Source organism: Spea bombifrons, chromosome 5 (assembly GCF_027358695.1).
Source record: "Spea bombifrons isolate aSpeBom1 chromosome 5, aSpeBom1.2.pri, whole genome shotgun sequence".
Lineage (NCBI taxonomy): Eukaryota > Metazoa > Chordata > Amphibia > Anura > Pelobatidae > Spea > Spea bombifrons.
In genome coordinates this window covers 96,948,953-97,020,312 of record NC_071091.1, presented here as the reverse complement: position 1 = coordinate 97,020,312, position 71,360 = coordinate 96,948,953, and the positions used below count along the sequence as shown (strand labels likewise).

At 40.2% G+C, this 71,360-nt stretch overlaps 3 protein-coding genes across 12 annotated transcripts in view; 2 read left to right on the top strand and 1 right to left on the bottom strand.

Annotated features, from left to right (window-relative positions):
• Positions 1-20,004: 20,004 nt before the first annotated feature.
• Positions 20,005-22,962, bottom strand: ODF1 (outer dense fiber of sperm tails 1). Its single transcript, XM_053467629.1, has 3 exons — positions 22,791-22,962; positions 21,135-21,290; positions 20,005-20,454 (listed from the first exon to the last, which is right to left on the bottom strand). The coding sequence occupies exons 1-3, from the start codon at positions 22,958-22,960 to the stop codon at positions 20,133-20,135; spliced, it is 648 nt and encodes a 215-aa protein (XP_053323604.1). The 5' UTR covers positions 22,961-22,962; the 3' UTR covers positions 20,005-20,132.
• Positions 22,963-24,152: 1,190 nt separating this feature from the next.
• UBR5 (ubiquitin protein ligase E3 component n-recognin 5) lies at positions 24,153-61,517 on the top strand. 10 transcript variants are annotated; one of them, XM_053466044.1, is made up of 59 exons: positions 24,153-24,596; positions 28,335-28,379; positions 30,521-30,602; positions 30,701-30,777; positions 31,598-31,717; positions 32,112-32,301; positions 33,087-33,246; positions 33,480-33,629; positions 34,253-34,446; positions 34,679-34,795; positions 34,897-35,007; positions 35,303-35,457; positions 36,096-36,213; positions 36,558-36,742; positions 36,897-37,006; positions 37,177-37,289; positions 37,485-37,628; positions 38,026-38,137; positions 39,041-39,195; positions 39,515-39,712; positions 40,075-40,285; positions 41,013-41,139; positions 41,518-41,666; positions 41,798-41,893; positions 42,257-42,380; positions 42,482-42,579; positions 42,673-42,821; positions 43,195-43,286; positions 43,378-43,524; positions 43,912-44,030; positions 44,227-44,353; positions 44,513-44,642; positions 45,009-45,169; positions 45,320-45,559; positions 46,054-46,177; positions 46,602-46,713; positions 48,999-49,130; positions 49,219-49,480; positions 49,693-49,948; positions 50,484-50,695; positions 50,944-51,171; positions 51,339-51,412; positions 51,929-52,101; positions 53,672-53,785; positions 54,203-54,420; positions 54,956-55,076; positions 55,170-55,268; positions 55,581-55,824; positions 56,014-56,119; positions 56,206-56,350; positions 56,769-56,899; positions 57,004-57,064; positions 57,182-57,357; positions 57,766-57,850; positions 58,402-58,557; positions 58,988-59,101; positions 59,273-59,417; positions 59,686-59,771; positions 60,388-61,517. In XM_053466044.1, the coding sequence occupies exons 1-59, from the start codon at positions 24,535-24,537 to the stop codon at positions 60,598-60,600; spliced, it is 8,355 nt and encodes a 2,784-aa protein (XP_053322019.1). In that variant the 5' UTR covers positions 24,153-24,534; the 3' UTR covers positions 60,601-61,517. The 10 variants fall into 10 exon arrangements, with proteins under 10 accessions (XP_053322019.1, XP_053322018.1, XP_053322017.1 ...); XM_053466043.1 differs by having other exon boundaries at positions 40,075-40,291; XM_053466042.1 differs by having other exon boundaries at positions 34,235-34,446; positions 41,016-41,139.
• A 3,968-nt stretch (positions 61,518-65,485) lies between these two features.
• The window catches only part of RRM2B (ribonucleotide reductase regulatory TP53 inducible subunit M2B), a 7,902-nt gene continuing 2,027 nt past the window's right edge, over positions 65,486-71,360 (top strand). The window contains exons 1-6 of the mRNA XM_053467227.1: positions 65,486-65,632; positions 67,186-67,326; positions 68,917-69,033; positions 70,242-70,375; positions 70,553-70,647; positions 71,175-71,308. Of these exons, the coding sequence (XP_053323202.1) occupies positions 65,579-65,632; positions 67,186-67,326; positions 68,917-69,033; positions 70,242-70,375; positions 70,553-70,647; positions 71,175-71,308 (675 nt within the window). The 5' untranslated portion in view covers positions 65,486-65,578. The remainder of the gene's footprint in view (positions 65,633-67,185; positions 67,327-68,916; positions 69,034-70,241; positions 70,376-70,552; positions 70,648-71,174; positions 71,309-71,360) is intronic.

The following is a 71,360-nucleotide window of genomic DNA, read 5'->3' as shown; positions in this document are numbered from 1 at the left end:
TGAGCATTTAACATTGTACAGCACATCAGCCGTTTGATTTCGTACCATGGCCTATTGCAATAACATACATATCGGGGAGGACAATTGCTATCAACCAGGACAAATGGCCTGGATGTGAATTGACATACCATTAAGCCACATCTATCCTCTCTTCCAATGGAGCATAGCCCCCTCATTAGAGGATCCTCTTTGAAATCTTTCAATCTGGTTTTCCTTCCCTGAAGTAGGAGCGTAGAATGTTCTCCAGTCCTTAATATCACAGTAATGTGTATACAAGATATGTTAGAACAAATAAATGAAGTAGTGTGGATAAGTTCAATATTCTGAATGCTACGTTCAACTACAGAAATGTTCTTTTTTCACACAGTTTGCACTTGGAGGAATTGGCTCTCTGAAGGCTTGGTTTTTGGTGGGCAGGTAGGTTGACCTTCATTTTGTAGATTTCAGTAGTTCCCCTCTTTTGAGGGAGACCAACACTATCTGGCCCTTGCTCTAGTCTAGGATATGAACAGATCGAAGGGGTTTCATATCCCAACGAGTTGAGCGCAGTGTCAAAACAGAAGAGGCCTGTCCTCAACCCGCCTAAACGAAGCACCCCCCTTTTGGCAATTACAAACATTGCAAAGTATAATGACGTTCCTAAAAAGCGATCACGTGCCTGCTGGGGCCCTGATTAATACGGCCTTGAGTGGGAAAATAGGTTATGTTACAGGATGAAGTTCCCTCCTGTTTGATCCATACAATGACCCTGTCACTGCTTCATTTGGCAATGAGCCAGATGCCTGTTCCATATTCAACTTTTGTTCAATGTTTCAGCTCTAGCTCTCAGTACAGAACATCCCGCTGAAGTAAGACAAGGAGAGGATGATACATTGCTGACCTGTTAAAGAAGAGAAACCTGATGCTTTGCCAGACGGTGCAGCCAACTCAGGCCAAATGTGCGAAATACCAGCAAGCCTGCCAGCTTCGTTACAGGAAAGCCACACACCCGCTTTCTCCTGCTGAGGACTCATAAACAAACTGTGGGGAAATACACGGAAATATTGCACAACTCCATTACCTGCCCTGCTTTATTAAAGCAAGAGTACACAGGCAGTTCCATATCGACCTTACCTATAGACCTGACCTTATATCACATCGCGGCACACCCAGACTTATTGTCTTCCCATTGTTATGGTCCCATGTCCTCTTCTACAAAAACAAATTCCCTATGCCGTGTGATACAATCTTTTATTTACATTGCTTCCATGTTTAATGGTCTTATGTAAAGCAGTATGTATTAGATAAATGTATACTGCACCGATCAGCGGGCTGTGAATGATTGATACTGTTAATAGAGTTAATTAAATCTTGTAGGTATAATGACTTCTTTAAGAAGATTTGACATCACATGCGAGGATCTTGAGGAACATATGGTAATCTTTTTCACAATATACTCCTTTATAAAAAATAGACTTGACTTATATAATTTCCTTGCCAAGGAACTGGTACCCTGGGCCACTGTTTCTCCTGCTCTTTATAAGAGGAGGTTAGGGATGACATATTGTGGGGCTATGTGAAATAGGGCAATGAGTGGCCAGGGTTTCAACGGCCCTTATCCACAGGGCCGGCCCTACAATGGAGCCGACTGGGGCAAGCGGTTTTTTTTTGTTGTTCGTTTTGAAGCGGAGGAGAGAGGGGCGCCGAGTGGTTTTCGCTTACCCGCTCGGCGCCCCTCTCTCTCCTCTGCGGCGAGTCTCCCTGTTCGGTCTCGGTGCCGGCTTGTAATGCTGGGCGCCGGAAGTGGCGCCAATTTCCGGCGCTCAGCATTACAAGTCGGCACCGTGGCAGAGCAGGGAGACTCGCCGCAGGACTCTTTAAAGGTAAGTACCGGGGGGGGTAAATAATGGCATAGTCGAAGTTTTAAAATGCCGCCTAAAAAGGCGGCATTTTAAACTTCGCCCCAGGCGGCGTTAAGTCTTCGGCCGGCCCTGCTTATCCAGAAATCAAAAAATTCCCAGAATCAGGTATGATTATTTCACTTTACATCACTTTTTACTGGAATATAATGTAAACATGAGGACCATCTGTATTTGCTTTCTAGTACCCATAACATGATAGGATCACCACCCCTGTTATCCCGCCCCAGTTGTCCCAGACTTGTAACAAGCACCATGGATAGAACAATGGATAGAACGTTGTCAGTGGAGCAGGTCATAAACTGGTACTGGGCCTCCTGTTCCTTTGTTGTACCTCTTTCCTTTATCCAATGTCCTCAGTAAAACAGCTCGAGCCAACCGCTACCCACTGAATGGTAGATTGGGGTAATCAAGAGGCGAGCTGACCATTAGGGTAATTGTAGGTATACCAGAGCTCAGAAGCTGTTACCTAAACAATATTCCAGACAGAAAACCAGAAACTCCACTAATCAAATGGTCACGTGGACTCGTGAAATTTCAGCTATGTGTATAGTGACGTATTGAAATGTAAAGCATGTGCTTTCTAGGAATCGAGAGGGCTCTCAGGGCAATTGTTAGAGCCGTTCTGTGAAATAATCCAAGTTTATTGTTAGTATAATTACAGGCACCTTTTATGACAGCTCTACTACTGATTTGACAATCTAAAACCTTGTATCCAGTTTCCTTACTTGTGTGACAGGTAGTAGTACATTCAAGTGGCAACTGTTAAAATTTGTAACAATTTCCACCCCGAATTGCCTGAGTTCTAGATCACTCCATGCTGCACGGAGAGAAGGAAATATAATGAGGGGGTGTCTGCGCAGAGCGACAAAGAGACCAATGAAGTCCGCTGTTTATTTACTTAGTAGGTCTGCTGCTGTAAATCAGATGTGGATCTTGTTTTCACTCTGTGTGCCAAGCACTGGATCGCTCTGAGTCTCGACACTAAAATACAGGGAACTCTCCAGCAAAATGTCACATGTTAATGAACTAAGTTACCTAAAAAGGTATTATATATACTTTGTCCACAGGGATGAGTAAAGTAGAGGAATTAAAATTACATCAGCTCCTTTTATCCATTCTAGTAGTTTGTGGTAGAAAATACAAATGCGTCAATCTCAAATGCGGAACTCAAAAAGCATGCTTTGGGATTTTTGCTCATGATGCTTTCATCAGAAATTAGTTTGTGGGTGGTGAGGGTTTTAAGAAAAGTTAGAACTGGAGACTTCTAACTGTATCTAATCAGAAACCAGAAAGTTCCAATGAAGTAAATGTTGTCTTTGGCAAAGGGATTGTTAAAAATAATCCTGAAAGAGGGACTAAAACATTGAAGGGAAAGCAACAGGGTATTAACATTAATTGATTAAAGAAAAGATCAGCAAAGGTACGATCCTTGTGATACTTTCATCTACATAGTTAAAATGTGTTACAGGCCTGGGGTATAAAAACTTGGCTGAGCCTTATGCATTTTACACGACTCTTGGCTCTCCATATACAAAATGAATTCAGACAGTTTTGGAGAAAAACCAAAACCCATCCATTTTGTCTGACTGGAGTTAATTGATTTTTCCATACCTACTCTGTGAGGACATGACATAGTTATATAGTAAGGTTGGAAAAAGACAATACAAAAGCAAACAAGGGGCCTTTTAAGTACAAATTAATGTCCTAAAAGATGAACCATCCCTCATCCTGCCACCAAAATTAAATTTTATGTTTATTGGATTACATTTTGCATGGACCCAAATAAATTGTACTGCATTCCATATCGATCATAATTTTTCTCCTCCCCTTGCTGCGCCTGGTAAAACCATGAAGCATTTTTCTGTATACATTTTTCTCATTCTCAGTAGGACTCACAATGAAGCCACTGAAGCAGCAGTCAATATCAAGCATATAAGCAAAACATCCGAGTTCAGTTAACATGCATGTGATCGGCTACTGCTACTCCCAATGGATTCATTCAATGTATTCAGGAGAGGCATCTTAGGAGGCATTAATCTCTTAATGACAATTGACGTGCCAGGAAATGCATGCAGTTTGTGTGAATTTAATGAGGTTAAATGAGTAAATAAACAGATCAATGTCATTGAGGCCCCATATAATTGCTCTCAGGAGCCTTCAAAATCACCACATAGAATATGGTGGCGACCATCTCCTGTAACATGTTTAGGAAGCAATCTATGATAAATAAGACATGGGCGCAGGATACCTATATGTCAAAATTCCACATAAAAAAATGCGCACCTCCCAAATGTGTTCTTTCAGCCAGACAAACAACCAGACAAACCTATGCATAGGTAGCATCACCATACTGAGAAGATGTTGCTGAACACCTATTCGAGTGTTGTTTGGCAGTAACATATATTAGTTGATGTAAATTTACTACCAACAATGATAGACAAAATGGTAGACAAAAATGGTAGAATTAGTGCATGGAAAGAGTAAAATTTTAGATAACTGGAGGTGTTACATTTTCGAAAGTATATGGTTTCATTAGCTTTTGTAGATGGGTAGAATATTTTTTAAATAAAAGACATAAAAAGTGTTTTTCTATTTTATTATGTTCTTTATAGTAGATTAGATGATATAATCAAATTAATGGTATCTACTAAAAACTATATATATAATTTGTGTGGGTTCAGTAAATGAGAAAGAAAACAATTACAGCTAAACAAAAACACCGCAGAAATGTTAAGCCATTGTCAAGAACGTTACACAAATTACAAAACAGCTCTGTCTGTAAGGGGTTCAATGGGAATGACCAATATGCATGCACTGGAGAACATACAAAATGGACTTCACTATGCATTTAACATTAAGATAGGGCTTAAATTCTCTTTTAATGCCTTGCTTTGTCAAAAAGGAGTAAATCCATTCTTAAAAACATCAAAAATACATGTGGATGCATGACTATAGGAGTAGACTCCTCTGTCCTCCTGGGTTTTATTTGCATTCATTTTCCCTAGATTTGTCTGGAATTATATGTTTGCCCTTAAATAGCAGATTTCATGGTAATTGATCTTCTTCATGGCTTTGGGAACCAATATAAATCATAATTTCGGTGGGTTGTGTTGAAATTTGGTACATAATCCACTATAATCCATGTCTTTGTATACCTAGTCAATAACAAGAGTTCTGCACTAGCCCTTATATAAAATATATCATTTTATTGTACAAAAATTAATACATAAAAAACATACAAAATATTAAATTATATAGACAACAGAGGTTTGTTAGGAAGATAATCAGAGCATATAGAGGAAATATGGTTATGTTACATAAAGTGTCTGGAGTGCATGTAAACCATCATGAAGATATAAAGGTGCTAAGTTATTCAAATATCATTGTGTCTTACTCTATATAGAGTGCACCTATCCATTTTATGGCTATGAAAAAGTATATACATGGTAAATATCGCTCACTATGGAGTTGACCAGTATATAAGGCACTATAGACATCCACAATAAATACCTAGGAAATTCCAATCATAAGAATAATATCCTAAGAGCAGTATGCTCCTTACCCATATTGTCCTCCGCTTCCCCAACGCCGTTTCGGTTCTCCTTTTTCAAGGGGATTGCTGTCATTTCCTCATCTCTCATAACTATTTATACCCCTCCCCTCAGAAGTTTCGCGCCGAAACCCTTATTGGCGCCGGTGTTGCGTCTCCGCCCCACAATACACTGCCTCGCGTCGGACGTCCCACCCTATGGCACGCAAGCCCGAGATACTATCTCACGAGCATGCGTGTCACGGACGGGGCGCCCGACCCGAAGCAGGACCTCAGGGCGGCCATCGCCGCATCGGCGCACTAGGTTTCGGCTCGGAACTTCTTAAGGTTCTGTAGTAGCGGTATTATGCCAGCCTCAGCCTTAACTATGTCTCCAGGAATGAGCCCAACAAATAAGTATATATGCGCATAAATTTAAAGTGCATTGAGTGAATGCTGACAATAAATATAATATATAAATAAATATAATATATAAATAAAGTGACAAAGTACTTGAATCTTTAAATCTCCTTATGCATTATACTGCATGTTAATAAATAAATAAATAAATGATGTGCAAAGTGCTCCATGTTATGTATGAATCAATTCATGAATCATTAAAGTGCATAAACTTCAACATATTTAAAGTATATAAAAATTTCATCAAATCAAAAAAATTATTAAATCCATATATAATTAATAAAGTGACAGTGCAAAAAACATATTGATGACTATGTAAGTATACAAAATAAAAATAAATGTAGAGATGGTGTTATTGCATATTATACGTATTGGTATTATTAACTCATTACTGGCTTTTCTTGATGTTAATTTTCATACATAACATGGAGCACTTTGCACATCATTTATTTATTTATTTATTAACATGCAGTATAATGCATAAGGAGATTTAAAGATTCAAGTACTTTGTCACTTTATTTATATATTATATTTATTTATATATTATATTTATTGTCAGCATTCACTCAATGCACTTTAAATTTATGCGCATATATACTTATTTGTTGGGCTCATTCCTGGAGACATAGTTAAGGCTGAGGCTGGCATAATACCGCTACTACAGAACCTTAAGAAGTTCCGAGCCGAAACCTAGTGCGCCGATGCGGCGATGGCCGCCCTGAGGTCCTGCTTCGGGTCGGGCGCCCCGTCCGTGACACGCATGCTCGTGAGATAGTATCTCGGGCTTGCGTGCCATAGGGTGGGACGTCCGACGCGAGGCAGTGTATTGTGGGGCGGAGACGCAACACCGGCGCCAATAAGGGTTTCGGCGCGAAACTTCTGAGGGGAGGGGTATAAATAGTTATGAGAGATGAGGATATGACAGCAATCCCCTTGAAAAAGGAGAACCGAAACGGCGTTGGGGAAGCGGAGGACAATATGGGTAAGGAGCATACTGCTCTTAGGATATTATTCTTATGATTGGAATTTCCTAGGTATTTATTGTGGATGTCTATAGTGCCTTATATACTGGTCAACTCCATAGTGAGCGATATTTACCATGTATATACTTTTTCATAGCCATAAAATGGATAGGTGCACTCTATATAGAGTAAGACACAATGATATTTGAATAACTTAGCACCTTTATATCTTCATGATGGTTTACATGCACTCCAGACACTTTATGTAACATAACCATATTTCCTCTATATGCTCTGATTATCTTCCTAACAAACCTCTGTTGTCTATATAATTTAATATTTTGTATGTTTTTTATGTATTAATTTTTGTACAATAAAATGATATATTTTATATAAGGGCTAGTGCAGAACTCTTGTTATTGACTAGGTATACAAATTTACAGGAGTTTCCCTGTTTTGAGGCTTAGATCCTTATACATGCCACAATATTTATAACATTATGTTATTTGTGAAGAGTGTGGTTGGATTCTTTCGTGTTATAATTTATTCTGTGTTATTCACAGCTTTAGGATCCGGATCCAATATGGATTTTAGGCAACATGAGCAGACTTGGCTCTCTCAGTTGGATGAGGTGTTTGGAGACAATCCGAGCTTGATTTTAAATTCCAATGGATATGACAATGTTGGGAATATTACTAAATTAAAGGCCCTGCTACACAAAAGAACACGCACATGGTGGAATAAAGTCTTTTTAGAAAAATATATATCACGCAGTCTTATACCTAGAGGCTTGAGAGTTCAGGTATGTCCCTCTTTTGCAGTATCGGATCCCTTATTTAAAGAAAAATGGGAAAATCTAGCTAATCATTGCTCAAAAGGCTTTATGGAGCTTTTGATTCAGCTTAATAAGAACACCCTGGTGGAAATAGAGGGAGAAATAGAAACCATACAAAATGAAATTAAAAAGAATCTATCTAATAGTGATTTGGAGAAATTGAATAGAGAACTGGAGAGTTTGTTCCAAAAATGGGGCAAAGAAATAAGTGCAACCAAATCCAAAAAATTCCAGCGAGATAATCAAGATGTAATGCAAAACCGTGTATATCGTTGGAAACAAAATCGAGAATTAAAAGGAACGTTCTCTAGATCTAGATCTGTTTCTATCTCATCCAATACCTCCAGGGATGAATCTTCTGACCAAAGTGAAGGAAAAAGTAAAAATAGATTCCGAGATTTATCACCTCAAATGCAAACCCCTCGGGAATCTAGATATAGAAATAAAAGAAGACGGACGCCTCCAAAACAACAGGATAAACGTGCTAAAAACAACATGGAGGTAATCAATTTATCACAGCACACTTTAACAAAATCACAGTGTGAAGTATTGCAATTAGGTTTGAGCTTCTCTCCCACTAACAACTTTGATTTCTTTACAGCATTAAAAGATCTTCATTTATTTTCACGCAAAATATTATTAAGAAAATTACACACTAGACCGGAAATTACGAATTTTAATGAAATTGAAAGGGAAACATTACGAGATCTTGAGGAATTATGGGAAGAACAGCAACCAGATGACCCTGGTAAGTTAGTGGAACACATTTTGCCCAAATCAAAAACATTTCCTCCCCTTTCCATATGCCCGGCCATAGATATTTTCACTAAATTAGTTACAGAAGAATTCCAAAAAATCTCTATTAAAAGATCTAAAGATAATTTAACCCAGACACAGAGAAAAGCTCTTAATGAGATTCAGAAAATAGATGACATTATAATTAAACAGGCTGATAAAGGAGGAAATATAGTGGTGTGGCCAAGTATAATGTATGAGAAAGAAGCATTTCGCCAACTAAAAGATAAGACAACATACGAGAAATTAACGTTTAATCCGGTGAGATCATATACTTTGGAGTTAATGTTAATATTAGAACAAGCGGAAGAAAAGGGAATAATAACTAAAAGAGTAAGAGAAGGGTTAACTAAACAACATCCACAAATCCCAACTTTTTATTTGATTCCCAAGGTACATAAAGATCCCCTCAACCCTCCTGGACGCCCGATTGTGTCAGGGATTGATGGTATATGTGACCCAATCTGTAAATTTATAGATGTGTATTTGAAAACATTAGTTGAAACTTTGCCATCTTATGTCAAAGATACGACGGATGTACTAGGGAGAATTGATGGGATCTCTTTGGAACCAGATATGCTATTGGTAACCGCGGATGTGGAATCACTTTACACCTGCATTAAACATATAGATGGATTAAGAGCTGTTCAGTTCTACTTAGACAGTAGTAATTTAGATATAGAACTTAATCAATTAATATTACAACTATTACAATTTATTTTGAGCCACAATTTTTTCACTTTCAAAGATGGATTTTATCTCCAAAAAAGAGGTACCGCTATGGGTGCAGCATGTGCCCCGTCATATGCAAACCTCTTTCTAGGGTTTTGGGAGAGAAGTATTTTTCAGTGTGGCGGAGTACAATATGTAAATCATGTACAATGTTGGTTAAGATATATTGATGACATTTTATTTATCTGGCAGGGATCAGTATCGGACTTGGAATCTTTTATGACGATCATCAACACAAATGACATCAATGTAAAATTAACCTACGTCTACAGTTACCAACAGGTAGATTTTTTAGACCTCAAGATAGAAAAACAATGTAATGGTAGTCTTGAGACAGATGTCTTTAGAAAAAGTACATCTACTAATTCGTTGTTGCATGCTTATTCCGCCCACACTAGGTCTACGATTAGAGCAATACCAGTGGGCCAATTTCTCCGGATGAGGAGAATTTGCTCAACAGAAACCAAATTTGAAAATCAAAGTACAGATCTAACAAAAAGGTTTATTGAACGAGGCTATAGCAAAAGATGCATAAAACAAGGTTATAGAAGAGCAAAAAAAGAATCAAGGCAAAATCTTTTACAAAATCAACAAAAGAAAAAGAACAAGGATAAACATGATAATACAGCTAGATTTATATCAACATATAATTGTCAGTGGGAACATATGCAAGAAGCTATAAGAAAACACTGGAAAGTACTCAAAACAGATCCGATTTTAGCATCTGTGATCCCAGAAGGAGTTTCCTTTACTGCAAGAAGAGGTAACAACCTGAAAGATTTATTAGTCAGAAGCCACTATGTAGCAAGGAACCAACAACTTTTTGGAACAACTAATCCACGAGTAGGATGTTATCCCTGTGGAGATTGTGTAGCATGCAAAAATATTGTTCGGGCCAATACATTCAAAACAGCAGATGGATCTCGCGAATACTCTATCCGCCAATATATATCCTGTAGTACAAATAATGTGGTTTATTATGCGACATGTAGTTGTCCTAAAATATACATAGGATTAACATCAAGAGAATTACGAATCCGCACCCGAGAACATGTACGAGATATTTTGGCGGCTAAAAATGCGTCAGATTGGACAATATTAAAAACAATACCACGTCACTTCAAAACTTCACATAATTGTGATCCCTCAAGCTTTCAAGTTAAGGGAATCGAAAGAATCAACACAGGAGTACGAGGAGGTAATGTTAAGAAAATCTTAGCTCAAAAGGAATGCAGGTGGATTGTACAATTGGGTACTATGACACCTGCTGGCCTAAATGAGCAATTGTCGTTTTCTGCTTTTTTGTAAATAATTTGTGTTCCCTTTCTTCCATTGGTGATTTTAATATTTTGTTTTTATTTCCTTTTTTGTAGTATATATGTTATATCAAAATACCCCCAGTAACAAGTTTTTGAAGATCCAGATGTAAAAGAAGAAAAGCCATGAAAATTAACATCAAGAAAAGCCAGTAATGAGTTAATAATACCAATACGTATAATATGCAATAACACCATCTCTACATTTATTTTTATTTTGTATACTTACATAGTCATCAATATGTTTTTTGCACTGTCACTTTATTAATTATATATGGATTTAATAATTTTTTTGATTTGATGAAATTTTTATATACTTTAAATATGTTGAAGTTTATGCACTTTAATGATTCATGAATTGATTCATACATAACATGGAGCACTTTGCACATCATTTATTTATTTATTTATTAACATGCAGTATAATGCATAAGGAGATTTAAAGATTCAAGTACTTTGTCACTTTATTTATATATTATATTTATTTATATATTATATTTATTGTCAGCATTCACTCAATGCACTTTAAATTTATGCGCATATATACTTATTTGTTGGGCTCATTCCTGGAGACATAGTTAAGGCTGAGGCTGGCATAATACCGCTACTACAGAACCTTAAGAAGTTCCGAGCCGAAACCTAGTGCGCCGATGCGGCGATGGCCGCCCTGAGGTCCTGCTTCGGGTCGGGCGCCCCGTCCGTGACACGCATGCTCGTGAGATAGTATCTCGGGCTTGCGTGCCATAGGGTGGGACGTCCGACGCGAGGCAGTGTATTGTGGGGCGGAGACGCAACACCGGCGCCAATAAGGGTTTCGGCGCGAAACTTCTGAGGGGAGGGGTATAAATAGTTATGAGAGATGAGGAAATGACAGCAATCCCCTTGAAAAAGGAGAACCGAAACGGCGTTGGGGAAGCGGAGGACAATATGGGTAAGGAGCATACTGCTCTTAGGATATTATTCTTATGATTGGAATTTCCTAGGTATTTATTGTGGATGTCTATAGTGCCTTATATACTGGTCAACTCCATAGTGAGCGATATTTACCATGTATATACTTTTTCATAGCCATAAAATGGATAGGTGCACTCTATATAGAGTAAGACACAATGATATTTGAATAACTTAGCACCTTTATATCTTCATGATGGTTTACATGCACTCCAGACACTTTATGTAACATAACCATATTTCCTCTATATGCTCTGATTATCTTCCTAACAAACCTCTGTTGTCTATATAATTTAATATTTTGTATGTTTTTTATGTATTAATTTTTGTACAATAAAATGATATATTTTATATAAGGGCTAGTGCAGAACTCTTGTTATTGACTAGGTATACAAATTTACAGGAGTTTCCCTGTTTTGAGGCTTAGATCCTTATACATGCCACAATATTTATAACATTATGTTATTTGTGAAGAGTGTGGTTGGATTCTTTCGTGTTATAATCCATGTCTTGTAGTTTACATGAGCATGGAGAATTGACTTAAAAATGGCACTTTGGTATTATGTTCTGTCAACAACTTAATCACAAGATTGCATTCCTCCTTTTGGCAAGAATAGATGGTTCCTTGAAAACAAGTTGACTTCTGAAGGAGGGTGGCTGCTTTAAAGTTTTGAGAATAATAGATTTTGTTTGTCAGACTCTACTTTTGGTATTTCACAATCAGAAATGGTTGGCTGCCAAATTTGCTGGAACTCAATAGTACAATACCAGTCTCTAAAATATAGTTCTCATTTTCAAGGAAGTCTGCCAAATAAAAAGGACTGATCCAACTAGGTGAAAAGCCATCTAGTACGTGTCTTTTGCTCTGTTTATACGGTGAATTCCTGCTGTGATTATCCACAAATAAAAAAGAATGAAGATACATAGAACACAAACTTCTGGAACTAAATCTATTTAAGACATTAAATTCATCTAATGGTACTGCATTGGACTGACTGGGGCAGGCTGACCCACCAGGCCCTGAAAGTGAATGCCTAATGGGTAATATTATTATTATTTATTGTTTTTATAGCGTCATCAAGTTCCGTAGCGATGTACAATGGGTAGACAGGACATAACAAGTAACATGTAACATAACAATTTGACTTACAGAGACAACAGGTGAGGAGGGCCCTGCTCAAACGAGCTTACAGTGTAGAGGGTTGGACCTCATTTCCTTGGATATTGGTGAAGGGTAGTTTCTCCAGACATGATGAAGCTGTGATTTCCCCTAGGGACTACAAATATTGGGAAAAAGGGATATATAAGAATGATGGAAATGAGGGTGGCAGGGATACAGTCCACCATCCCATACTGAGACCCGACACCTTATTTGGAGGCAGAAGGCCTCACCCCTTTAAGATGACGATAATGCATACATTAGCACACATGTCCATCGCCAAAGCCAGCGGCTGATGCATGTCAGATCACTGCAGAGAAACAACCCTTCCAAAATAAGAGAGCGGCTTACATGTGAGAGTGCTGGGAGAGCGCAGACAAAATGTATGTGGCTTGGTGCCACAAGAGTCTTAATCAGGCACTATTGATTGGCTATTCAAGGGGGATTCCACCCTAGTATATAAGTGCTGAGCTGGCACTATATAAATAAAAGATAATAATATATATAAAATATATGTTATACTGCACCTTATTACGATGTATGTTGATTAACTCTGGTATGATTACCAAGGTGCGTATACAGGTGGGTGCTTGCTTGTTACACACGTGTTCTAGCACATCCCCCTTTTTTTTTTTGCTGATGTGGTATAACACGTATAACACACGTTTACTCTGCATGTGTTTCCAGCATAGCAACTCAATGCCAAAAATCACTGCAATAAATAAACTGGTCAATAACCTTCAAATAGTCAAGCGTGTCTAAGAATAGAGGAGTGTAGAGCTTCTGCCAACGTTACCAAGGCAGGTGGGATTATCTCCTTTATCCAGCAATACCGAAGTCTTTTATAATTGTTCCTGGATATGGCCAAATGTGAGCCCAGCCCAATTCTAAATATGTATCGCTCGAGGATGAGAGCGGACGTGATAAAAATATTTAAATACATCCATTAAAAGCGATTTAACCAAGTACGGGAGGGAACTTTATTTCAAAGGAGAATAAATGAGAGAACTAGAGGTCATAATCTGAAAATAGAGGGCAAGAGGCTTAGATGTAATGTAAGGGGGTTCTGCTTTTCTGAGAGGGGAGTAAATAAATGGGACAGCCTCCCAGCAGAAGAGGTAGCGGAAAACCGTGAAGGAGTTTAAATATGCTTAGTATAGGCCCATGCTTATCCTGAATATAATGCAAGACCAATGCATAGATGGACTGAATGGCCTGCCATTGCCCCACTCAGTGAAGCGCCAGGATATGATGTCATATCACAACTCCCAGAGAAAGGAGGGTGGTGCGGAGGGGTTGGCAGGCGGCTTGCCCTGGTTTAGGCCTAGGGCACCGACGAACGTGCCAATGCCTATATAAGATGCAACGAGGCAGTGAGGGATCAGTAAGGGCATTACAGAGCGATATACTGTCTGTGAAAATGTTGGTAAATTAGGCTACATTGTAACAATCTGATCATTGGATTCAGGATAAACATGAAACTACAGAAATCTTTATCTCTCATAATGTGAGGACGAACATAAACCAAACAGTCTTCAAGCACTGGCGTAACTACAGGGGTCACAGCGGTCACAGCTGCGACAGGGCCCGTGGCTCTAGGGTGCCCGGTGCGACCCCTTCTTCCTGTCTACTCGTACCGGTTCAAAACTGGTTAGAAAGGGCCCTTCCTATACCATACCCCCAACACTTCAGGTGTCCACCTGTATTGGACTTGGAGCTTGTGGCTAGAGGCAGGAGGGACAGGGACATATGCAAGAAGTAGGACCACCTTACTCCAAGAGCCACCTCACAGCTCTCAAGTTCAGAGGGTCTTCCATATGACCCCTGATCCCCTTCGGCCCCACAAAAGGGACAATAAGGCAGCTATCAGTACAGTGTCTGGAAATCGGGACTGTCCTACAAAAACCAGGGCTGGTAATAAGGGTGCTTTATGCACTCAGTACAGCAGATGAGTCAATCACCCAGAAACCAAAATCTCAAATCCCACTAAAACATCATATCTGATAATAAAGATGTGATAACATTTGTGACAAACCGGATGACATCCCTTGAATTAATCTTACAGAAATAATTGGGTTAAATCATAGTTTGTGGCAATTCAAACTCTCCGTGTTCTTGAAAAAAACATGTCAATAAAGCCACCCCATTTCTTGGAAAGTGATCATTTTGATTAGATTTAGAATTTTGGAGCATTCTGTTTCGTGTCAGTTTCAAATTTTCTTGGACTCTCCCACTGGATAAATGCCACAGACTGTTAAGTGACGGTTCATATATATGGTAAGTGATAATTAAGCAAAGCGTTTTATTTAGTCTCGTTATTTTGGAGTTTATTCCTTTGTGTTTCCCCTGCTGGTTAGCCTTATGTATTAACCCTTCATTTATCAGACATATTTTAGTATAACCTGAATTATTTTTATATTCCCCATAAAATCTATTTTATTTATGGTTTTTTTTATTCCAACTTTTCCTTCCTTCCTGCTCTGATAAGCTGACATTCGTTCTAGCGTTCACTCTGGCTTCTACTCCCCTTGAGTGACTGTAGACATATTGGGCTTCCTTATTTTTACCTGCTAATATTTATCCTGCAAAATTTTGGTAGCCCTCCTCTGAAGTCTCTCTAATATGTATACAGTCAAGATCCTTCTGGTGATGGGGTCTCTAACATGGGGGGATTCAACGTAATGCCCCAAATACGTCTTCTTTGCATGTCCTCCATCTATTTCCCATGCAGGTCGGCCATACACATCTCCTGGCATGTAAAAATATGTCGGTGAGATAGCATTACATTCATAGTGTCCCTCTGTAGTGTGACTGCTCGTCTGCAGCTGACAGCGCTGAGTGGCTGTGAGTGAGTGAGTCTATGTCTGAGTGCGGTATCTGTGCAGTTGAAGAGTTTGATGGTACTGTTTAAGTGCGCGTCTATTTGAGAATAAAGTCTGTGTTTGACTAAGATTGGTACGTGTGTTTGAATGTTCACCAGTGTGGCTGAGAGTGGTATGTGTTTGAGTTCGTATCAGTGTGTTTGAGAGCTGTCAGGGTGATTAAAAGCTGAGAGCAAATACAAAACATTTGTTTCAATATATACATTTGCCAGCAGATCTGGTATTATGAGTTTTCCCAATTCACAACAGAACGCCATTAATAAAGCTTTTTCTTTTGTTAAATACGATTTATTTTTTCACACTATAATAACCTTGTGCACATAAATGAAAAGCCCTGATGCTAGACATCTTTACGGTCTCAGCTAATAGTAAACCAAATCACCAAAACACTAGCAAGTCCGAACGTAAATATTTAAAGAGGCTGATAAAGTAACTTGGCTTGAGTTCCGGTTATATTGATTTTTTGTGTGTTCATCACCGTAGACTAGAAAGCGCTTATGAAAAAAGCCAAGGTGCAATGGCCCTGATTCCTAATATGATTCTCTTCCTGATTCACTAAGAGTTTGCTCAGGAGATTAATGCTTCAAAAGGGAATCAAGATATTTGAAGGATTTATTAGAACAAACTGTGACCTGAAGTGCAACTCTGCTTCCCTCAATAAAAGTCCAATGTTTGTGGATGAATGAAATCCTAGGCAGGGCTGACATTAAAGCCTCTAAGCAGCCTAACCAAATTAGTTCTCTGCCATGACCCACCTACCTGCAGAGGAGGCCTCTTCAACCACACCTGGTGCTCAGCTTTCAACAATCATGTAGATACCAGCTGTGATCCAGTGGCTTCTGTGGCATTCGTGGCCAGGTGGCTCCTGTGCTCAGATGCCCATCCACAGCCGTGTACTATGGTTTATTTGAGGCTCCGGCCCGCCACACAAGCAGTGTATGTGCCTACACTCAGGGCCATCTTTAATGCGGTGCCAATGAGTGCCAATGGGTCCACGGAACCCAGGTGGAAGTTGGAAAGAGTCGGCAATCAGGGGTCGGCAAGGTGTCCGTACAGGGACACCGGTGTCCACCTTCACAATTTGAAGGGTCCACCACCCTGCCAGCTCTTTCCAGAGCGACTGACCCAGATATGATATGATGTAAAACCCTTGCACAGGCATTTCCAGGTTTTAACCGTAGGGCGTACAAAATCCAAGATGGCTTTCCTGACAATGGAGGTCACGAGTAAAGGGATGACAAGCACATGATGGGCACAATGTCTAACAGAACACATGCAACACAATGGTAGATCTAAATCGAACTAGCAGCTTTTACACATAGATCGCTTGCAGATGGGTCAAAACGACATCTGTAGCAGTTTGTTGTGTCAGCAGACAACCAAATAAAAATAAGAATGGGCCATATTTTATGGTATGATTGTGCAAATTTTCGTTCACAGATCTACTTTTTTGACATAATTGTGGCAATCTAGAAAACCTTACCCCAAAGCAGATCGTTTGGAGGGTTTTTATTTCACCCAATTTTAAGCATTTATAGATATCTCTTTCTATAACTCCAAATGACTCAAATGAAAAGACTATGTCTGGGAATCTATTCAATATACGGACCCAAAGCAGGTAAGGAGCGGCTCAGATTAATTTGGGCATCAGTCTGTGCTATTTATAACGGGGTCTCATGTGTCATCATAACTCCCAACAATTTTTAGAACATATTTGCAAGCTGAAAACATAAATAGTACTAGGAATGTGGACTTACTAATTAACCCACATTTTTATTGTGACAAAAAATCATATAAAGGTAAAACATAAGCTGTTAATAAATTAAGATGTTAATATTGAGTATACCCAGTGATGAATCGGGAAGGTTTTTCTTTGGGAATAACATTTAATAATCCCAACTCTTCTCCAAGCTCTCCGATCAGTCAATACCAATATACATGCATACATATAATCCGACATGCATTATGGTTTTACGTCATCGTTTATGGGGTTTTTATTTCTTAGCATAAATAGAAGAAGAAGAAAACCCTCTTTAGATATATAATTAATCCAAAAATAATTGTCTGAAACTGTTTATTGTATTCACAGCCGCATTCTTTAATTGAGATCCCTGTAAATGTAAACAGGATGGTATGGCCCAGCCAGCTGTTTCGAGGAAGTTTCTCCTCTGTCTGCCCTTGTGGGGCTTCCCTACATACTATGGCATTGCCATTAATTATAAACGACCGGGGATGCCAGACAGCTGAGCTCTCCGGTTTGGAGGCTATTTTAGGTTCATGTTCAATGTTGTATCACAGGAGGCCAATGTGAAGTAGATCGGATGTCAAGTAGATGTGCCAGTGACCTGGGTATATATATATATTTTTTTTTTACCAAAAATAATATATTGAGATACCTTAGATATTTAGTATATTGTGAAGAATATTCACAATTCACATTACGAATACAGAAACAAATTATCATATCTTGAGATGAAGGAAACAATGTATTGGTGCACTGCTAATTGGGTGTTAGACTGACTCTGAAGTGTAAGTGTGTCGGGCATCTTAGAGTAGTCGGTGGAGCATTCTGGCATAGGCTGACTAGTCTACAGCATAAGGTTTGGGGGTATTACATCATGGCAGATTAGGATCATAGTATCCGTTTTCCATTGTTATGGTTTTTATCACTAAAAGTAATGGTGCTGCATGCACCATTCAGTTCGCAGAACCTCGACGCATAATGCTCTGCATTTCAACCATATTTCTGCCCCCCTATGTTCTGTGTATTGCATACTTTTCCTGCATTTAATATAATTTTATACACAATAGGTTTTATAGGGTACCTGGGTAGTGTGTGAGAAACAAAAAGATTTTAGAATCAGGACATTGTCTCATAGAAGATTGTGGTGCTGCCATCTAGTGGAAAGAATTCAGTTTTCAGTGTATTTTGAAAGAAAGTAAATAAGAAACTTATTTTTTGTGCATTGTTTGTATGCAGTTATTTAAATATTTGCAGGCATTTAGATGGCATCCTATAAAGTGACTGTAGGAAGATAATCAAGGTATTCATGTATTTAAACTAGCACTTGTTAAGTAAAAAAAAATAAGGCATGCATGGAAGAGATACAAATATACAGCCTTATATATAATGAGAGATCTGGAGAGATCTCAGAATAGACTCTAGTCATATGATTTTAAGCAAACAAGTAATTACATTTATTCGCAAAATTTAAAAAAAGAAAAATCGAATAAAATAAATGCTGGAATACAACAGCAATTAAGATTTTTCTAGTACGGTTGCATTAAAAGCAAAATGCCAACAATACATATTTCCAAAATGGTATGCCTTTAATGCTGGAGGGGGTCTTTCATCCATGTATAAACTGAATTAGTACAGTCTTTAGATTGAATGAATTGTTGAGTTTTAAATGTCACACATTCTATTAATATATCCTAAACAAATTTTAAAGGGGAGCTTCTACTACCCTTCAATACCAATGTTGTATTAATAAAGCATTTTGCAAGTAGTACATACTAAATGCTATATCTAATGCTTTCCATCCCAATAATTATTTTATTTTACTTACCTACATGTTTCATGTGAGTACGCATCTACCCATGATCCTCTGGCACACTCCAACATCTGCCCTTGGAACCTGGAAGCCTGCTGGAGCTCAGAATACTGCAGCGATTATGTGTCATGCAATGTAGTGTGCAACCAGGGGACTGGCCTGGGGGGGGCAGGAACGTAGTGGGGTCACGTAACATTGTGTAAAAACTACACCAGAGAGAAAGCTGCGGGTGAGTGAGAGGGTAAGGAATGTAGGGAGTATGTATGCGTGTATGTAGGTATGTTAGAGTGAAAGTGTAACTAAGTGTGTGAGCATGAATCTATATAAGAGTGTGAGAGAGTATGTGTTAGCATGAGTATGTAAGGGTGTGTTAGCATGAGGGTATAAGTGTGTGTTAGTGAGCACGTGTAAGCGTGAGCATGTATGGGTGTTAGCATTAGTGGTTAAGTGTTAAGTGTTATGTTTATATCATTAAATGTTCCTCCAGCAAACTGCCAATATTCCGTATTTTGGTGTTTTCATTAAAACAAACATAGAAATATGGAATTTGACGGCAGAACCATTTGGCAACACTAGTTGGCCCATTTTTTTCAGTCCATGATCTTGTCTTTATAGCTTTATGCCTATCCCATGCATGTTTTAATTGCCCCACTGTACCTTTCTAATAACATAAGGGGTATGGAGATATTAGACCTTTTTATAAGTGATTTTTAACTGATCAGAAATGTGTCTTGTGCTTTTAGAAGCACATCTGCCACAACTATCCCTAACTGGTGTGTGTATCTGTCTAAAGTGACCAGGGAAGATCAACTTTAATCAGAAGCGCACAATGAATTAATCATGAGGGGTAATCGTTCTGATCTTGTCAATGCAGATACCCCCAGTGTGAGTCACGGATTTGAAAGAACAACAGATTCATTTCAGTATTTGACAATAATAAAATGAACAGAAAAATATCAATTCAGCTCTTGCGTTGCGGAATCTATTTTATTCTAGGGTGCATAACAAATCAAGACTGATCTTATGGGTCACCAACAAGGGCAACACCTTCCTCCAGCAGCTAAATTAACTATGTAGGTGAGCATTTGAAGAAACATCAAAAGGTCTTCTTATTGATGGCTTCACTGAAAGGAGCTTCAATTCTCAGCGTTCGTCTATTTTCAAAGTAATGTCTCACGTTCTTTTCTTTAACATTTGGTGGCAGATTGAAATGGTTACAAAAGCTCTTACTTCTGTAACCTTCCTTTCCGTGGTTGTCGTCGTAGCGGTCTTCGTGTTTCCCAGATACGACGACCATGCCCTTTTTCACCTTTATGCTGATTTCTCTTGGGGAAAACCCATCCAGTTTAATTGTCGCTATAAACATCTTGTCGGTGGATTGGGAAAAGTCCATGGCTTTGCTGGGTTTTGGGGAAATCCTGAAAAGTAGACAAATTATTTTTGGAAAACTTTTATCTTTACATTTTAACTTAGCTGTGACATATGCTGGTCAAAAAGTACATAAGTATATGATGAAATACAGATTTAATGTATTGCTTCTTTAATCTATCACATTAGACCACATATAGGAAACGGAAGCAGAAGATAGAAAACCACGGAAGCCAGGTGGGGCGCTGGCCATCACGGCCGCCTATACTCACACGATCTGCCACACCAACATCGGATCGGGTATCGCAGCGTAAAGACGTGAGCATAAAAACATCTGCCGCACCTACGTCATCAGGCAGCGGCCGGCCTTAAAGTGCCAGGACTGCCTCATTATAGCCAGGCCGGCTATTGGGTATAGATAGTAACTTTGTCCCCTTCCACCTCTATAAGTTATCTGCTGCTTTACATTGGTGAGAGAGCAGGTGGCAGGAAGTTCGGTGGCTGGTTACTCAAACACTAACCATAATGACTGCGCCAACCTCACGCTTCATAGGAGTTACATTTGCATAATAACCTCCTTAAGTGTTAAAAATATTAAACATAAACACACTTTAACATGCCTACTGTTTCACTGTAACATAAAATGCAGATTCTCATCCCTATGCTATGTCACATAACAGCTTTTACACTTATTTATCTTATATTCAGCACATTGGAAAGATCGGTTTACATTGTATCATCGCTGTCCTCGCCATCCAGTTGGCATACAAATCCAAAGCCGCAGTGAAAGTCTTCCATGCGCTCCAGACTCTTGATCATGTCCCTGTGAACGTGCCTCAGGTCCCGCTTGATATCCTCCATGAGATGGTGTGGACAGGAAGCTGACCTGCAAGATGACATTGTAATGTCTAAATGGTTATATGTACTAAATTAAGTTTTTTTTAAAAAAAAAATAAAATTAAAGGTTTTTCATGCTGAAAGAAAAGTGAACAAGAAACAAAAAATGTGTTTTTTATAGGCAATAAGCTTAGCGACACTTTATAAAAAAACAAACCAAGATACAACATTCAGATTTCAAGAAGCAGGTAAAGCAGCAAAAAGGGTCCTTTACAATAAGAACAATAAAGTTTTGCCGGGAAACTCCAGGAGAATCGCCGCTTCTCCAGGTCTCAGGGATGCCCATTTCCCCCATAAACAGCAGCGTGTCGCGTGATGTCAGCGGGAACGCCCAATTACATCAGTGGGAACGCCCACAACCTCAACGGGAATGCCCACTGACATCAGCAGGAACGCCCAATTACACCGGTGCGGACGCCCACAACCTCAACGGGAACGCCCACTGGTGTCAGCAGGAATGCCCACAACATCAGCGGGTATGCCCACTGACATCAGCGGAGTGGTTAAAATGAACATTCCACTGGTTGCTATGGTGATTGCAATACTTTCACCACTTTTTAATAGTCCCCCTCTTTATAAATAACCCCAGTGAAAAGGGCAGTCTAGATTTGTTTCTATTAGAAGGATCAAGTTCTGCTGAGTATCTCTCCACATTAGAACGCATGATTCATCAGACTATATGATTCTGTCATACGTGGATATTTTGATATTAACCTTTACCAAAAGAAGCATGAAAGACAAGGCCGCAACTTCTGTGAGACAAGAGGAGAATCTCCACCGGGTGGTACGAGGTATGGGGCACACTTCAGCCACTTGGCCTGCAATGCTCCTGCACCCCCTTCAGCATCATTCCTCTTCCAGACATGGCTTTGACATCAATGCAGGACCGGACTTCCAACCTCTGGCCCGGTCCCAGACGCCAAGAGCCCTAGTTACAGCTCTGATGGAAGAACAGGCTTCTCTATCGCCGCAGGTCTCCATTGCACATCTCCCTTTCACTAGAGATTCATGCAGCAGAGGTTTGTCCCTTTGGAGGCTGAGTTTCATTGGACATCAGAATAAGGCATAACACCCCCATCTCTAATAATGTGACCAAACAGAGAATCTACTACAAGCCTTTGACAAAGTACCGTTACAGACGGGCGCCAAATTCCAGAGCATCGTTCTCGTTCATTCACAAACCTTTCGGTGATCAGCAGGGAAATCACGTCACAGAATTACCAATGTATCACGTCACAGAATTACCAATGTCACGACCTCTGAGAGGTGTGGGAATGACTTTATTAAACGGAGCAAATAAGTTTCTCACGCAATGAGATCAAAGAAGTAGCAAATCACCGTAGTCCATATAAATAGAAGCATTGCACATAAAAACAGTTACATTAACCCTTTACTCTTACTATTGGCCTTTTAGTAAATCTGTGGCATCCACCAAAAAACATTGTTACTATAAACATGCCACACAATAAAACATGGAAAGATTATTTACATTGAGTCTTGTATGTCTTCATCATCAGCAGTCCATAAATGCCCACAGATGCAGGCCTTTTCTTCCTTATGTTTAGCAGCCCTTTTGGTTTCCCTCTCCTTGCGCTTTACGTCTTTCTCCTTATTGTCCTCAAAGCCATGCTGAGAAGAAGTTGGTTTGCTGGAAGGCATCTTTGGATCTTAAATGGATGAATTTGATTTACAGGAATTAGAAGAGAAAAAAAAGGGGGTAGGAGGTGTTGTACATGCACCCTTACAAGCGTGACAGAGAAAAAACATAGCTAGGCTTCTGGTGATATACAGTGTTCTATGACATCATCAGGTGTTTGTGATGGATGCATATTTATTTTTCTTGAGAGTTGCTTATGGCCTGCACGCTGGAAAATCATGTAGGCTTTTCAGTATTTAACTATAAATTAAATGTCCTTGGGAAGTGTTACGTCCTGTAAAAAAACCCCGTATTATCCCCAGCCTGTAACACTTTTGGAGAATCTCCCAGCTTTATTATGCATTATGAAGGGCCCACACTGGCAAGCCTCTCATGCAAGAAGGGTTAAACTGGCCCTATATATTATATAATTTGATCTATACCTCCTTGAAGCAATCACACTGATTTAACTATACATTATGCAGGGCCTACCAAGCGCTTTCTGCAGCAGACGCTCACTGGGGTTGGCCCTTCATAATGCATAATGAAGTCAAGAAGCGGAAACTCTCCTGTCCTCTTTCCTTTTAGTAAATTTAAATCCTTTGCATCGTGGCTGCCTCGGAGTGACGTATTATCAGGAATATTTTGTCTTCCTTTGGGCACTAAAATTTGTTTTGTTCAACCATATTTTTAAAGTTTCATTATTAGGAGGAAACATAGCCATACAGTTACACAACATATCTAGCATAATTATAACAGATCAGCAGTTCAGCCATTGTAGTGTCATAGAGGCAAACAATACATGGAACATCCATAGTCTTTATTTCTTTATTATTATTATTTTTTATAACAGAGCAAACCAATGCATTCAAAGTGCTATTATTTATTGGAAAATGGCCTCATAAAAATATCACAACAGCCATCCCACACCCTATATCTGTAGGTTACAATTTTAGTGCATGAATGAAGAATTGATGGTATTCAGTGAAGGGTAATGGAGGAACCCGTGTAACAGAACAGACATATACATTTCTCCATGAACACACATCCATCAACCTCCTTCCTGTTACTCAAAACAAATGCAAGTGAAAAGTCAAGACAACCAAACGCGCATGCGCACTCCTGTCTATCCTTTTTCTTTTTTAGCCAATCACAGCATGCGTTGCATACGCGTTCCGACCGGTTGAGCCCTCAAACATGAGCGAATAAACATCGAGCTTTCATCGTAGGATAGGCCACGGAGAGAGGAGGGAGATAAACTGCTGGGAAGCTGCAAGATGGCGGCCGCTAGCTGAGGGTTCCGCCGACACACTGCCGCTACAGGACATCGCCTTGTTTATTTATTCTTATTGTGGAGACGGTTAAGGTGGAATAAAAACAGAGGACTGAGACCGGGGAGATAGTCATTAAACCGGCATTCGTGTTATTTTTTTTTATTTAAAAAAAAAAAAGCAGCGTGCTTGGCTCCGCCTAGAGGGGCGCACAGCAGACATTTTTCTTTTTTGTTTTTTTCTTTTTTCCCTATTATTGTGCTACGAACCCCGGATAGAAATCACTACTGCCGCCGAGTGGGTGTGTGGAGCGCGGATTGTTCGCCATGACGTCCATACACTTCGTGGTGCACCCGCTGCCTGGCACCGAGGACCAGCTTAATGACCGGTAACGAGGCTGGGGAGGATGGATGATCCCTTCATACATGGGGGGGGGGGCGCTCTGAGGTTTATGGAGACCAGGCCTAGACCTCCTGCCTTCCCTCCTTTTAATCCGGGGGAATGTGACAAAGGGGCGGCCTGTTATGGGGTTTAGGAGACCTCACTTTACGGTTCCTCAGGGCCGGGTAGTTACAGGGAGCGAGTAGCCCCGACTTCGAAAAACTTTACTGCCGGCAGCAATCTGTCCAGTTCTGTTGCTCTTGTGCTGTACATGGCGCTGGCCGGCTTCGTGTTTAATTGTGCAAACATATGGCGCTTACTATAAATACTCTGACAGCCTCATCTATGCAGGAGATTTGTACTGAAGCTGGTTATAAAACATGTCTGTAGCATGACGAGCTCGGGCGATTTACATGATGGCTCATTCTACATATGCAGCTTGTGTGATATACTGGTACCTATATAAAGCTATATATATATATTACACGCAAGGCTTCGTTGAACAGTAATGTGTATATAATGTTGTGGTATTTATATATATATTTATCAAATACTATCTAGCACTTTGTGCTTTTCTTCTTTATGGTTTTATTTCCTTAATGGTGTGTGTGTGTGTATATGTGTATATATATATATTATATATATAATTTCCGAGCTGGGAACGCTTTCTTGAAGGTAAAATAGATGCTGTCGGTTTCACACGGTTTGGCTTTTTAAGGTTATTGTGGTCGGGTAGTATTTAGGGCAGGCGACGCACACATCGGGATCCTCTCCGGTTACTCATTATGCTTTAGGTGATTTGGCTGTCAAACTAGTTGATGTATTAGAGTTGATGATCTCACGTGCCCTGGGCACATGGGATACGGCTTTGTCATGTGACTGCTATGATGGTTAATAGAGAGCGTCATCTTAGTAATTATGATAGTTTCTCAAAGCGTGTGCCGCTTCCTCTGACTTGTTTTTAGCCGGTCAGTCTATATATAGTGACATGTATATATATAATAAGTATATATATATATATATATATATATATATATATATATATATATATATATATATATATATATATATATATATAATGTCATTCCATGTATCCTTTCATTCTCTTCTGCTGTTTATAGCGCACGCTGCCAACATGGAACTGCTGCACCAGAAGTGAATCGGCGACAGCTTGTATTTATGTCGAGCGTTTTGATAGCCCCAACAGACAGAGCTGTGCTTTACAGCAACACTAATAATATGTGATGGAACGTTACGTGTTAAGTAACTTTTCTTTGTTCCTCCGCTTTGAAGCGCTTTTACTTTGTGTAATGTTAAAATGGAGCATCTCTGTCCTGGTGACGTATTCTTGGTGCCTCGCTACACGGTTGGGGTTGAAGGCCAAGCCTTGCCCCACATACTATGTCTCTGATGCATCTCAGTGCAGCAAATGTAATTGTATCTATACTGGAAGTAAACACCGAGAACATCCTATACGCAGTTGATGTACGTTATTGTATTATTATGGATGAAGATGTAAAGCGTCTGTGATAGTCTTCAGACATCTGTTGGTTTTAAAAATACAACAGACTAAGAAACCATCGTCAGGGGTGAAGCTTTTTCTGGGCGAATAATAAATGGGTCATTATTTAAAAAAATAAAAAAAATAAATTAAAATGTTAAACGCTAAAAGAAACCTTAGAAACCTTTGTTCTTAGCCTGATAATTGGTTCATGGGCATAATTTAAGTAATGAATAAAACATAAGTTTTTATTTTTGCGAGTCTATTGCGTTCTGGTGCTATCGTATTATACTCTTATATAGTAATAGTATTTACCGAGTCTTGGCATAAAACACTGATCAGAATGCTGCGAGGCAAAGACATTTACCCCATGAAGGAAATATAAATTGGGCCATGGCTGCTGCTTTAAAAAGCCCTGGTTACCCTAAGACTGATGCGCTACATGTATGTGGAAGCCTCGTTGTTAGCGGGTTTGGCCATTTCAGCCACATCCTCCGTATAAAGTAGCCAGGTGTTGGCAGTGTAGTGGTCCTTGTTACCCAGCATGGTGAAGTTTGGTGTGGCACGGTGCCACCATGGCTGTTGTGCGGTAGTTCTCGTAGAATGTGGCTGTTGAAGCGTATATAATTTTTCTGTCTGAATGTTCTCTGGAGCTGCTCTGGTACGAGGAAAGATTGTCGGGGTGGTTCATGAAACGGGTTTTAGTGGCCCAAAAAAAACATAGACGCTGACCGTGTGGATTGTCTGTTGGAGTGATGTGATGCTCGCGACTATCGGGCTCCAGAACAATTCAACTCCATTTTGTGGAGCGATCGATCCCGCTTTGGCTTCTGCTTGGCCTCTTGGGTCAGTGAAGATAATCTTTACCCCTTTACGACATTCTGCATTCCCAGCTCTTTGACAACAAAGACTGCCCGGTATTTACTATCGAGGTCTCGCTCAGTATAGTTTCCTGTAAAGTGTTACTGGTTTGCTGGCCGTGTAACCGTGTTTATTTTCCGATAACGTTGTATCCTTAGGAGTTTGTAGGCACGTTTAGCTGTGTGTAGGCTGTACGCTTGCGTTGTGTGTTGTATGTCGGCTCCCTTCAGTTTTTATACTTTTTTAATAAAGTAGTATAGCTGGTGGGGAACGTCGTAGCAAGTAATCTAACGAGTGACGCTTCAGTTTGGGATATGTAAGGGTGTTTTTAATGCCTCCGTGTCGGGAGCGTTGGAGGATTAAAGGCATATTCTGCGAAGTAAATGGTGGAACGTGTGCGTTTTTACACAAGTATGGCTGTCTTCAGGGAAGTTGTAGAATCTCCAGCCAAACATTAAACCTAATTTAAAAAAAAAAAAAAAATGCTCCAACATTTACTTTTAAAGCCTGGCTGTGTGTGAATCCCCTCGCACCGCGGAGCATATTGAATACTGTGATTCCAGCTGTCGCCTGCGGCCTCAAAATTGGCCGGTTAATCTTAAGGCCTCGGAAGAGCCGCGCTCTCCGGTAACGGCACCGATTGAGGGTACGATCCGCCTTAAACACTTCACCAGCCACAGGTCACGCGTGCGGTTGGACTGAGGAGGACTCAGCCGCGCGTCTCGCAAGCTTTTTACGATTGTGGGATATACGGTTGTGTTGTGAAGCAGCAACTTGCCCATGGAGGAGGCTGCCAGATATAGCTTGTTGGCTACCATGTCCACAACGATGCTATGGGATGGGCTGGCTAGCATGCCGAAAGAAACGGCTGATCCTTCCTAACATGTAAAGAACCGTTAGAAGCCACAGGCTCTAAACACCCCCGTTACAAAAATAAAATCAGTCTTGTGTTGAGTGATTTGCTTCACAGTGTTTACAAAAGCGAACGAACGACAGATTCAATATTCTGAAAGTTAGCAGAAACCCTGGCCAGCGGCCTGAGGAAATGTGTAAGATGGGTTCTGTCGCTGAACTGGGGAAAGATTGCCCCGTGGAGCCATCAGTCTTCCCGATGGTCATTCTTCCCCATGCCGGACGGTGTCTGCTTAGGACGTTTTGCATACATGGTGCTTTTTGAGGAAGATGCTGCTTCAATTCAAAACTAAAGGATTCTATTATAACTTTGCTACAGTCTTAAAAATGAAAAATAAGGCCTTCTGATTTAATATTTAAGTTAATTAAGCAGGTCTTCTGCAGGGGGGGGGCACTCGGTATGCATTTGTTATAAAGACTTTGCCGCTGCAGCTCAACGACTAATAAAATACTGTTTGATTTTGTTTCCAGACTAAGAGAAGTTTCTGAAAAGTTGAATAAATACAATCTAAGCAGGTAAGTAAAGTGTTTCCTTTTTTTTTGTGGATTTTTTTCCAGTTTAATGGAAATTTCAAGTTTACCGTCAGTTTGTGGTTTTAATATTTTGAGTATTTATTGCATATGGTTTGTCTTCCTGTTAAATCGAGTGCCGCGGTTACCGTGAGATCAGTCTCTGTGGGGGGTTAATAATGTTTGGCTTCCCTCTATATAACCCGCTATTAACAGTTATGGGGAACACGTTCTGCCCGTTGGGGGCTTGGTACCTAAAGTCTTCCTGATATTTCTTTTGGATCTCTTTAAAGATAGTTTGTATTGTACAGGCCGAGAGCAATTTTATCGGTTCAACCCTCATTTATCTCTTTCTCATTTTTGTTTATCCGCATGCATTGGTTGTTAAAAACTTTTTTTGGTATGTTTTAGTCCCACTTTATTTCCCCACAGGTATTCATTTTTTTTTTTTTTCCCTCTTGCAGACTAACTATTCATCTTTAATAGCTTTTGTGTTTATGACACCAAAGGGATTTAAAAAAATAAAAACATTTCTAGATAGCATTGCAAAGCGATATTTATTTTCTAACTCCAATGTATACTTTTCTTAAGATATTACTTGTTGGACTTTTTAAAGGCCTTGTATCTATAAAGTTATATAAAGATGTCCCTTTTAACCCTTAGAGTGCCTACTACTTTTGCTGTACGTTAGCTGGCAATCTAGGCTTAGAATAAGACCCCCTGGTGACATTCTGTGTCATGTTTCCACACATTCCCAGAGCCAGTGCTGGAGGCGAGTATATCGCGTGCGGGGAGATGTTTGGCTAAACGCAGAAGGCTGCCGTAGAAGGGGGGCAAAAGCATATTCTGCAGAAATAAACGGGAACCATAAGTATTATTGTGCGCCTTGTAGCATTGAGAGCCGGCTGTGACGTGATGAACACATGTCTCGGGTATTAGGATTTACGTGTTCCTTTATGTTTGCGTGTTCGTGGGGATAATTGGAAAATATTTCAGAAAGGCTCCTTTTGAATATTGTGTTCTCCAGGTAAACGGTTATTTTTGTTCTTCGCTAATCAGTATTATGTTGACCAAAGCCCGGTAGCAGCGAGACAGATCCGATGTTCCTCTGTAAAGTCTCTCCTAGGTTGGCGAATTCCTAATTGAACTTTTTGAATGGCGCTTCGTATTATCTGCAGTCTTGTTACGGCTGCATTTTCTTCTGCTAAGTGGCTGTTTGGCATAATTCTGATGCTGTTATGAAGCGGCAAGAGGTCCGCGCTAGAGACTCTTCTTTTAATTGTTTTCAGTGCATATTTAGGGACACCCTGAATAAAAGTAATTAGTTCAGTAGGTGATCTGAGGGGAGCCACTTTCATTAATCAGTCACTCCGCTAAAAGTTCTTTCTGCTTATGATACAAAATAAAGAGAAGAGACCTGTTTAGTGTGCATATAAATTGTATATATTTCCAGGCGTGGCACATTTCCATATATTTATATATATATATATATATATATATATATATATATATATATATATATATATATATATAATGATCCTACACTATTGTTCAGTACACTTCAACATGTGTATACAAATGAAAAAAAAAAAAGTAATTGTGTTAGCAGCCAGTCTTTATGTACTGAAACATGGATTTGCTTGATAATTCCTCCCCTTTGGCACGCGCTGGCGTGCTCCGAGGAGCGAGGTCAGTCCAGGACGGGGAATGTATGTTGGTGTTCTCTAGTGAAGCCAAAGCTGTGTGCTTTGTTCAAAATATCTCTGACCGGTTAACGGCTCTGAAGAGTAATTCCCATCAGTTTATTTCTTACGTTTAATCCAACTATTGTCGTCGAGTTTTTTTGTGTTTATAGCAGAGTTGTAATATACCAAAGTATAATAAACATTAAGCAGGAGACCAGGCAATGTACTGTGATGGAGACGCCATGCTGTGCCTGGCCACTAATGCCGCGGCTACTGGGAGCTGGGTACCCACCATTAATGGCACCCAAAGGAAACAAGATCCCGGGCACCACTACTTTTAAAAGAGGCTTCTATGCTGTGGCAGTAAATCTGTGCCGTTTTGTTTTCTACAGAGTGTGATTTAGTGCAATGTTTAACGTGTCTTATCAGCTGACCTATTTTCTGTTCTCTCCATGCACACAGCCACCCCCCTTTGAATGTCTTGGAGCAAACGACTATAAAGCAGTGCGTGGTTGGACCTAATCATGCTGCTTTCCTACTGGAGGTACACTGCGGACGCACGCGTACATTTCACATTTTGCGCTACAGGAATGCCGCGCCAGCTTCGTTTCTCACTACTTATCTGATTTTGTTTCCATTCAGGATGGCAGAATCTGCAGAATTGGGTTTTCCGTTCAGCCAGACAGATTGGAATTGAGTAAACCAGAGAACAATGATGGGTAAGATGCATCAGGCAGTTTCTGCAAATATTTAAAATAGTCTACATTTTTACTGTGCGGCCTAGTCAAAGGGTTCTGTATAAAATGGATATATATCTATATCTCTACAGTAAAATCCTTAATCTTTGGGTGAAAAGGGAAAAAAAAAAAATAAATAAATTGCTTGGCAGCCCAGTGATTTCACCATGCCATTACTGGCATACATTTGTATGAGAGATCCCCAGAGATATATCAAGCCATACTGCAGTGGAAAAAATATTGAAAATATAATACAGTACCCCTAAGACGTTTTATAAGTAATAAATAACCACTACCTGCTCACCCCTTAAGTCAATAGTATTACAAATATGCAATATTTGATATTTAAATCATGCATGTGGCCCTCTGGTACATACAAAATATGGGCTATGACTGTAATCAGGAGATGTTGCTGAAAATTTCAACTTGTGTCAACTGGGGCACTGATGATCTGTGTCCAGAATTCAAAAGGTTTTGGGGTTCTGCAGTAAACATGGCAGCCTAGGGTGTCCACTGTTTTTTGTTTTTATACTTTATCTTAGAAGACTAATGGAGATTCCCCTTGTAGCTCCTTTTCCGTCACTTAGCAAAGCAACCACACCGAGCATATAATTCTGTTTTGTATATTGAAAGGTGAAAACAATACTTACAAGTTTCCCAAGGCTGTTTCTTAGGCTTGTATGGTGCCAGACTAAGACATTGATTTTAGGCTTTAATTTACAGCGTAGATTGTTTTCCTCTTTTTAAAATACTGTATTCTTTTCTAATTTGACTTGTGCGCCATCTTTTTTTTTTTTTCCAGTTCAAAGTTGAGCAGTGGCTCAGGGGCCGGAAGAACATCCAGGCCGGGCAGGACTAGCGACTCTCCCTGGTTTTTGTCTGGTTCTGAAACTCTGGGCAGACTTGCAGGCAACACCCTTGGGTAAGTCGTGTGTGTTTCCTTCTGCTCTACTAGGTTTAAGGTGGAATTTTTGTGAAATGTTCTGTGGCTTTTTACTTGCAGTGCACAGTTGTCAGGTGCCTTCGATGGTGTATTTTCTCATTAAGTTTGTAATATAATAAATTACTGCATTGTGGACTAGTCTTGTTGGGGGAAAACCAGCAGTTAATGTGTCCACTCCCGTTAGATGCTGAAATCCCATTTGAAATGTACCATTATGCAAAACTATTACGTGTTGTCATTTAGACCATTTATAAGTCAGTGCATCCCCCCCATTTATTTAATGTTGTGCTTTATAATACATCCAATGATCAGAAATTTATCATGTACCCTGATTGCAACTATTAACAAACTTCCGCTCTCTCTCTGCTTGTAGAAGTCGTTGGAGTTCGGGTGTGGGTGGAAGTGGAGGTGGCTCTTCTGGTCGCTCCTCAGCTGGTGCGAGAGACTCTCGAAGGCAGACACGAGTTATACGCACAGGAAGGGACAGGGGCTCTGGACTACTAGGCAGTCAGCCGCAACCTGTTATTCCAGCGTCTGTAATTCCGGAGGAACTTATATCACAGGTGCTTCTCTTGGAAATCGAAAAATGCATCCTATAGAGCTTTTGGCAAGGGTTACTGTGCATATTTTATTGCTACAGTGTTTCAAAACTATCCTAATGAGGTCTCTGACTTGTGTCAAGTGTTTAAGGTTTGGTGTTGCATTATTTTAACCCCTTAAGAACCGGCTTTTTCCTCTTTTTGTCCTTTGTGACAAAAAGAGGCTAACATTTTTGCAATGCACAGCATTTATTTTTTTAGCACAAGAAGGGCTTTCTTAAGATACTATTTTTGATCATATTTAATATCTTATAAAAATATAAATTATGGTGAACAGCAGTTTTTCTCACTTTTATTTGAAAACTAAGGGTGACATTGCCATTTCAAAACCATTTTTGTCAAATTTGGTAATCCTGTCCCCATGTCCTATAAAAACATCTTTGAAGCTGGCCAATTCAATTTACCCCCATTAAACCGTAGATTTTTACTTTTTTATTTTTTTTTATTGGACATCCCGGAGGAGTGTGTGTGTATTCTTTTCGTTTTGATATTTGGTAGGCCTGCATCAATGTCTTATTTGGGACATCTTTCAACCTGGCCAATTTAAATTTTACCCCAACAAACCAAACTTTTTTTTTTTTTTTAACCATGGGTTAGTATTTTAACTCTTTCCCTGCCAGGATTATAGGCAAAATCTCTCACAATGGTGGAGTGGTCACAGCATGTCCTGGGGTTGGTTTTCGTTATTGAATGAAAGTGCAATTAAGAATCTTTTCATGTGCTAATAAGCCACCTTCTCTGTCCTACAGGCCCAGGTTGTCCTTCAAGGAAAGTCTCGAAGTGTCATCATAAGAGAGTTGCAGAGGACAAACCTTGATGTGAACCTTGCGGTAAATAATCTGTTGAGTCGGGATGATGAAGATGGTGATGATGGCGATGATACAGCCAGTGAATCTTACTTACCTGGTGGTAAGTGCAGTTAAGTATTTAAACCTCCTAAAGCTTGTAGCAAAACCACAGAGATTACTTCAGGCTGGTCAGTGTTCCAAACTGAATGTTGATCTTGGTGTAGGAAAAGACAAAGAAACCAATGTACTGTTGGTAAACCTCATTTGGTAGCAGCGTTAGTTTTGATGGTGTGATGTCTCTTGGCAGTATGTTCTGTTTTGCTTAATGACGGCTTATGATCCTTGTGTTTATAGAGGATCTTATGTCACTGCTGGATGCTGACATTCATTCTGCTCACCCAAGTGTCATAATTGATGCTGATGCTATGTTTTCAGAAGATATTAGCTACTTTGGTTATCCATCCTTTCGTCGCTCTTCACTTTCCAGGATAGGCTCATCTAGAGGTAATTCTGTGCCTTTGACTTCTTGGCAAATAGCGGTCTTTATTTTATATTTTGTAGCTTTTAGCATTCCCATGTTGTAACTTTACCACCATGTAACATGTAGGCAGAACATTAAATTCCAGGAGCAATGGAAAGACGTTTAAGGTAATCTAATATGAAATGCCTGCAGTTTGTTAAATTTCTCTAAATAACTTTTTTTAAATAGTTCAGTGATTTGGACTCTTATGGTAACTTACTAAATTATATGTTGAATAGCACTATTACCTTTTATAAAACGCTAATGTGTATTGAATTTTATTCTTCTGAAGGATATGTTAAAAAGATATCTTACCATGTAGTTATTCAACAGTGCTGCCCTGGTTAGCGCTTTAAAGCGGAGAGAAGTTAGTTATAATTTAATAGGGGGGAGACGGGATGGAACATCAAATTTAGGTGACCTCCCATGTAGCTGTCTCACTTGACCCTGCACTAGAATGCCTAATAGCTGCTGATGGAGAGACGTTTATTAACGATATATAGGCTTTACGTGCTTCTAGGTAAGAAAGGGGTCTCAAATAGAGATTGGCTTACTTTTATCCCACTGGTGTGACCCAATTGCATACCAGTTCTCCTTCTTCCCTTAGAGAGAGACTCTGAGCTGTTGCGTGAACGTGAGTCAGTCTTGCGTTTGCGTGAGCGAAGATGGCTTGATGGTGCCTCGTTCGATAATGAAAGAGGCTCCACAAGTAAAGACGGCGAGCCTGTGTTGGATAAGAAGAATACACCCATCCAAAGTCCTGTGTCGCTGGGGGAAGACTTGCAGTGGTGGCCAGAAAAGGTATTGGCATTTGCATAAGAATCCCTGCTTCCATCATTATGTCGTAGTGGTCGTGTTTAACATCTGACACCTGTACTCGGTCCTCAGCAGTGAACTGAGACCAACGAGGCTGAAGGAGAACCAGAGACCTATTCTGTTCAAAAGATGTTACCATTGTTTTAAAAATAAGGGTTTGTTTTGAAACCAGAACCCTCAGCCTTAGATGTTAATCAATTTCAATGTTTCTGCGTAGGATGGAACAAAATTTATTTCTATCGGAGCACTTTATTCTGAGCTGATTGCCGTCAGCAGTAAAGGAGAGCTGTATCAGTGGAAGTGGATAGAGTCGGAACCATACAGAAACCCACAGGTTGCGTTTTCTTTGCCTGCTCCTGCTATATTCTGTGACCGGTTTACTGTTAATTTCCCATTTGAATCATAAAATTTACCAATTTGTCTCTGTTCTTTTAGAATCCATCATTACATCATCCGAGAATAACATTCTTAGGCTTGGCAAATGAGAAAATAGTCCTCCTTTCAGCAAATAGTATAAGAGCTACAGTAGCCACTGAAAGCAACAAGGTTGGTAGGCTTCTATTTTTCTTGTTTGGATGTGATAAAATATACATTTTTCTTTTAATGGAGGGTGTATATCCTGTGAAGTTTGAATAAGCATATCTGTTAGCTGACTCAAAGAGAAGGTGGCAGACAATCCTCTTGCTGGGGTCATTGTGCACTTCTGTGATGTTTAGTTCTTGGTAAATCTCACCATTTTAAACTAGTTTGTACTACAGTTATAGTCGTTGGTCTTGCGCTAAACCACATGGCTGAAAGTTCATATTATTCTGACATGTCTGCTCTGATTTTTTTTTATTAGGTTGCCACTTGGGTTGATGAGACCTTAAGCTCTGTTGCATCTAAACTAGAGCACACTGCCCAGGTCTTCCCGGAATTACAAGGTGATAAGATTGTGTCGCTACATTGCTGCGCTCTCTACACCTGCGCGCAGCTAGAAAATAACCTGTACTGGTGGTGAGTATTACACATTCTTTTTTCTGATCTCGGCTCTTACTGTTTTGTATAACTTGAAGTGCAACCTTTGGCTCAATTAAAAGAATTATCAATATATGACTGAAAAGCTTTTATTTTTTTAAGAAAGATGGAATTGGTACAGTGCATAAAATGTTCATATATCCTAAGCTGCAGCCACTTTTCTAGCAACTTGGTAACATAATAATTTAGGCTGGAAACAAAGTCCATCAAGTTCAACCTTGCTTATCCAGAAGACACAAAACCCCCTCATTGACTTGATTTCCAAGTGTGGAGTGTAGAAGCAAACTCGCATGATAACCTGCTAGCTTTCTTGCCATTGTGATTTTGCTGCAAGTGGGCTGCCCCTTGATTGTGCATCTTTTATTTGCTATGATTGTCATTGTGAAGGCATTTCATACATTGGTTGTTAGAGGTGCCATGGGTGAAGGTTAATTCACTTGATTAGTAGAAATACCATACTACGTCATGACAAGCCAATTGCAGTAAGTGCTTCTTTCAAGAATGTCTGACCCTGAGAAATGCATAGAAAGGTAATGCAGTGGATTAAAGGATTGTTTTATAGATCAAATGCACCTCCTATCCCAAAATTAATGCTGTTTTTTCGTATTACCTTGTAGGGGTGTTGTTCCATTCAGTCAGAGGAAAAAAATGCTTGAAAAAGCACGTGCAAAGAATAAAAAACCCAAGTCTAGTGGTGGGATTTCTTCCATTCCAAATATCACTGTTGGTACCCAGGTATTGGACAAGTATAATGGCACTGAATTGTTGAGTGGATGGCTGTTGTATGTTTGAGCCATTATGGCTAAATGTAGGCAATTCTTAATGAAGGAAACTATTGTTCATTTCTAATTGCGGGGGTTAGTATGTTTTTTTAACAAAGCCACTGGCTATTCACTTTTGGAAAATACTGTCTATTTTTGGGTTAAACAGTTGGAATGATTTATGATGGCATGCTTTGAAATTAGAAGCAGAACTAAAGTTGAAAGCTATGGAGTACTCTGTGTACCAGTGTTATGATTTGCAGTATCGCTCACCCCTGAGCAGTATGTGGCTAACATTGAATGAATCAATTTTGGCAGGTATGCTTAAGAAACAACCCTCTCTACCACGCTGGAGCCGTAGCCTTCTCAATCAGTGCTGGGATTCCTAAGGTGGGAGTTTTAATGGAGTCCGTGTGGAACATGAACGACAGCTGCAGATTCCAGCTGCGCTCACCAGAGAGTCTGAAGAACATGGAGAAATCTAGCAAAACCACAGAGGCCAAGTGAGAGCCATATCCAGGCACTTTTATACGCACTTCCAGCTCCTGGAAGTACTGATGTAAAATGATTGGGAGTCTGTTACTGCTCTCTGCGTTTTAGTAATGGCCATAAGCGATCGTTACAGCTATACAACTAACCTTTTTGGTTTTCATTCAGGCCTGAAAGTAAACAGGAGCCAGTCAAAACCGAAATGGGTCCACCACCTTCTCCAGCGTCCACTTGCAGTGATGCCTCTTCCATAGCAAGTAGCGCCTCAATGCCATACAGTAAGTGATCGGTTATTATGTTTGTGGCACATCAATAGTAAATGTTGTAAACTTGGGCTCCTTCCAGTTCACTTGATAAACTTGTGTCTAATATTACTTCTATAAGATTACCTAAAGTAAATATTGTAAACCTTGTGTGTGCTGTATGCATCAGTGTACTTATTTTCCAGAGCGACGGAGATCCACTCCAGCTCCCAAAGAAGAAGAGAAGGTGAACGAAGAACAGTGGTCACTTCGAGAGGTTGTTTTTGTGGAAGATGTTAAAAATGTTCCTGTGGGCAAGGTTTGTATAGTATGATTTACTTTAATGTTCCTGCCTAGTACAACGTGTCTATGCTAGCACTGATTAAAAGGTTAGCCGCAACGTATTGGGATATGGTTAAGCCCTGCTGTATAATTGCTTTGGATTACTTCAGAAACAATGCAACATTAAACTTCAGTGTCCATATATGATGTTGTTTTATCTGGATCTTTTCAGGTGCTTAAAGTTGATGGGGCTTATGTTGCTGTGAAGTTCCCTGGTACTTCCAATAATTCAAGTAGCCAATGTAATCCTGGATGTGATCCAGACCCCTCATCTCTTCTTCAGGACTGTCGCTTACTGAGAATTGATGAGCTTCAGGTAGTTGCTTGATGTTCTTTCCGTAGAGCCTCCTAGTATGAGTTATACATATTGCTTGGACAGCAACTTAATATATGTATTTTTTTTTTTTTTTTGAATGTGACTTAATTTGTTTAATTATATGATTTCCCAAGAGACCCTTTACTGATCTATGTATTGAGGCCTTGGACGCCCTTTAGCTATGCTTCTGTAGCAGCATTTGTTAACTTTCTGTTAAAATGTCTTGCTAATAAGGCAGTAATGTTCCATTCCAATGTTTTAACAATTGGTTCAAAGCCTTGTTGATTTTTCTGTTTTTTTCCTTTTTATTGTGCGAATTCTCATGTGGCTAAGAAAAAAAACAAAACAAAACTTTTAGCTTTCCATGAATAACTTTGTTACTGGGAACCTGTTTTAGGTAGTGAAAACAGGTGGAACACCTAAAGTTCCGGACTGTTTCCAACGGACTCCTAAAAAGTTGTGCATTCCTGAAAAGACTGAAATCCTGGCTGTGAACGTAGATTCTAAAGGTAATGTTTATCAAGATATGCCTAGAAGAAAAATCATTTTAATATTCTCTTTACAGGCTCTTCCTCTGGCATTTTAAGGTTGAAGCTTTTGCTTTGAGACTTGATGCGCGGAAAAAACTCCCCAAGTGTGTAGACCATGTGTGTTCTCTGTAGCAGCATCTATAAGCTGTGCTTGGATGATGGGAACACCTTTGTTTAAATTCTCCTTTATGGTGAACATTCGTCCATATATTGTAAAAGTTCAGACTGACAAACCCACCCAAAGTGTGCCCTTTGGGAAAATATTACAGTGAAGTAGCACACCTATCACACGGCCAGTGATTCTTACAGATATATAATGGATTTCCTAATGTCTGTTTAGCTATACATGTAATGGACCGTCAAACGTTTGAGGTTTTCAGCACAAATACATCAGATGGTTTGAACTGATCCTTTCTTGAATTGTTTAACCCATGCATTATCATACTTTTTATTTCTATCTGCTCCTACTTCAAACTACTCCAGTCTTTTTTATGGTCCTTGAGTTGTTCAGCATAGCATCATTCATATCCACTGTTAGCGTAAATTATCTGAAGGTATAAATCCTAAATTCTGTAATTTCCACTTTCTCTTAGTCACAACTGTTTTCAGTGATATCCTTTTTACATGTTGCCTGTTTTCTAATTTATTTATATATATATATATTTATTTATTTTTTTGCCCTTTATATGTCTATTTTTATTACTCATGTTCACTTAATCTCCCCTCTGTATACATTCTGAAGTCCCTTAGTGTTTCCTCATTTTTATCATGATCTGTGCATTGTTTTAAGGATTGCAGAACACTTAAAAGCACAGGAGAAGCATACAGCGGCATAGTAATTCTCCCGGGACTTATGTCTTTGCTTCTGTTTTGTTGGTACAGGTGTCCATGCGGTTTTGAAGACTGGGACCTGGGTCCGGTATTGTATTTTTGATCTTGCTACTGGAAAAGCTGAACAGGAAAACAACTTTCCCACCAGCAGCATTGCTTTCCTTGGACAGAATGAGAGAAATGTTGCCATTTTTACTGCTGGACAGGTTTGTCCCTTAGTTTTTTTCCTCTCCCTTTAAGACTTTATAAAATTGCATTATTTACTACATACAAAAAAAATGTCAGTGTACGTGTTCAGAAATTGCGTTCTTGGCTTCTCTGAAAGCTCAGGAAATGACGTTGTGCGATCTCATTGAATCTGTCCGCTGTGGAGCAGATGTCCTGAAGGTCTGCCATTCATTGTTGGCGGATTATGGTTTGCATACCATCAGCTACACATTATTTTAATTCTAGAACTATTTAGCCAACTTTGGAACACTATGTAAGATGAAACAAATATCTGTTAACATTGTTTTCATTCACTAGGAGTCACCAATCATCCTGAGAGATGGAAATGGTACCATTTATCCAATGGCTAAAGACTGTATGGGTGGCATAAGAGATCCTGATTGGCTCGATCTTCCACCAATCAGCAGCCTTGGTATGGGAGTTCACTCGTTAACTAATCTGCCAGCTAATTCAACCATCAAGAAGAAAGCTGCCATAATAATCATGGCTGTTGAGGTACAGATGCATATTCTTTTTCTTCAATCACGGTTTCCTCTATATACCTTTTTTTTTTTGTTTTTTTTTTTTATATTTTACCTTTTAGGGAGTACTAGGGTGCTACAAAGTAGTTATTGAACTTTTTGTTGCCTTCAATTTTTCATATGTAATAGAAAAAAATCTTAAATGTGCCTTAACAGTCAGTCCGCTTTACTAACTGAATTTATTGCCTGTTGAGATTGCTTCTTGGTGCATTTGACTTCCAGTGTAACCTCTTAGTATTTGAGAAAAAATGCGAATGCTGTTAAATACTAAGACGCTACTTTTTTTTTTTTTTTTTTTAAGCAGTCAATATATGATTTTTGTGTATTTGTGTGCAGAAACAGACCCTGATGCAGCATATCCTGCGATGTGACTATGAGGCGTGCCGGCAGTACCTGATAAACTTAGAGCAAGGTGTTGTTTTGGATCAGAACACTCAGATGCTCCAAACCTTTCTCAGCCACCGGTGTGATGGGAATCGTAACATTCTCCATGCATGCGTCTCCGTCTGCTTTCCAACAAGCAACAAGGAAACGAAAGAAGAGGAAGGTAAGGGTAAATATCTTTAACTACATCATACGCTTAGTGATGTGCTATATTGACCCCAAATAGGTTATTGAAATCTGACTAATTTTTTTCTGGGCATATTTCATTTAATATAAGTTACACAATACACCAGATGTTTAATCACCTTTTTGGAGGTCATTGGCATATGAACAACATTTGCCTATAATATGTGTATAAATATAATAGAATCTTGAGATACTGAGTATGTCATTTTAGACATTCTAGCTACGTCAATAATTCTCCACCTGTACCGTATCTTGTGCTTCTGCCAAAGCATTTATAGAATTGACACGAATGACACCTTTTTTTATCCATATTAAAATACATGATCTTGCTACTGGTGCGATTAGGAACTTGTGCTCTGTGCATCCATAATGGTCTGTCGGTTCAGGACAGGTGTGTTGTAACCTAGTTCACCTTTTGGGCAGGCAGTCTTGTGTTTTGCTTGCTGGATGTAGTCTAATCTTTCTACATGTTCTGCCTCTTAAATATTGTAGTCTCTAGGATTATTTGGTATTTAGCTAGTTAATGCACCTATGTCCCCTCTATTACTGTTCTAAAGGATTTGATTCGTTTTTGTTGGAGCGATAGGATCGACAGACTAAAAGATAAGATGGTGGGGTAGGGAGACTGTACATCTTGGAAAGTTAAAGGATTGCAAGGATGTAGGATATTGCTGTTCATATACTAATGGTTGTTCTTGTTTCAGAAGCAGAGCGCTCGGAAAGGAATACGTTTGCAGAAAGGCTCTCTGCGGTGGAAGCCATTGCCAATGCTATTTCTGTGGTATCCAGTAACGGGCCTGGAAATCGTGCCGGGTCATCCAGTAGCAGAAGGTACATTTAAACCAGACTGTCCTGCAATCATAAAATTAAATATCTACAACATGTGTGAACGCATGTGCTGCAGAGAAGCGAGAGGGCATTGTGCTGTAGAAAAGTTTAACATGGGAAGGGCAAGTCTTTGTTATGTAACCGTACACACACGTACACACGTGTTTGGTGATTCCTTATATTTGCAGCAGACCTGGTGAAAGGTGCAAACACAAAAGTTCTCCAACTTTTGTAAGAAGTAGTCAAATTTGTATAAATGTTAGTGGAATGTTTTGACTGCCTTATTGTTTAAATGGTGAAAGTACATTTTATTAGGCTTTTTACCTCTATTGACTGTATGCGATTTACTGTATTTATTATTATTTATTTATTTTTTTAAAGCCTGAGGCTGAGGGAGATGATGAGACGATCCCTTCGGGCAGCTGGCCTAGGAAGACATGAAGCTGGAGCCGCTAGTGATCACCAAGACCCTGTATCTCCTCCAATAGCTCCACCTAGCTGGGTTCCTGATCCACCAGCTATGGACCCAGGTATGTACAGTGGAACATCGGCACTTGCACGGTGATCATGAACATTTGGCAATTTCAGATGTGGTATGATAGATGTTAAGTGATAAACAGCATGTTAATTTTTTATCTTGTTATACATTTTATATTAACAGATGGGGACATAGATTTTATCCTTGCCCCTGCTGTAGGATCCCTTACCACAGCATCTACAGGCACTGGCCAAGGCCCTAGTACTTCAACCATACCAGGTAAGGCTACATTCTACCGGCCATCTACATTTATTAGGTTGTGAATGTCAGGCGTACTATTTCTAACTTAAAAAAGAAAATTTCTGTCTGATGTGAATTTTCTAAATGAATTTTCAGTCTAATGAAAAATGAGTAAGTGTAAGTTGCTTGATGAAAAGTTCCTGCAGCCCATCCTGTGGAAGAGGTGTCTGAAATCTACTAGTCTTGTGTTGGAAAAGTAGAAATTGGCATAAATATGGAAGTGTGAAACGGTGTAGAGTTTGTCACGACTTGGTTTTCGGAACTTCATACAGTGTAACGCACAAATCGATACAATAAATTAATCAAAGCTGCGCATGCATCTGTTTTGTGTGCTTATTGCAGGTCCATCTACCGAGCCCTCCGTTGTGGAATCCAAAGATCGTAAAGCCAATGCTCACTTTATTCTGAAGTTGCTGTGTGATAGCTTAGTCCTGCAGCCCTACCTAAGAGATCTTCTCTCTGCCAAGTATGTCTTTATTTGTGTATATATATTATATATATAATGTACATCGCACCCCATGCTGTTTTGTAACTGCACATGTTAAATTATTACAAATCTTTCTCTAGGGATGCTAGAGGCATGACTCCATTCATGTCAGCTGTTAGCGGCAGAGCCTACCCAGCTGCCATAACCATACTGGAGACTGCTCAGAAAATTGCAAAGGGTAAGCCAAAAGCAACAAAGTGCCGTTCCTGTGCAGGCATTTTGTCTGGATTGTGGTATAATTTCTTAGGGGACAAATGTTTTATTCTTGCAGCTGGAGCCAACGCCAGCGAGAAGGAGGAAGACGTATTCAAGGGAATGATTTGTCCTCCAGGAACCAATGCAGATGACTCTCCGCTCTACGTCCTTTGCTGCAACGATACATGCAGCTTCACCTGGACAGGAGCTGAGCATATCAATCAGGTGACTTAATCCTGTATTATTGCAATCATTTTATTTAAAGTACCTATATCTTTTGTGTGTGTGGTTTTTTTTGGCTGGATTTTGTGTTTTTGCCAGTGAGGAGGACTTTGTCTTCTCATGGAAGTTGAGATGATTTAGCAGCAGAGTCAGGATTATCTAATTTACTTTCTGTGTTGCAGCTGTAAATTGTAGCGTTTGACAAAAGTGACAATTCCGCTTTTTATTTTCTTGAAAGAAACAAAAATTGCCGATTTATAGAATGTTGGAAAATGTACAAAACATGAAAGCTGGGGTACCAGCTTAATTTGTTTTTTTTGATTCTTTGGACAAAATTGGTGCCTGTAATTCACCTTAAAAATCCTTTTCTCAACAGGACATATTTGAGTGTCGGACATGTGGCTTATTGGAGTCTCTCTGCTGCTGCACAGAGTGTGCAAGAGTTTGCCACAAGGGACACGACTGCAAGTAAGTCGGAACGTATCTGTGCACTTAACAGCCAGCCTGACCACGTACAGCTCCTTTATTTCAATTCTGATGACTTTTCTACTTGTTTTAGGTTAAAGCGGACATCGCCTACAGCTTATTGCGACTGCTGGGAGAAATGTAAATGCAAAACCTTAATTGCAGGTCAAAAGTCTGCTCGTCTTGACCTGTTGTACAGACTGCTAACCATTACCAACTTGGTGACGATGCCAAATAGCAGGTGTGTGTCCCATTAATACTGCATCTGTGCTTTCTATATGGAAAGTGATCAATAGGTTTGTACCGTGTTAGCTTTTGGAAACAGGAGAAAACTATAGTTAAAATGATGCCATTTATTGGCTAACAGAGATTAACTGCAGGCTTTCAAGACTAAGTAGGAAGGTCCCTTCCTCAGGCATTAATATAAAATATAAATAAATAAGCATTTATATGGAAACCTCTTTGACTATAAATGAATAATCTTCAGGTGGATTCTGTTTTCCTCAGTAGCAGCATCAGTATAGAGTGAATTTATGGATTACATGAGCGCTCCTACGTTTTGAATAGAATGCAGAAATGCCAAGTTTGTCGGTGCCCAGAGAAACTTATGTCAGAGTTTGTCTTCTAGAGGGGAGCACCTTCTTCTCTTCTTGGTCCAGACTGTGGCCAGACAGACCGTAGAACATTGCCAGTACCGACCACCTCGCATCAGAGAAGATCGAAACCGCAAAGCCGCGAATCCTGAAGGTCGGTAATACTTCTGTAGAATAACATTTCATGATATTACATTGCTCTCTTCAAATGGTCATTCCTGGAAATAAGTATTTGGGGGAAAAAGGTTAACATCTCTTTGCATACATTTTTTAAAGTTCTTTTTAGAATTGTACATATATACATAGTTGTGTAGACTTTAATTTTAATTGTAATCACCATTTGTTTATAGATTCAGATATGCCAGACCATGACTTGGAGCCGCCAAGGTTTGCCCAGCTCGCTCTTGAACGTGTCTTGCAAGACTGGAATGCCCTGAAATCTATGATCATGTTTGGCTCCCAAGAAAATAAAGACCCGTGAGTTCCTACTTTTTAATGTGTTTGTAATCTGTCGCTTCTCGCTACGTTGTGCGTAGCTGCCGTTGATGGTACAAATGGGCCATCTCATTCGCAACATATAACCTATTTGCATGTTTAATCAGAAGTGCTCATCTGTCGTTTTTTCTTTTGTGCAAGTCTTAGTGCAAGCAGTAGAATAGGTCATCTCCTTCCAGAAGAACAAATCTACTTGAACCAACAGAGCGGTACCATTCGTCTAGATTGTTTCACCCACTGCCTTATCGTTAAATGCACTGCAGACATTTTGGTACGTTTCTCTGCTTCTTTCCTTTTTCTCCATGCGGCGTAGTTTAATAAATTAAAGTACCTGTAAAGGTCTCTTCAATAAGAAGAAACAGCTTCCAGTTGTTGAGCCATACAACCAAAATGAATATATCTATACGAATAGGTATATTCCAGCTGCAGATTTACTTTAATATCTTTTACTATTGTGCCTGATTGTTAACAGGTCATAGCAACCATTTAAAGCATAGTTAATAAAACAAAATCTAGCTTCTCCTTAAGCTGTTCAATAGATTTCTTTTTATTTTAATTTCTTTGGAGGGGAGATTGTGAATCTGTCACTGTGACTGTCAGGGGGGTTTGACTGGGTAATTTTTTGATTCTTTTCCAGTTATTGGATACGTTGCTGGGAACCCTTGTGAAGGAATTGCAGAACAAATACACCCCTGGTCGCAGAGAAGAAGCAGTCGCTGTCACAATGCGCTTTCTTCGCTCAGTGGCTCGGGTCTTTGTCATTCTCAGTGTTGAGATGGCTTCCTCCAAGAAGAAAAAGTGAGTCGCCCCCCCCCCTTCATCTTTAATGTTTTCGCTCTAGTATTTTCCTGCTTTTGTGGGAATTACACGCATGGCTGTGCAAATAAATCTGTAGAAGTTACTTTTCTCATAGCTTTTCTTTTTTTCTTGTTTTGCCTCTATTTCTAGCAATTTTATTCCACAGCCAATTGGCAAGTGCAAGCGAGTGTTCCAGGCCTTGCTCCCTTATGCCGTGGAGGAGTTGTGCAATGTTGCTGAATCGCTAATTGTCCCAGTGAGAATGGGCATTGCTCGTCCAACGGCACCGTTTACGTTGGCGAGTACAAGTATAGATGCGATGCAGGGCAGCGAAGAACTATTCTCTGTGGAACCTCTCCCACCAAGGCCCTCATCCGATCAGTCGAGCAGGTATGGTCCTGGTGCTCAGCCAAGTCTGATTTTAGTCATCTGTTACGCATAAATCAATTTCTTCATTTATTCCAGTAATCAAAGTGAATTTGTTGTACATTATTTATTCTGGCTCCCTTTTTCCGTTTAGTGACGTGTCCCTCTACAAAGTGTGCAAGTTTTGCAGTCCTTTTTGTTGACTTTTATTTTAAGTGTTTATCATGAAATGTAGGAGATACGCACAAGAGCGAGATCTTTAATCTTATAACTAAACTTTTTTTGCAATTTTATTGATGTGAACTTGGCCGTTGATGTATTTGTATATTTTTGTTGCTTATGTGTTATGTGCAACAAGCTTATTTTACTTTGGGACGCTAAAAGCCGGTAAAACGAATTAAAGGAGGTGGTGTGTCGGTGTAATTATTTTTCCAAAGATCTGGCACTGCAAACCAACTAAAACATTGGCCTTAATTTTGCTGTTGGTAAACTTGGAATTAATTTTGTTTGTTGTGCAGCTCGAATCCATCCCAGTCATCCTATATCATTAGAAACCCCCAGCAAAGAAGAATAAGTCAGTCCCAGCCTGTGAGAGGCAGAGATGAAGAGCAGGATGACATTGTGTCAGCAGATGTGGAAGAGGTAATCTTGGAAGTTGTACCTTGGGTTTTACTTGAGTTTGCATCGTGATGCGATCAGCTTATAAATAATGAACCGGAGTAATTTCCACATGTGGCCAGTCGTGGTATACATATGTGATTCCTGCGTGTGCTTGATAACATGTATGCCAGCTGTACGCTGGTGTTATGTTCATTGATTTCGCTTGAAGCGCATCTCCCGTTGACTTTTGATGAGCATGCTGCAGACAGTGCGCTTGGTGCTTGCACTGCTGCTTTCAGTCGAGGCAGCCAGGTTGGAGGGGCATAATAATCTGCTTTTAACCCCAGTCACTAAATGATGCGTGTACAGATGGGAATGCAGTGAAATACATTGTGGTTCGTACCAAATGTAGCAAATCGTTTTGTTTTACTTGCGTTTATTAATTTTACATCTGTTCTGCTTCTAGGTGGAAGTAGTGGAGGGGGTTGCTGGAGAGGAAGACCACCATGATGAACAGGAGGAACATGGGGAGGAAAATGCTGAGGCCGAAGGGCAACATGATGAGCATGACGAGGATGGTAAACATCGTACACTTTTAACAGTACTAAATGTTTAATGGGGTTAATGTATAATCACAGCCTGTTATTTAACCCCTTGGCTGCTAAGCCATTTCACACCCTGGTGCTAAGCTAGTTTTCGGCATTTTGGTGCATCTCACGTTTAAACGTGTTTCAAGTAAATTTCTTGGGAATAAACTATACAAACCATATATTGTTTTTTTCAGCACACCCAGCAGATTCCAAATATACCATTTTTATATGTGTATGTCTCATTAGGTTTGCAAAATAAAGCCAAAAATGGGAAAAAAGTGTAATTTTTCACTTCCAACTCAATAAAAACTAGTTTGTAATGTTATTTTTCTAAACTCTAATATCAAAACCTGTGTTGCTAAATATTTGTAGTAGGTAACCGGTCTAAAATAAACAGACATTGAGAACAGTAGACTGTGTTTTTCTAATATTTTATTGCTAAAAGTTAAATTTATTAGACTATCACAAAATTCATCTTTAAATTTAATGCATGGCTGCGTCAATTAAACAGCTCTAGCTGCCCGGGATGTTAAAATATGCCAACAAAACTATATATTTTTAGAAACTACACCCCCAGCCGCAGCAAATGAGGTCTTATTTGTATTTGTATCACAAATCTGACTTGCACAACAAATAAGTGAATATCACACAAATAAAAATAAAAAATAAATAAAATTAAAAGCGACAAGTTCATTTATGTCTTGCGCACTCCAGGTTTGTCCTAGAAACACATGCAGCCCCTCATTTGATGCGCCAAGGGGTGTAGTTTCTGAAAATATATACTTTATGTACCATAATTTAACTTCCCAGCTGTCTAGAGCTGTCTAAATGCAGGCATCACCCCTAAATGTTTAAAGACAATTTTTTAACAAGATTCTCCAATCTGCCATATCTGAAGTTAAGGTGGTCTAGACATCTGGGAAGTTAAATTAGGGTACATAAAGTACACATTTCAAGAAACTATACCCCTTGGAGCTTCAAATGAGGGGTTACATGTATTTCTAGGACAAAAGTTAAGTTCACAGATAATGATGGAATATGTCGCTTTGGCTAGAAAATATGTTTTTTCTATCCATAGCGACATGTTCATTTGTGTCTTGCGCACTCCAGGTTTGTACTAGAAACACACGCAGCCCCTCATTTGATGCGCCGAGGGGTGTAGTTTTTGAAAATATGTACTTTTTGTGCCATAATTTAACTTCTTACGTGAGCAGTAATGCCACGTCAAGGCTTCAACCCTAATTACTGACCATTCACACGCCTTTCATATCTCCATTCACTCGCAGAAGCACACACCATACTTTCCATACATTCACTCGCAGAAGCACACACACCATTCTTTCCCCTAACAATCCCAAAGAGATGATCGTAAAGGAAGAAAAAAATCACTTTTACAGCAAAAATAAGTTTTGCAGTAAAAATGCAAGGGGCTCCAGGGATGACATGGTTAACTTACGTACTACAGGCTATACGGCTGATTTTTGCAGTTCATCTGGATTTCAAAAATTGCCTTCCTCTACCATTGGCTAATTTTAACCCCATGATCAAAGGGATCATGGGGTTAAAATTTAGTATCGGCCATTTTTAAAAAGGGAATGTGACTTTATAGCTATATGATCACTGTGGTAACATTGGCTACCACAGTGATCATTTAGCTAGAATACTTAAACTTTTTTTTTTTTTTAAAGTTAAACCAGTTTATGTTTAGATAATTTAATTTGGGGGTCTCTAGGCAATTTTGATCTTTATTTATCTGCCTTTAGAGACCCCCAAATCATTTTTTTACTTTTTTTGTACATTTTCATTTTTTTAACATAATATTTTTTATTATTTTTTTACAAGCATTATACCGTTGGAAAGGTGAGGCGATTACCTTTCCAACGGTATATGTTGGGGGTCTGTAGCTGCTCAGATGCCTGAGATACAGGCATCTAAGCAGCATGCCCCCATACCGTGAAAACTGACAATTGTCAGTTTTCAATAAAGTTGCGCGGTGACGTCATCGCGTCATTACGCGCGACGTCACCGGCCGGATCGGGTGGTCCCAGTGATGCCCTTCAAAATGAGGGGCAGATCGCCGGGGTAGGTGGTGATGGGGGTCCACAGACCCCCATCAAGGTAGGAGAGTGCTAGCGACGGCATGGTGCCGTCGTTAGCACCTGACTGGGACTGCTAGCGACGGCACCATGCCGTCGTTAGCAGTCAAGGGGTTAAAGAGCTATCAGACCCCAATTATTTTTTTGTATCACTCACACTGTTTTTCATCTCTTAAGGAAGCGACATGGAGCTAGATCTTCTGGCTGCGGCTGAGACAGAAAGTGACAGCGAGAGTAATCACAGCAATCAGGACAACGCTAGTGGTAGGAGAAGTGTTGTTACAGCAGCAACGGCCGGTTCAGAAGCAGGTATAATGGGTGAACGCAATGTGACCGTTTAATTGGTAAATTGAATTAGGGACTAGCTTGTTTATCGTGGATTACTATGGCTCCGCAGGTGCAAGCAGCGTCCCAGCCTTCTTTTCAGAGGATGATTCTCAGTCTAATGACTCCAGTGACTCAGACAGCAGTAGCAGTCAAAGTGATGACCTTGACCAGGAAACCTTCATGATCGACGAGCCCCTGGAGAGATCAACAAATAGCTCCCATGCTAATGGCGCTGCCCAGGCTCCCCGCTCCATGCAATGGGCAGTGAGGAACACGCAGAGTCAGAGAGCACCCAACGCTGCCCCATCGAGCACTTCCACTCCCGCAGGCAAGTGGACATTTCACGGAAATATCTCCGAAATGCACTACTGCTTAAAGGCAGTGCAAGTGTTTATGATTTTTGCTGTAATGTGTAAGACATCTCTTCTAAATTGTTTGGGGGGGGGGTTGGTTGTATCTGTGCAGTTATTTTTTTTCTAAAATTAGATCTGTTTTGATTACTGCCATAATCTTGGTTTCTTTTATATTTTCCCCATGCAGCGAGTTCTGGTGCTCTGATTTACATCGAGCCATCCAGCCTACGTCGTAGCGGTAACATGAGCTCCAGTGCAGCAGCTGCCCTCGAAGCAAGCAATTCTAGCAGTTACCTTACTTCTGCCAGCAGCCTCGCACGTGCATACAGCATAGTCATTAGGCAAATATCGGACTTGATGGGCCTGATCCCAAAGTACAACCACTTGGTTTATTCTCAGATCCCAGCCGCTGTGAAGCTGACTTATCAAGATGCCGTTAACTTGCAGGTATGGCTCTGGCAGCTCAAATGGACCCAAAGAGTTCATGATGCCTGAAACTTTGTTCCACACAAATTAACCTGTTCACTACAAATATGTACAGCCTCTTGCTAGCTTGCTGGGTCAGCCTGAACGCTCCCTGGTCAGCAGAAGCAATTTCTGGCTTCCGTGCTCGGTACATTGTTATAACGGGAATGCCCGATTACGTAATCTGGCAATTCCTTCCGTTAGTTGTTAATGCTTACACTCACCGAAAGGTCTTTAGAAGTGAGGAGAGAATCTAATTCTCAGCAAAGCCAGAATATGGAGAGCCATACTTGGTGATCAGAAGGTTCTTAGTAGTTTTATATATAATTAAATGATATGGCGATCTCTGTCACTGTGATATCACTGGCATCCATAGCATGGTGATCTCTATAGTATCTATAAGGTAATATGCATGGGATGCATGTAGTCCTTAAGAACATTAGAAAAAGGATGTAGGGCACTGTAGACGGAATTTTCCTGAAAAATGAGTTTACCCTGGTATTTTCTTGTCATTTAGAACTATGTTGAAGAAAAACTTATACCAACTTGGAACTGGATGGTTAGCATTATGGACTCCACCGAGGCCCAGCTTCGTTACGGATCTGCACTATCATCCGCTGGCGATCCAGGTCACCCAAACCATCCTCTGCATGCTTCCCAGAATTCCACTCGGAGAGAGAGGATGACTGCACGTGAGGAGGCCAGTTTGAGGACCCTCGAGGGAAGGAGGTATTAAGCTGAAAAATATAAATAGTTCTTGTGTAATGTATAAAATAATACAGGCAGTCTTACCACTGACTGCAGTGCTTGGTTAGTGCCGTCTGTGCTTTTTTTTAATGCTCTGATACTTGAAACCTCCACATTCCTGCCAACTGTCTGTTTATTGAATAAACCCTAAATTATGGGGGTCCTGGTTTGGTTTTAGGTGCTCATTCAGTCTTAAAAAAAAAATATTTATAAGTGTTCTTTCCTTCCAGAAGAGCCACTCTGCTTAGTGCTCGTCAAGGAATGTCTGCTCGTGGAGACTTTCTAAACTATGCGCTTTCTCTCATGCGTTCTCACAACGATGAGCATTCTGATGTACTCCCGGTTTTGGACGTCTGCTCCCTGAAACACGTGGCATATGTCTTCCAGGCTCTTATTTACTGGATTAAGGCAATGAACCAGCAAACCACGCTAGACACTCCGCAGCTGGAAAGAAAGAGGTACTCGAGATGCTTTGCAGTGTTTTCTTGTTTGACATCCAGAACACAACTTAATTTAAATCCTGTTAATTAAACCTATATACTACAGCCATCTCGTCAACACTCATCATGCTTTTGTTTGTAAGATTATTTTCTTTGCGCAACCACTAACTTGGTTTTTCTCCAAGGACCCGAGAATTACTGGAACTTGGCCTCGATAATGAAGATTCTGAGCATGAAAACGACGATGACACAAATCAGAGTTAGTGTGAATGTTTTGCCGTGCCATAGTGTGTTTTCTTTGGAGGGGAGGGAGATTGTTAATGCAGATTGGAGTCTAGGCTGTAGTGAGCTAGAGAATGAGATTAATTAAACATGCGTGTTCTGTTCTGTGTGTCAGCTCATGCCAGGGGTCAGCCTAGGGTTACTGGCGCCTGAGTGCAGGAATATGCAAACGAACGCACACAAACTCATTCTTACACTGTACACGTACACTCCCTCTCACATATTCTAACTTACCCCTGCACGCTCTTAGCACCACGCAGTCGCACGCGCTCTTCCCTTGCAGACAGCCTGTCACTCTCAGTGTGTGCTTCTAATGCAGGCTCACTTGTGGGTCGTAACTTACAATGGACTTTAGTGTGCATTTTCCTTAAGGATTTGAGTTTCTTTTAATCTCAAAATCGTGTGAACTTAAGGTTTATACTCTCTTCAGCTGCTGTGCGTTTTCTGATTTTCTTAATCATGTTGCTTAAATAATATTTCATGTAATTATCAGGCTCAACTTTGAATGACAAGGAAGAAGATGCTTTACCAGCCGAGACTGGTCAGCATCACCCGTTTTTCCGCCGGTCAGACTCTATGACGTTTCTGGGTTGCATTCCACCAAACCCCTTTGAAGTTCCTCTGGCAGAAGCCATCCCGCTAGCTGACCAGCCACATCTTCTCCAGGTATTTTTTTTTTTCCTTCACATGCTGAACTACATTATAAGTACATGAAAAGGTTCCCAATTTGTTTTATGAATGCTTTGGTTTGTCGGCGCGGGTTATGTACCACAGCCTGGTAAGTAACGTTACCGGTGTGTATTAGGCCTTTTAGTATTAGTGGTATTTTTATTCAGCCGTTGTGCTGAGTTAAGCCTTGAAACACTGGCATTGACTCAAATAACTTGCGCGTATTTATTCGATAATACGCCTGCTTGTTAGCTAAAAAAAACTTGAGCAGGTGATTCGTTTTTTTAATAGCCCAGATTTTTGACTTCACGCCAGGGCTCTAACTAGACTTGCCTAAAATACGCATTGCATCGAATGTCTGCCGTGGGTTTCATGTTTTCTGTTGGGATATGCGTTTATATTTCCACCGTGTTTCTTCCAGGCCTAGATAGTCTTCACCTATTTTAGTCGTTGGATTTAGAGATTCTGGAGATTTGCCGTTGGGCTCACAGATTAATAATTTTTAGGCAGTACTGGGCAATTTTGCAGCTTGAGTGACGCAAAGCTTGGCTGGTTTCAGATCCCTCTGCTCAGTTTGTATGGACATGTATGGACATGCGTGTTTGATCATCGCACCATTTTTTTAATGTATTTTTTTAAATCTGAACCTAGTTTAAAAAGGGAAAAAAGTAGTATAATTTTTAAGCGGTTCTAGTTTTGCATATATAAAATCCTATTAGGGCTGCAACTAACTTTTTCCATAATCGATTAATTGGCCAATTATTTTTTCGATTAATCTGATAAAAAAAATTAATGTAAACTTTTTTTCATTAATTTCGTTTTTTTTTTTTTTTGTTTAAATAGTTTAATGAACAAACTGGGTGTTAAAAACAAACAGTATAAAAAAAAGAAAATGTATTTCTTGTTTTTATTTCCCAACCCGCCCTCCCAGTTTTGCACATCTGAGCCCAGGCTTGCCACACTGCCTCCAAGCTATGCCACATACCCCCAGAAATGCCACTCTGCCACCCCCCCCCACAGATATACCCTGTGATGCCGGTGCTCCATCATAGAAGCCCCAGTGGAAGTGCCAGCAGTAGCAGAGGATGTCTGAGCGTGTCGCACAGATGCCCGTTGGCGTCCCATGCAGCGCTGTGGGGGATCTGGATCTTAGTGTTATTATCCGACCTCTGTTTGAGGTGGTATTATTTGCTCTACTAATCGATAATGAGGTTCCTTGGCAGCAATTTTCATTATCGATTTTATCGATTCGTTGTTGCAGCCCTAAAATCTATGCAGCATTAATATAACGGCTCAATCTTAATGTCGGACTCTGACTAATTAGTCTATGGAGGAAGGACCTACTTGGCAGTACCACAATTGAGTGTTTGAGCAGGGAAAGCCACCCAAAATATCACGTGACTGGTAACAATGGCGGCCTCCAGATCTGCAGGTAAAGGACGGTTTAATAAAAGCAAGTTATTTTTGTCAGTGCTAGCCTACATTACTGCATGCAATTTGCTTTAATGCAAACTAGTTATGATTTAGTATTTTGTACTTACATTGTTACGATTTACTCTTTTAAAAGCCCAATGCTCGAAAGGAAGACTTGTTTGGTCGTCCAAGTCAAGGCCTCTATTCTTCTTCAGCTAACAGCGGGAAAAGCCTAATGGAAGTAACCGTGGACAGAAACTGCCTTGAGGTAAGAAACAGAAATATGGCTGTTTGTTATAAATGAACGGCTGTTCGTATAGCCTGTTTTAAACAAAAATTCATTTATGCAACAGCTTAGGTCTAAAACTTTGATCACATAAATAGCTTAAGTAAATTTAACGTTATACGTCTATATACATGCAGAAAGCTCCATGTATATAGATGTATACGTTACATGTCAGATGGGGTCAAAATGTAAAAATTATGTTCATTCCATTCAAATATTTGCTTTGTTTATTTTAAGCTTGAAGTTTGCAGAATAGCTGATTTTTCTAAGTTTGTGACTTCACGTTATAACGGGCCAACCCACGCAAACTTCTCCTGCACGAAGGTCTCCACTTACCGCGTTGCTTCGGTCGATTTCACGTGAGGCTGTTCATATCTTGCCTTCTTTACTCCCGTGTAGGTCCTCCCAACCAAAATGTCTTATGCAGCCAACTTGAAAAATGTGATGAGCATGCAAAGCCGGCAGAAAGAAACAGAAGATCAAAATGTGCCGCCTGAAGAACCAGATGGCTCTAAGCCAGGACCTTCAGCGCATGATCTCGCGGCTCAGTTGAAGAGCAGTTTATTGGCAGAAATCGGTCTGACGGAGAGCGAAGGGCCACCTCTCACATCATTCAGGTACATTAAATCCATGATATGTGGCTTAAGGGCTTAACTCCAATGTAAAGTTAACGGGGTCCTTTTTAATCTATTCCTTTATAGCACTAAAAGTGCTGCCTAACTTGTGGTGGAATAGTATAGCTTTGATAGTCTTAGGTTGGGCTAAACAGAATCAAATTATGGATTATTAAAGTAGGTAAATAATGCAAGTACATTCCCCCCCCATGTTATTCCTTTGTATGGATACATTGTTAGTAAAAAAAAATCTCATTTCAGTTTAATTTTAGGCAACATATCTTTGATTCATGTAAAATCAAATACTAGTTATACATAAATGTAAAGGGTCCCTCCAATGTCCCAGGCAGCCCTACCAACTTAAAATGTACTTGTAAGTCCATCGGGTGTTTGGAAAGGCGGACACGTTTATACAAACCAAAGCAGGTGAACCTGGCTGGTAAGGTTGGCTGTAAATGTCTGCAACCGCATGGTTGCCAATAATATATTTCTAAGTTCTTCCTGGAGTAACCATACGTTAACATTATTTGCTTCTCAGGCCCCAGTGCAGTTTCATGGGCATGGTGATTTCTCACGATATGCTCTTAGGACGTTGGCGTTTGTCCCTCGAGCTTTTTGGAAGAGTATTTATGGAGGATGTTGGCGCGGAGCCGGGATCAGTGAGTTTTTCTGTTTCTCAAGTATTTTCTGTATCATTTACTGTGCATAGGTGTGGCTGTTTTAGTTGACTACCTTTTTATTTTCAAAAACAGATTTTGACAGAGTTGGGTGGTTTTGAAGTAAAAGAATCAAAGTTCCGCAGAGAAATGGAGAAGCTTCGAAATCAGCAATCAAGAGACTTGACTCTGGAGGTGATTTCATTGTATTGTGATTTCAGGCATGTCGTATGTCGATAAACACTGTTGCTTGTTTTAAGCTTTTCCCATAATGCCAATTTAACACTTACTATTTGGGCCAGCATCTTGCATAATATTTATGGAACTTAAGATGTCTGATTATGTTAAATATATTCTTTCTATATTTTTTGTTCCCATTCTCTTAGCTATGTGGGATTTCTAGCTTTGTGTTTGCGGGTTGTTTTGTGTTACACTTTTTAGGTCATTGTTTCCTTTTTAATAATGTGTGTGCAGGCTGCTCAATTTTGGCCATTTTACTTTTTTTAGGTTGATAGAGACAGAGACCTCCTTATTCAGCAAACAATGAGGCAACTAAATAATCACTTTGGCCGCAGATGTGCCACAACGCCAATGGCCGTCCATAGAGTAAAGGTCACCTTCAAGGATGAGCCGGGAGAAGGCAGTGGAGTGGCCCGAAGTTTTTACACTGCAGTCGCGCAAGCATTCTTATCGAATGAGAAGTTGCCAAGTCTTGACTGTATCCAAAATGCAAACAAAGGAACACATACAAGTAAGGTCGTGTGTCACATTTGCTAATGACCGGGATTTGGTTACCCGCTAATAAGCACAATATTCAAGCAAATAAAGCAACCGCTTTTGTGAAATAACAGGTTGCTCATGAATATTAACCGTGTATACGCAGATGTTCTCATCGTAATAACTTATGATGCTAACTTTGCCCCTCTTCTTAATTTTCAAGGCTTAATGCAAAGATTAAGAAACCGAGGCGAGAGAGACCGTGAAAGGGAGAGAGACATGCGAAGAAGTAGCGGTCTGCGTGCGGGTTCTCGCCGTGATAGAGACAGGTTGGTTTCCAATGTAGTGATTATGGAGGCATGGTACATGTCCTTCGGGTGTATGTAACAAAGCATTTCGGATACTTTCTTTGCAGAGACTTCAGGAGGCAGCTTTCTATTGACACTCGTCCGTTCCGGCCGGCCTCAGAAGGAAACCCCAGTGATGATCCGGATCCGCTTCCAGCACATAGACAGGCTCTCGGGGAGCGGCTGTACCCTCGCGTGCAAGCAATGCAGCCCGTAAGGATAATCTCTGGTCTTGGGTGTTCTTAATGTGCAACCCAACCTTTACAGTATTGCTTATATCATGCACATTAGCTCATAAGCGTTTTTTCACAATTTGTCATGGACAACTGAGTGGCTGTGACTTGTTTCAAGGCTTGGGTGTATTTGCTTGAGTCATATTACGTCATTAGCTGCAAGCAACAGATGGCAACAAAAAATATGCGGCGTGCCGTGCGTTTCTCATTTTGTTCTTTTGTTTTAAACGTTAACTGTCTTGCCCATCTTATTCAGTCTCTTGCTCTCGGACATCGTGCCATTATACCATAAAAAAACCCCTGTAAGCATAGTATGTAAAAGATATGTCATTTTATATAACTGACCCTTTTTAAAGTGTGGAAATCGCAAATAAGTAAATGTAACTCTTCCTCTAAAGGCATTTGCAAGTAAAATCACCGGCATGCTGCTGGAACTGTCTCCTGCGCAACTTCTACTGCTGCTCGCCAGCGAAGATTCTCTGAGGGCCAGGGTGGACGAGGCCATGGAGCTGATCATTGCACATGGCAGGTAAGAGGCATGCCAATTTAGCCCTACAGTTACCTACAACAATACGATCACGGTTAAGGTTGCCCGTGTGTTCTATGAATTTTATTGTTCTTTATCTGTTGAAGGGAAAATGGAGCAGACAGCATCCTTGATCTTGGTTTATTAGACTCAACTGAGAAGGTGCAGGTAAGGTTGGAACATGCTTATTGTTGGGACATATTTTTAGATATGCATACTTAAATAACAGCTACTTATCGGTAAATGATACATCTTCTACAGGCACTTGTTTTTCACCTTTTGCAGGAGAACCGCAAACGCCACGGCTCCAGTCGCAGTGTCGTCGACATGGAGCTAACGGACACCGATGATGGCGACGACAATGCCTCACTCTTCTACCAGCCTGGCAAAAGAGGTTTCTACACTCCCAGACCTGGGAAAAATACCGAGGCTCGGTTAAACTGCTTTCGAAATATTGGCAGGTATGTCTGTCATAACAGCAGCTGTAAAACGCGGTGCCCTGCTAGCCGTCTATATATACATATAGAGCTGCGTACCCACAAATTATATGCAAAACTTACAATATATAGCATTCAATACACAATGCTAAACTGTAATACATGGATAGATGGTAATACAATTGAAGTGTAGGCAAGAACAACAAAGCCCGGCACCCCGTGAGACCCCTCACCATGATGAATGAAATCCATTGTAGGGGACACCACAGTTAAGACCCCCCCCATTGCTTTAATTTAAAATACGCTAATAGATGAGTTATAATGAACGCTCTCTTGCTATTTTTTGCCTTGCTAGCTAACTGCATCGCAGCTGTTTAAAATGTGTGAGGAATCGTCAGTATTTTTATGATAAAGCGTCATTTTATTTTTCAGGATCCTTGGTTTATGTTTGCTACAGAATGAATTATGTCCCATCACACTGAACAGACAAGTGATCAAAGTGCTTCTCGGTAGAAAAGTAAGTTTGTGTTGCATTTGCTTACAATCTAGCGAGTGGTGGTGGAGGAGTGGAACAGTAGGAGAGAACTGCTGGGATGTGGATAAGCTGACCGGGTCAGGATGAGCTGTTGAGGTTGTTCTTTAGATGGCTTAGACAGGAGGCTGGCTGAGAGTGTTGGGAGGAAAGGTTGTGCGCTTCTCAAGGGAGAAAATCTGACGGAAGTGAGTTCCACAGAAGGGGTGAAGCACGGGTATTAGTGATGGTGGAAGAGAGATGAAGGTCATAAGAGGAACAAAGTCCCCAAAACATAAATCTGTGGATGTGGAACTTGGCAATATCCAAAAATGTATTTTTAATGATATATGTTTTGTATTTGCACATAACGTGATGAAGAAATCAACTGCAGTAATGTTTTCTAATGGTTGGTGCGCTACGCCTCTTGCTCCCAGTTGATTTCTCAAGAGCTACAATTAGGGTTTTAGGTTTTCCGGTCCATACATAACATCACGTGCCAATATTACTTTGTGGATATTATGCTGTACTGATGATCTATTGTCTTTATTTCCTAGGTAAACTGGCATGACTTTGCCTTTTTTGATCATGTTATGTATGAGAGTTTGCGACAGCTGATCCTGGCTTCCCAGGGCCCTGACGCAGATGCCGTGTTCGCATCTATGGACCTTGCGTTTGCAATAGACCTGTGTAAAGAGGAGAGCGGCGGACAGGTATGTTTCTGGACAGTCTTAACCTTAATTAACAAAATCAGATTGCACACAAATGCCTTGGTTTTCATTTATATTTGTAACATGTCCTGCTCAAAATAGTGCTTATGTTAGGCAGACGAACCCTAGAAATATCTCGTCAGAAAACACATTGATTTAACCTGGAAACCCACCCAGCCTTAAAGAAATCCTGTGTCGTGCCCAATGATGTTTTTAACTTTGGGGCTGACCTAGGGCAGCACCCTGACCTCTGTGGTTGGTGTCTCCGGTGCAATAAAAGGTCCTGTTTGCCTTTAAGAGACAGAGCCTAGGCCACAATACGTCACTGGTCATGCTCCTGCCTCTTTTGGTCTTCAATTATAAAATGTGTGTGTATTCTTTGTAACAATATGCATGTTAACTGTCCACTACCTTACTTGGTTGTTTTTCGCAGGTGGAGCTGGTTCCCAATGGTGTGAATATCCCTGTTACACCACAGAATGTGTATGAATACGTGCGCAAATACGCAGAACACAGAATGCTGGTTGTTGCAGAGCAGCCTCTACACGTGAGATTTTTATTTCTTGGCTTCTCTCTTGATTGACTTCCTTCTCTTCACCCGTATTTATATACCCTGCTATTATCCAGCAGAAAAGCCGGCTTGTACAATATGTGAAAGAACACGTCTGGATAAACCTTGAAGTTAAAAACGTAACATTTGTGTATCTTTGTTTTTAAGGCCATGAGGAAAGGTCTGCTGGACGTGCTTCCAAAGAGTGCATTAGAAGATTTAACCGCAGAGGACTTCAGACTATTGGTCAATGGTTGTGGCGAAGTTAATGTCCAAATGCTGATCAGTTTTACATCCTTCAACGATGAGTCAGGTAGAGTGTCTAGATGTCTGTCTTCTAAGTTGTTTTAGTGGAACATTTGCAGACTGTTATCTCCCTGGCTGTGTTGCGATGCCTTGGTACTTGGGACGGGGTAACCTACAAATAAACGTTCCTAACGCTTTAGATTGAGTGTTTTTTTTTTTGTTTTTTTTTCTTGCTGTTTGAGCGCTCGTGTTTGTCATGACTTCTCTTTATGTATATAATGTCTGAATACACATAAGCGCACAATCTTGGTTAACAAAAAAAATTGATTTCACAGGAGAGAACGCAGAGAAACTTCTGCAGTTTAAGCGCTGGTTCTGGTCAATTGTTGAGAAGATGAGTATGACAGAGAGGCAGGATCTGGTAAGTATTTTTGCTTGTAATTCTTTGTGTTGCTGTTAAGGAAAAGTAACCAAAGATACCTTTCTTTATAAGTGACCAATGTGTTGGCAATTGGGGCTTATTACAGCACTTTAAGTAAACCAAATATTTTACTTGGTGCAGAATGCCTCGTCTTGAAATATTCTCATTTAGTCATCTTTCAGATTTATCCTAAATCTCTATTTTTATAATTAACGATCCTCGAGGGATAAAATCATAGGAAAAAAGATGTAGCTGTTTATCTAGTCTGTAGCATTCTGTCACAAATGTGCTGTAATTGTCATCTGGATGTCTCAACGCTACACTATTCAGAGCCTTTAATGCTAAATGAGTCTTCAACGCCTACTGATGAGTTATGACCTCAGAGCTGATCTTTACTAATGGTAATGTGACACTTTATCTCGAGTTGGAGTGTGTCAGAAAAGGACAATGTTTTTGGCATATTGACTAAAGAACCGGTTCTCCAGCTTTACATAATTTCAGATGATTTTACCCTTCAATGTTTAAGTGGCTACCCCTCAATATGAGCATTAAACATTCTGCATATTGGTGCTGAAACATAAATGTTAAGGTTTTTCTTTAAATTTCCATCTAATAGGTGTATTTTTGGACATCAAGCCCATCGTTGCCTGCAAGCGAAGAGGGATTTCAACCCATGCCATCCATCACCATCCGACCACCAGACGACCAACACCTTCCAACCGCAAACACTTGCATCTCCCGTCTATACGTTCCCCTTTACTCCTCCAAACAGATCCTAAAACAGAAATTGTTACTTGCTATTAAGACCAAGAATTTTGGTTTTGTGTAGAGTAAATAAGATGCGCTGCTGTGTAATATTCCTAGCGGTTTTTTTTTTCTCGTAGGTTTTTTTTTTCTCCCCGTTTGTCTATAATGGTTTATCCGGCTCAGTGCTGTCGCGTCCCCTGGTGGTACATCAAGGACTGACTCCTTCTTGGTGTTCAGAGCTGCAGGCGTTTCTGGCACCAGAGGGGTTGAGAGACATTCCTCTGGTACACCTGCAAAAAAAAAAAATTAACTCATTGTAAACTAATAATCATATAGCACCTTTTTGACACTTTACAGTTTGGCTAGGTAACTCTTACTAGGCCCAGCCCGGGATGGACAAGACAGCAGGATGTTCTAAAATACACTGTGATTCTTGGTTTTTACCCCTAAGGAGAGGAAAGAATAACATTTTGAGAATTCACTGCTGCTGCCTTTCTGGAACGTGGTTCATCGCAGGTCGTTGTATTGAGGGAGTAAGAAATTTCAAAATAAAAAAACGGGAAAACAAGTATTTTGTCTTTTTTTTTTTTCTTTTTTTTTGTGGGAAGAGCTGGCCATTTTTTCCCCATGTTTCATTCTAGTTTGGCTACCATGTGTATATTATGTATATTAAAATGTAAGTGATCATGAAGTAATTTTGAGCCTATGTTGCACTATTCAGTTTTGAAGTGTCCCGTTCGAGTCAATCTGTCCGCAGGAATATCCCTAAACTGGAAGTATGGTGAAGGTGGCAAGGGGGGGAATAGGCTATAAAATTTGCATGTTAAGCTACATGTATGTAACTTTCTGTTAAATGCATTCAAAATCACTTTACTATGTTAACTTTTTTTTCATTCACTTGTTTGTCAATGAACCATCAAAATTACACCTCTCAACTACTGTTTTTACTTTAAATGGATGCTTTTAGTAAAAAAAAAAAAAAAAAGTTGAAAAGTAAAACTATTTTAGTTGTGAATGTGGTTTTTTGTTTTTTGTTTTTTTTTATTTCGTTTTTGTATTGGTTTTGTTTTTAATTTGTTCCAACACATAAGTGGATATGCCACTTTTCCCATTGTAATGGTATTTGTAGAGTACAGCTTTGGTATATAGCAAGCGAAGCCATTCACATTCATTTCTGTAGGTCTGCCTAACAGTCAAAATCTCATGCCGTATGGCTTGAATACAGATATATGGGGTTCATTGGGGGCTCAAGCTATGGCAGCTGGGGCACAATCGCCAGTAAACTGGTTCCTGCGCAACCTTTTTCATGGGCAGGGGTAAATGGATGGTGGGGCAGAAGGGGCAATTGCTCCAGGGGATGGTTTGGGACCCAGAAGGAGCCCTCTAGGTGCATGGGGCTTCTTTCCTTTTAACAGGGGTATTTGCAGATAGATTCAATATAAATGATGGCAACTTCAGAATTATTGTCAGCATCCCCGAGCCAGGAAGCTGCAGCTTCTGTGAGATACTGTGCCGGTAGACGCTGGGATCTGTGTTTATGGAAGCCGGTGAAGTTTATTCACTAAAAGTAGAAATGTGGTTTTAACACCTTGACTCCAATATGCATTGAGAAGATCCAACCTCCAGTGAGTTTCTCCAGAAGGAGTATCTTGGCTGCTATATAATGCAGATTTAAATCAGATTTCTTCCTCACCCAGTGATTTATACATTATACAGGGCGGGACTGTATAATGACAAACCTGCCAGTGTTGAACCTTCATATTGAACAATAAACCTGGGAATTCAAACCAAAGTGTCCTGCCAGCTCTCCAGAATAGATTTGTGTAGGTGGGATATCTCTGTATGAATGGATGTCTGCATTATGGCTTTTTGTATCTTTGTACGTCAATGTAGCATCTCCACTTTCATTATGCATAATTGTGTTTTAAACTATCTTGTCTGATGGATACCTAGTTACTCATGGACATTCAGTTACCTTTTATACATTTTGTGCTGCTTTGAGGAGGGGGGGCTTGCCTATAGGTGAATTTAAAAATACAAAAACAAAATGGAGTTGTAGAAGGCAAACCTAAGCAGCCCATGGCTTGTCAGTCCAGAGTGAAGTGAGTAAAGAACTCACTCTCCTTTAAGTGAATAACTCCTCCAATTTTGCGCTTCATAAATGTTCCTTGGAGTTTGTGACTCACCAGTTCAGCTAAATTAAGTCGCAAAAGCTACGAAAAAAACGTATGATTAAAAAAAAATTAATCTTTAATTTAATCTCATCCTTTTCTAATACTTTTTAGAGCATATTTTGACCTAAAATCCATTCACCCAGGAAACGATGCTTCAATTCCCTGTTATCAGTCTTGTCTAATAAAAATTAAGACTATTGTACCTTTTTCATGTAAATTATAATATGACAGGCTTTCATAGGCAAGTAATTGGAACATAGCATTTCTACTCATTTTCTGATCTTCGTATAACGTTTGATCCAAATATGTTTTCAACATTGAAAAGCTGAAAAAGCAAAGTGTCCAATATTTATTACAAGAGAAAACCGCTGTTCGTATAATCGTCCTTGCAAAACCTGGGAAAACCTCGGATCTCTGCCCAAATTTCCACCCTATATCACTTTTGTGATGTTAAGACGTAAAGTGTTGGCAAATAGCGAAGCTCAGCCTTAACTTCTTTCCACAGACCACGCAGGGTTTAATACAATACCTGGGAATGTGTAAATGTAATCTATCGACCCAAGACCCCATGCTTGTTTGGTTTGACGTGGAGAAAGCGTTTGAAAGGCTTCGTTGGACCTTTTTGAGGCAGTAAACACATTACACGGGTCTGTTTGCAGGGGATATTCTAGCAGTAGCAACAGACCCGCTATAACCTCTCCCAGTAAATGCATCTGAACGGCAAATACGGAGTTTGGGTTCCGTTAGATTCCTTCGTTATATAGCGCCAGCAGATTCCATGGTGCTTAACGATCAAGAAGTAGGATATGTTTCAAATCACAAACAATAACAAATTTGTACAAAAAGAGAAAATGGCCCTGCTTGGTATTTTGGTATCATTTGTCAAAAACCCTCTATAAAAATGTTTAGAGAAAATTACAGTTGTCTTTGTGGGGCAAATAGTGTCTGAAAATTACAACCTTGTTTTTTTTTTGGTTTTTTTTGTTTTTTTGTTTTTTTTTAGATTTTATTAAAAATCAGGAGAGTGTCTTGGATTACCAGGAAAAAATATTTATCCTTCCAGATTTAAGGGGCTATGGGGGTTCCAAATGTAGAAAACTATTACAAAGCTGCTCATCTAACTCAGACCATATAATTTCATAACCCCCCCCCAGGTACGCTTATCTGAGTAGAATATGAAAATGCATTTTTAAGACAAAATGATGTCCCCCAAATTAGACAATTTATTGGCCAGTATCAGATAAAGCTTTGAGGATGCTGCTGGGAGCCTAATCCCTGGCCTGTCCTTGGCTTCCCGGTCATCTTTTATTTAATATCGAATTCCAGATTGGTCGCATAATCATGGCATGAGAGAATTACCAAATTGGTGCAGCTCTTTGAGATGGAAATTTGGCACGCATCAAATACTCAATTCTGAATTCTACATGCTTTTGCGGTGGGGTCTGCAGCGTAGCTGGGTGTACCAAGATGGCGACTGCAAACGAAATGGGACATATGAGAGCATTTCCAAAGCTTGTCAGGGCAGCGCAATGGTGGGTTGGGGGACTGAACCCACATCCTCTCCGGGAGCTGGTGAACACTTCTAACAGGCCGAAACGCTGGCTGCAGACAGCCCGTGCATTGAGGCTGTGATGTGACCGATGTTACTGACATTATTTCTCCTCCATTAGCTCTGGCTCCGCCCTTTGTGGCCCCTGCCTTTTGTAGCTCCGCCCTTGCCGACTCACAACAATGACAGGCATTGTTTTGAGGAAAAGATGGCAACCCTAATATCACTATGTGTGTAGGAGGAGCTTTGGGGCCCTGACCTTATGTCTCGCAGAGTCCCCTGGTCTCCAGAAGGGCGGAGGCGCAGGATTTACCTGTTGCAGAGCCAACTTAAGAGGTAACCATGGAGGAGTATAGTAAATGGGTCAAGGGGCTTACATATAGCCATAACATTTAAAATAAAGCCACGGACCCCGGTGATGTCACTATGACATCGAGAGGTCCCCAGGGTCTGTGGAGCAGAAGGGGTTTCTATTCTCTGATGGGAGTGGAGACAATAAACAAGTTGAGAAACAAAAAAAAAAAGTACAAAATGAAAACAAAAATATATTTTTGGAGCACATTGGGCCTCCAAAGCAGAGAAAAGCTATACAGGGTAATAATTACTGAACTCAGGGGATGTTACTGAACATAAACTGGGTTTTTTCCAGCAGTGACACAATCCTGCATTAGAAATCCTAAGCAAAACTCCATAAAAAGTGTTTTACTTCTATTTTTCTTTGGTTCTTTTATATTTAATAGCGCTAATAATAATAATAATATTATTTGTATAAATATTATTTAAAGCGGAAACCATGTTAAAATTCATGAATTTACTAAAAGTGATACACTTTGATACTTTCTAGAGCCACTCAAGTAGCTTTCTATTTATGTACGAATTGAAAAATAAAGCATGTTGTGCACCCTAGGAGCAGTAATTATTATTTTTAGTATTATTATTATTAGTATAATGATGATTTTATTAATACTAATACTTTATGTATTTCTTTTGCTGCTATTCGCGGATTTACTTGCAGTTATTCAGTAGAAGTCGTGCACAGTACCCATATTAGCTACCATGAGCGTGTCTTCCAGTGGCAGGTGACTTTACCCCCCACTCCCCGGCACACAAAGGGTGAATGCCATCTCTTCTTCATAATTATGTCCCTCTCGTCACACTGTAGCAGAGCACTCCCCCCGCTCAGTGCCCGCTCGCCCGCCGCTATTGGTTGTGTGCCGTCTGTACCGCCCTCAGACCCGGTGACACTCCCGGTTAGGGGAGACCCCAGTGTCCTGTCCCCATCTGTGCTGCGAGCCGTCCGCAGAGTTGCCTCCTGACCTGTCTGAGCCTGCGCTACGATGGGGGATCCCACGCTTCCTCCACGGGAAACCCACGGCACGGCCTCGGTCAAGGTAACCTTAGTTATGATGTCCGGACACGCGTTCCACGGGGTGTCAGTAATAGATGCAGGCAGGTTTATTCTCATGGTGGCTCCGCGTCCGCTGTCGCCTTTGTGTGCGGGAGAAGCATGTAGAGATCATTTTACTGCCGGAGATCCTTCCCATCCCTTACTGAGACTGCGGTACCCGCATCCCCCCAACACTGTGTGTCTACATGTGTGTATTATCTGTATGTGTCTCTGTGTGTATGTATTTATATGTATGTATGTCTGTGTGTATGTACTTGTATGTATGTATGTATTTCTATATGTATGTATGTATGTATGTCTGTGTGTATGTACTTGTATGTATGTATTTCTATATGTATGTATGTATGTCTGTGTGTATGTACTTGTATGTATGCATCTGTATATGTATGTATGTATTTACGTTTTGTTAGAAGGCAGGGATTTAATGTTATAGGAAGCGATATTATAAAACGTGTTACTAAACAGGACATACTTAAGTTCTCTGCCTCCATTGCCGTGAGATGCCGATCCATAAAAAATTAACCGTGTTTTATTTAATGAATTTCCAGAGTTCAGCCCTGAGAGCTTTTATGTAATTGATGAGTCCAGTATAGGGACTAACGCTGTGAAGTCGCCCATAACAATCATTCAGGATTTCCAAATAGCTGGGAAATTACAACCGTGGAACGATCCCCATGTCATATATGGGAGCTGTCGGTGCGTGGATCGGTATATACCCGTGTCTCCCTCTCGCGTGTCACATGCTTTGTCATACAGTATGTGTTTCTGTATCTCTCGCACTCAGTTTTAGGGTGAGTTATGGTTAGTGAGCCCAGACTCTGCCTTTCACTTAAATGCCTTTTCTCTTGTTTGCGCAGACATGTTCTCGGAGAGATGGTGGTCTGTAGCTTACTGATGGCTCCCCTTTAGATGTCCGCCAGTAGTTGAGAGAAGAGCCATCATCTTTAAAAAGAACTGGTGTTTGACACCGATATATTTTAATAACCAAATTCAAAATCCTTGTTTTTTTTTTTTTTTTTTTTTTGAGTCATTAAACGTAACATGAAAACTTACAAAATAATTCTAGAATAATTATTTTTTCCAAAGTGTTTTCTACTATTGGAGTTTTCTGAAATAAGTAAAAAATAAAATAAAATAATAATAAAATAAAATAAGTTGTCTATTCACGAAGCAAAGTAAAAACAGTTGCATTTTTTTCTTTTGTACGCTTGTGTTTGTCCTTCGGGTTATTAGGATGAGGATGAGTGTGGACGTGCAGTCTTTTGGGGTCAAAGGATGAAGTAACATGAGCATGTGGACCCCGTCTCATACAGGCAGCCGTTACCATATAAACCAACGTGGCAGCCCAAGCCAGAACGTCATCAGACAATAAGTTATAAAGAAAACCAATCCGAGCCAAGACCCCTCGGCGTCACTTTGCGTTCATATACCGGTAACGGCAGGAATCCCACCTAGTCAGGAGTCTATAGTGCTGAGTGTGGTTGAATGTGACACGAACTCCTGAATTTTAATCCTTGTTCCATGTTTCTATGGCAGAACGCGGCCAACGGCTGCCACGATGAAGATGAACCTTTCCTCCGGCAGAATCCACGCCGCTTCGTCATCTTTCCAATCCAGTACCCAGACATCTGGAGAATGTATAAGCAGGCCCAGGCTTCGTTCTGGACTACAGAGGAAGTATGTAAAGTAATAGTGCTGTCTTGCTATGGTAACCCTTGGCGTGCATTTGTGAGGTTACACTGTTCCTAGAGGACTGGAAACGCTTGGGCGCATTAGCTGTTAGTGTTTAGAAGAATTTGGTTAGGGGTAAGTTTTGGTGCATCACTACCAGGCGTTACCATAGAAACAGAATTTCACGACAGCTAAGAACCATTCGGCCCATCCACCTTATTGGGTCTCTCTGGTCTGGACTTCTCAGTTGTATTGGCCCCAGTATTCTGTCACTGTGACCTCTACCCATAGAAGACACTATTTTTATTCTTGAGCTTACAATCCAGCGCTGTATGCAGTAATGTACGTCGACAGTGACAGAAACCTGGTTTTATCTTATTTTGTTCCAATTATCCTTTATCTGACATCCTGGAAGCTGCCATTGTTGTCAGTCATGGGATATTTTGGGTGACTTTCCTTGTTTGTCACGCTGAGCTGGCAATCTGCATGAAGTCTGTTCCTCCATAGACTATCATTAGTCAGAATATCCGACTGGATAATAAAACTGAGCCATTCTATGGTTTGCCGCAGACCGTATGATAAGGAGTCGGCGTGTTCATCTAATAGATTGGGGTATGGTAACAGAAATATTTTAGGAACTGTATTTTTAATCTGATAACAGTAATACAAAAATTGGTGGGAGTTGCCCTTTAATTACGGTAACTGTATAGTTCTTGACATATGTATAATATGTATCCAATGACTTAGAATATGAGAAACATTGTGGGAAACGTTAATATTGGACACATGCCATCTTCAAGAGTCGAGAATATACTGGTTTAACCCGAGTTCTGTTATGGAGGTTAAGTTATTATTTCTCATGTGGTTTCCAAACGCACCTGATGCCTTCATACACCTGCTACTGGGGGACCCAAAAGCCACAGGAACCCTGCTGGTGAACCTTCTGTTGGGAAAGCTGTCTCCTCACCATAGTTAGTAAGAACAGGTGCGTGCGGATGTGTGGTTTGGCCTGCAGACTACAGGAAAGGGTAACATGTTATGTCTGTCTATATGGTTCCGTTTAACAATACAAATCAACATTCCCAATTCAGCCGTGTAAACGATTAATACGAAACCACACAGCAATTTACAGGAATTTACAAAATAACTGATACTTTTTACTGGATTGAGTGAATTAGTATGCTCTCTGCCTCCTCTGTCACAGATCTAGCTCCAAATTACACTTTAATACTTGCATAGTGCAAGTTTTTGGGTATGACATCATATTACATCATACCCTGGCTCTCTGTAGTTGTGCCACCCCTCTCATAGTTATTATTATTATTTAGGCCTTAATATACCCGTCTGCCACCCAAATGTGCATCTTACAAGGCCAAGGCCTTAATATTACATGATGTTTAAACATTTTTATTAGTTTATGAGGAACAGAGAGATTGTGAAGTTAAATTAGTTTATCCAGCGGTGGGAAAGGGGCTGATTGCTTCCTGGGCCAGTCTGATTTGATGATTCTTTGTATCTTGGGTCCCTTGGTGGGACTAATAACAAATTGTCTTGATAATAAGAACACTATTCCGTTAATTGTATTTATATTTTCAGGTTGATTTATCAAAGGATCTTGCACACTGGGATACGTTGAAGTCGGAGGAGAAACATTTTATTTCCCACGTATTGGCGTTTTTCGCCGCTAGCGACGGAATAGTGAACGAGAATCTGGTATGTTTTACCTGTTCGCTAGTCCTTCTCTGTGCCGTGGAGAACTAGCAATTAAATAAACGGGTTTTGTCAGGCCACGTATGTTTGTGTGTCTTTATGTGAGCTATGTGTGCACAGTTGTGGCCTGGGGCGTGCATGTAGGTGCCAATTACCAGCCTGATATTCCATACAGAACCTGCTCGTCGGTGACCAGTAACCCCACTATTCCATCCCTGTCAACCTCAGTCCATAGAAAACAAATTCAAGTGGAGGAAAGTCGTGAGCCCAGAACTGACCGATTATCTCTGTTTTTATGTTCTTCGTGGATCTGAACATATATCCTTTCGGGAAGCAGAGATAACATTTCTAGTTTCCAGTTTTAGCAAATGCTAAACATTTTTCCGTAAGCTAACAGTTCTAAAGAATACACTTTCTTGGAAGAACTATGTCGCATTTCACCGTAATGTCAGCTCACATCTCATGGACATATTTTAGTGGGTCCTTTTAGTTTTGCGTCTTGTCTCTTCTCATCTACATATAAAGTAGGGAAAATTGCATCTACCCAAATCCGACTGGAGAGAAGCCCTAACCGCTTTCACCTGCCCCCTCTTCCTAACTGGCCTGCTCACTTATTATGTCTTTGAGTATCCTTATAACTGCTAGAGCACACAGACGGATTCCTGTGTCTTGTTATAAATTGGGAATATATCACCATTCAAAAGTTTGGGGTCACTTAGAAATGTCCTTGTTTTTGGAAGAAAAGCAGACTTTGTCTGGTAAAATAACATGAAATGGCTCAGAAATCCAGCACAGATGGGGTTAATGTTATAACTGACTATTGTAGCTGGAAACGGCTGATTTTTAATGGAGTATCTTCATAGGTGTACAGCGGCCTTTAATCACTCCCATGTTCCAATGGCAACTTGTGTTAGCTAATCCAAGTTTAAGATTAAAAAGCTAATTGATTGTTAGAAAACCCTTTTGCGATTAAGTTACAGCTATTGTAAGCTTGTGAGCAGGGTTCTCTCCACCTAATGTATCGGTTTGTCTTAGTCTGTCAATTCCCATCTTGTCAGACCTCTTGAATTTATGTATTGTATTAAGCGCTGCGTAGATTGTTGGCGCTGTATAAATAAAAGATAACAGAAATTTCCATGTTTTCCATGACCCCAAACTTTTGAACAGTAGTGTATGTCGCCGTTAACACTAACCGCCGTGGGTTCTTTCAGGTGCAGAGGTTCAGCCAAGAAGTGCAGATTCCTGAAGTTCGCTGTTTTTATGGCTTCCAGATTCTTATGGAAAATATTCACTCAGAGATGTACAGCCTGCTGATAGACACCTACATTAAAGATCCCCAGAAACGGTAAAGCTGTTAACAGATTAAACTGAAGATTTCTTGTACAGTAAGAATTACCCACATAGTGCCTGGGACTGCCCTGCTTACTTTGGGGTTAATTCACTAAAAATAGTGGGTTGGGAAGAGTTTGATCAACTCCCATGATTATAGCATCATATACTTTTGTTTCCCCTTTTCTTTCAGAGATTTCTTATTTAATGCCATTGAAACAATGCCCTGCATTAGGAAAAAAGCCGAGTGGGCCTTACGTTGGATATCGGATAATAAAGCTACTTTCGGTACGTTTTAGGTTATGATTTTGAGATTGTTGTTCTGATTGGTCGCCCCATTTTAAGTTTCAGCAGGGCTGATCTTGCAAGTCAAATAGGTAAATGTAGGACACGGTGCATGCAAACATTACATATTCACGTAGTGTGCAGACATCCCACTTGTTTGTACGTCCTGACTTTGTTGTAGGGACAGCCTGGACTCTCCCCTGCCGGCAGAAGTCTGCATTGCTGGTGTCATGCTGACTGTATGTAACACAGTCTTTCATAGAATGCCTGATCAACTGATTGGACATTCTCTTCCTGCTCTTCCCGCCAGAAGTTTGGGGACAGGAGAGCCTCAGCAGGTTCTTTCTAGAGCCTGCTGGGCTCTCCCATTGCTCCCTCTGCTGGCTGATCTCCCCCTGCTGGCTATGGAGCCTTGCTTGCTGATCTCATTGTGATCAGCACACAAAATAAAGAAATGAAGAGAGTAGTATACCTAGCTAATCCCGGGACATTAAATGTGGAGCGCAAGCCAATTTCTTTTTTTTTACCAGGGGAAAGAGTGGTGGCGTTTGCGGCAGTAGAAGGTATCTTCTTCTCTGGATCTTTTGCTGCAATTTTCTGGTTGAAGAAAAGAGGTCTCATGCCTGGACTTACCTTTTCCAATGAGCTCATAAGCAGAGATGAAGTAAGTTTAGAGTGCACTCATTATAAAGACATAATGGATATAAGATACACGT

What these genes read in the sequence shown, in the direction of transcription:
- UBR5 (XM_053466035.1), top strand. Translation starts at nt 24,535, where the DNA reads ATGACGTCCATACACTTCGTGGTGCACCCGCTGCCTGGCACCGAGGAC. An exon ending in TAGCGCCTCAATGCCATACA is followed by an intron (nt 37,007 to 37,176) that starts GTAAGTGATCGG and finishes CTTATTTTCCAG; the next exon opens with AGCGACGGAGATCCACTCCA. An exon ending in TGTGAACGTAGATTCTAAAG is followed by an intron (nt 38,138 to 39,040) that starts GTAATGTTTATC and finishes TTGTTGGTACAG; the next exon opens with GTGTCCATGCGGTTTTGAAG.
- ODF1 (XM_053467629.1), bottom strand. Translation starts at nt 22,960, where the DNA reads ATGCCTTCCAGCAAACCAACTTCTTCTCAGCATGGCTTTGAGGACAAT. An exon ending in GAAGACATACAAGACTCAAT is followed by an intron (nt 21,291 to 22,790) that starts GTAAATAATCTT and finishes GTCATCTTGCAG; the next exon opens with GTCAGCTTCCTGTCCACACC. An exon ending in GAGGACAGCGATGATACAAT is followed by an intron (nt 20,455 to 21,134) that starts GTAAACCGATCT and finishes TCTACTTTTCAG; the next exon opens with GATTTCCCCAAAACCCAGCA.